Genomic DNA, 60,948 nt, shown 5'->3' with positions numbered 1-60,948 from the left:
TCGGTGATTGTGATTTCTCGAGGGGAGAATTGATAAAGACCCTGATAATGGAAGAGAAATACAGCAAGGGGATAAAGATTAGCACCCTATTTTGACTTGGACAGGTGTTGTGACAGGATGAGCTGCTGTCAAACATAAGCAAGGAATAGGGGAAAATCTGGAGAACAGAAATTGCACGAGGGCACACGGAGATTGTGCAGGAGTACCCGTAGGATCCAACGAGGTACTGTAATGAGACAACAGGTGCAAGGAGAAGAAGAGTTCCCAGATGAAGCTCAGAGCAGAGACTGTTAAAGTTTGTACAACAGGAAGCCTCTTATGCTCTTGATGAAGACAACAGGCGAAGACCTTTCCAATGCATGCAAGGATGGAAAGAGAGCTGTTGTAGAGGCACCTAATTAAAGGGGTGCAAACGCCTGTGATAAAAGGCGACCGCCTATGACGAAAGGCGAAGACACCAAAGAGAGTTGGTGTAGGTGGAGCTGTCAAGCAGAAAGGCATAGAAGCTCCAAACATAGAAATCGAGGTGGAGGATTGCGAGGAGTATACCGCAAGTTTCTCTTTCTATGTAATTAGTGGCAGCTATCTCTCCCATAGTGCACATGGTGGTAGAGAATTCTGGAGCCACTTTGAAGCATCTCAGCTGAAGGAGGATGCAACCACCTATGAAAGGTGAAGACACCTTTGATGGAAGGTGTGTGAGGGCCGTGATAGAAGCCCCAGTTCAGACCGCCGCATGACGACAAACGGAGACACCTAAGGAGAAGGTGTGTGGGCCACGATGTAAGCCCAGTTCATAACGCCCCAAAGCCAATGTGATAGCTAGATATGAGTGGACAGGTGTATAGCCAATGAAGTGGCTATGATGAGTATGGAGATAGATGCAGGATTGACTTTCATGGATATTGCCCCCATGCTAAAGATCAATGAGCTAGAAGACATTTGCCTTGGACAATAAGTGTGTGACTTGTGGAGCACTAAGACGCGGCTGCTATGAAGAAGCAGAAGGGCATGCGCAGGTTCCGGAAACGAGTTGACTCTTGTCAAGGTGGTGAGCTCGGTAATGGCATTTTAATACTCAGAGTATGAAGACATATATGGATCAACCTTTAATGGGCTGCCCCCATAAGTGAAGGTGGAGAGCTACCTGGACTCTTACGACTAAGAGCGAGAGACTCACGGAGAAGTAAGGCGTGGTTCCTAGGGTGGAACAGAGGGCAGGCGCAACTCCTGGATGAGTAGACTCTTGGAAGAGTGGTGAGCTCGTGATTATATTGAGATACTCAGATAATGACTGTCGCACTTGGAAAAAGAAATTTCCGTTTGAGGGGGTGTTGTAAGCCTTGGTGTAAGGCTTGATGAATCATTCCGAATCGAGCATGGTTGATATGCTCGAAGGGGAATGTTGTGTTCCAGAGACAAGCGTTAACACTCTTCAGATGTGATGTGGGAGACCATCTGGTTATAGTGATCCTTTTGTGTGAGAAAATGTGTGTTTTGGTGACTCTGATGAATGAAAGGTTTGGCGAGTACCTGTAAACTCGGCCACAGACGCTCTCAAAATGGTAAGCTTGGAAGAGCTGCAAGATGCAAGCCTGTGCTGAAGAAGCAAGAGGACAGTTGCCCCACATGAATGGCAAAGGGGGTGATTGTTGGGTTGTTGCCATTGCATGTGCAGCAAATGGTTGGCACCAACCATTGACTATTGGCAGCCACCATTGTTGAATGAGCTGGAGTTTGGCAGCCACCAATATTGACAACAAAGCAAGAAGAGCTGCCATGAAATGCCTATAAATAGAGGCATTATGTGAGAGCAAAATGAGAGAGTTGTGAGAGTGAGGGAAAACGTGAAGTGAAGAGAAAGAGGAGTTGTTGTCATGGGCAACAGCCCTGCTGCCATATGCAGCAGAGTGTGTGAGCTGGGAGTTGAGTGATCCTCCTACATGTATGTATTGTAACCCTTTCTCTATCTCTAATACAATGACTCTCTCTCGTGGATGTAGGCGTTTTGCCGAACCACGTAAAATATTGTGTCAGTGTGCTTAAGCCTCCTTAGAGCAAATATCAGAACATCACCCGTCGGAATTCCCAACAATTGGTATGCACAATGTTTATGCTCAAAGTTTATAAACATTGACAATAATGTAAACTTTGAGCTCAAATCTGGTTTTATACATGTGCAATAGATTGTTCACAACAATAACTTAGAGTCCGCTCTAGCAATCATCAACAACAATCATAGAAAATATGCATAGGAAAACAATCATACTCATTCATAACATAAACTGAAAATAGAAGGAAGAATAAATCTCACAGTTCTTGAAATCCGAAGGTTTGTTGTGTCCTTGCAACCAAGAAAAGAGTTTAGCCTTGCATAACTATTGAACAACTACTTCTAAAGAATGAAAAGAGCATGATTTTTGGGTTTGTAGAGGAGAGAATTTGTGTTTACTCTCTGCTGGTTGCTGCCTCCTTCTGCTCTCCCTCTTTTCTACTAGTTGCTGCCCCTTCTCTCTTTCTTTTTATATGCTAAGAAACCCTAGTCTCTATTTTACAAAATAGTCCTTCCTTAAGTTAACAGTTTACATTTAAGTACTTCAATAACTATTTTTCCTAAAAAGGAGAAATAGCCTTGCATGAAATCTTCAAACTCTAACTTAGAGGAGCTAAATTGCTGATATAAAAACTTGGATATCGGTTTAGATGCTTCAGAATGTAATTTGGACTCGTTTCTTCACGAAACCTGTTTGCTGGCAGAATTCAGTTGTCATCTTTGGAAAATCATATCTCCCTCATATGACATCTTTTTTGGCTTAAATTTGGAGCGTGGATAGGTCTTTGAATTAGGAATCCAATAAAAATGAGTTTGCATCAATTGGACTTCTGTAGCTCCAGATATTAAATTTTGAATGATCAAAGATCAACACTGGCAGAATGCAAGATTTGACTTTGCAGGATGTGATTTCCATGATCTTTCTCTTTTTATTTTTCTTGCATTACATTTCCAGAAAGGTATGGATGTTAACTTTTTAGTGCCACTGGAATCACTTCATTTCGATCTCTAGAACTCACGCTCTGCACAAAACATCGACTGAACGTCAAATCTGTCAATTACCTCCAATTTACTCCTTTTTGCATCTTTCATCCAAAAGTACCTTCAGAACATAAAATAAAGAATATCAAGGTATTTTATATATAAAACATGGACAAAACATTAGGTAGATATGGGTAAAACTATCGAATAATATAGTTACATCACAGCACTTGCAGTTGCAGATCACTAAAGAAAAGCAGTCTCAAATCAACAAAACCCACAACCAAAAAGCTAAGAGAACAAACCACGCAAACCATGACACAAAATTTCAGATTAGATCACACAGATACTATTAAGGTTATGGATTTTCTGTCAAAATATTCATTTCACTCAATACCAAGGTCCATTTCAAGTTGTAAGTTTGCCATTCTTTTCATGAAAAAACTAAGTTAACCAAATTGACATTCCTAGAAAATTCAAGATGTTACAGTAATTGAACTGGTTCCAAAAATAATATGATATTAATATACTAAATTTCTAGTATCAGAGACACCCTTTTCTAATAAAAGCAGTTCCATATCACTACGTGTGGGGCTAGCACACACCATGAGTAGGGAAAATTATCTATTTGTAGATTGCAAACCTTAGAGCAACCTTGATAAGAACAAGCAAAATTAGGCACCTGAGATTTCACCAATTTTTAATCAGATGTCACAAAGCTCCACAAACATCAAATCTGCATCATGCATGTCTCGCGAGATTCAGCAAAACCAAAAGGTTTATGATACATACAGCATGCTGGGAGTTTGAAACTCTGAGAGCCAAATGTTGGTTTTCTAGTAATGACTTGCTTTCTTGAATTACTCTTTGAGCAATAACTGGCTGAGAAGGGCCACAGAATGAGCCATAACGGCAGAAAATGCAATCACTGATGTGAACCAAATCATTAACAAAGATAAGCATGAATAAAGGAAAAATGCAAGCAATTTAACAATCCTACACCTGACCATAAGTTCAGACTGTTGAGATTAATCTCAGAGGATGAACTTAAATGAAAAGACAAAAAAATAAAAAGATAATTACAAAAAACCTCCTATACTTTGTTCCGTTTTTCATTTTCCATATAAGGTTTGAGAAATCACGGTTTCCTCCATGGTCAACAGGACAAATCAAATTAGAAGAAACCTCGTATTTAATAAATATAAATCTGCACAATTTTCTCACCAACCTCATTTCTCTCTTCCAAACATGATTTCTCTCTACAGTTTATTTCTCTCTAAAAACACTAGGTATGTTTTATACTAATATGGACGTTGTTAAAATCATGGAAACCCCCAATTTAATAAATTAGGGTTACTGTTCATCAGGACGGGTGATAATCAAATCATGAAGGCTTTGTCCATACTGAGCAAGAAGGAGAAGAAGGCCTGCTCAACCTTTTGGATCGGTGGGATGCTCTAGCTTTAAGAGGGAGGAGCAGATAGTCCATCGTCGATCGAGACTTTATAAACTTTTCGGTAAGAAGGATGTGGTGATATATCAGTAAAGGAGGGAGTTAAGGTAGTGGTATCCGCCTTTGCAGCTGGCTGTCATCGATAGTCGGTCATCGATTGAGATGGTAGATAGCATTTATGCTTTTGATGACAGGATTGCCAATGGTCAAAATCACAAGGGCATCGAACCACCTTCTCCTTGGCATGAACCGGTCTCCCTTGGCTCTTCCATAGGCTTGGAGTTGGTTGAATCTGGTTTTTGTTGAATGCTCCAATAGATGAATTTCGTGGAACAAATTTGTACTTGTAGAGGTTTCTTGGTTCTTCTAATATTTCCCTCTCTAGTAAGGTTTATGCTCCAGATTCCTCTGTGTAATTACATGCTAGATTTCATAATACAAGCAATTGTTTGTTCAAATTTGATCACAATTTCTATTTCTGGTGTATACAAATTGTGTTGAGTTGTTCTATGGTAGTTTTGGCTCAAATATTGATGTTTTGAAATTGTTAAAAAAATATTTATTTGAAGGAAAGATTATTTATTTTCAGTTTTTTTTTTTAGTCACCAAGGGCATTTTAGCCATTAAAATTATTACAATAGCAAACTTATAAATAATGATTTACGAGATGTAAAGTGTAATAAAATTATTAAAGTTTTGAAAGAAATTGTATTTTTTAAAACTTTAAATGAAAAATAAAAAACAGACTAAAGTATAGAATGTTTTTTGTAATTATCCTATAAATAGTATTTTAATGATCATAGTTAGAGTGAGAGTTTCCCGAGGTGAGACCACGACTGAGTAGGTTTTAGACCCTGAATGATGAGCTTGTTTGCTTTTGCGTTTCAAAAGCGTTTTTGACAAAATTTAAAATTTTTTTATTTTTTTATTAACTTTAAATTAATATGTTTTTAGTGTTTTCAAATTATTTTGATGTGTTGATGTTAAAAATGATTTTTAAAAAATAAAAAAAATCATTGACATGCATTTTGACACGAAAAACTATTTAAAAAATAACCGTAATCACACTGTCAAACAAACCAATAATGAGCTGCGTCTCTTAGAGAATTTATAAGAAACGAGCTATACCATCACCCTAACCAGGTAACCATACTCACAAAGGACATGTTTGGCTGATCTATTGGGACCAAATTCAAAAGATTTATCTTAGAATAGGCTTCAATGGCTTGGCAGTTGATATTCTAGTGTAGCAAAGGCAGACCCATTAATAGAGCTTGCCTAAACAATCAACCACTTAAAATCCCCGAACATCGTGATCGAGCCACATGAGCAAGAACACAAACCAACTTTGCATCCTCGGATGTGTACAGGAAGGCATTGCCAAAGCATGTCTATGATAGAGCATAATTACAAATCGAACACTATTGTGTTCAAGAGTGTGAATGCAGTTCTATGTCTTTTGCATTTACAAAAGTTCAACAACATGTACTACCAACAACCATTATTGAATAACCATCTAGGTGGTAGTCTAATAATAAGAAGTTAGGATTAAGAAGTTTGCTCTCTATATAGTCTCAAGTTCGAGTCATATGGTTACTTATATGATGACCACTGGAGGTTTATATAGTCGTTAACTTTATGACCCGTGAGATTAGTCAAGGTACGTGCAAATTGGCCTGAATACCCACGTTGAACTAAAAAAAAAAACAATCATCTTTAGATGGAAAAAACAGTGCATTCCATCGTGACAATAAAAAAAACAAGTTTGAATGCATAAAGAAAAATAAGTGCGTCACTCACTTATCTGATGGAAGTTTCTTTTTTTTCTCTTGGGATTTAGAAAGAGCAGAACCATGTTCCTTCTGCATTTTCTTTCTAATTTGTTCTTTAATCTGCTCCCTTAAATCAAGATATTCCATTTCCTCTGCAGTGGGTTTTCGTTCTTCATATTCCTCCTCCTCAACTTGCTCTTCACCTTCCTCCTCATATTCATCATAATACTCATCTTCCTGCATGATCACAACACTAAATAATTAAAAAAAAAAAAGAGGGGTGGGGGGGAGATGCACTTAATAGTTTATTTGAAAATTAGAAGTTTGATATTAAACTAGATACAATGGCTTACCTCTCTATCATATCCTCGCATTGCAGTTTATAATCTTTTATAGTGTTCGATAAAGTAACGGACAGTTGCTCTAGTTAAAACCAATGGCTACTGGAAATACACGAGTAAAATAGTTAAAATGCTCAATTTTGGAAAAATACAAAAATTAGCAGCTCGAATAGGAACCCAAAATTCCCTCATAACCCATGGCAAGGCAACCTGTTACATTTGTCAAACTTTGTATAGAATCAAAATTCGACAATCTGATTTTAAGATAAAAATGGCTTTTAAACAAAAAATCCTAATTTCGCACAAAAAAACTATCATAGCACTATAAAAACAAATGGCGATAATTTTTTTTTTTTGAGAAAAAAAACATGGAAAGAAGGTATTGAGTATTATAAACGTCGAATAGCACATATTAACGCGAGAATCAATGAAATCGGATACAAATTTAAGCAAGAACGCGACATGTCTTATAAATAAATAAATAAAAACAACTTGAATTACCTCAAACTATCAAGAGGAAAAGTTCGAAACCGCGTTATTTCTGATCGGACAAGACCGAGACCGAGATAAAGACCGAGACAAATCCAATTGCATGGAAAGGATTAAAAGATGTCTGAGAACTATATTTTTCACACAAGCGAGCGAGATAACAAGAGAAGAGGGTCGTGCGCGTAGTTGGTTTTCGGGTACAAAGAAATCCAAACGGAAGGTTCTTGTAAAAAACTAAAATATAAAAAACAAATTAATGTTTATAAACTGAAAAAAAAAATAAAGAATAAAAAGTAAAGACTTTATAGTTGAAAGAATAAGAAGCAGAAAATATCTCAGTAGGTTATTGTCATCCCCAATGTTTTATTTATAGAAAAAAATAAACATTACAGAAAAATAAAACACTAAAGAAACGTACCAGTTATGTTCTCCTTTATCAAAAGAGTTGTATAACAAGTTAGTCTAATTCTAGATAAGTTTAAACAAATGAATTTGAAGAAACATCCTAATCTAGATAATGCTATCAGCTAACAGATGGATAGCAATGCAGTAGATTACTACTAAGTAATCATGTTCCAGCTTTGGCACCAAACTTCAACACTCCTCCTTGGTTCCAAAGCTACACATTCCAATTCTTCCCCTCATATCTTCAAACTTGTTTCATGTTTCTAGTTCAATTGCTATTTTGAATTTAACAAACTCAGCAAACACATAAGATTTTGATTTCAAAAAGTAAATCCAGCAAAATCTACTATAATCATCAACAAATAGAAGAAAATACTTTGAACCATTCAATAATTCATTATGCATTGGCCCACACATATCTGTGTATAAAAGCTGGAGTTTTGACAGTGCTCTGAATGCATTGTTAGGAAAAACAACTCTAGTTTGTTTTCCTAACTGACAGGATTCACAAATACTCTTTTGTTCCTGTATATCTGGTAAACCATGAGTCATCTGCAGGTCATCCATTCTTTTTAAAGTTGCATAATTGAAGTGCCCCAACCGTTTGTGTCAAAGAAGAGATTCATTGTCTTCACAAGTGTTAGCACTCAAACATACTTCTTTCCAATCAACATTAAAACTTCTATTCATCATTTTAGCAGAAAGCAATAGCACTCTATTTTTATCTTTAATATCACATACTCCATCATTAAAGAATATTGAGTAACTGGATTCAATTAATTGTCCCACACTAACTAGATTATGATTAATCTTAGGTACATAAAGCACATTTTTCAGAGTTTTTGTACCTGGCATTGTTTCTACTTCAATTGCTCCTTTTCCTTCAACCTTCACATAGTCTCCATTGCCAATTCTGACTCTAGATAGATAACTTTTATCCAAATCTTTAAATAAGCTCATATCTGCAGTCATGTGATTAGTGCAGCCACTATCAATAAGTCATGATGAGTCGTTTGCCTTGGTTGTGTTACACATCTCCTGTATTGTAACCATGAATAAAAGATCGTCCTCCACTTCTGAATTCTGGGCTACTTGAGCTTGTTTTACAGTTTCTGCTTTGTTTTTGCAGAATCTTTGGATGTGACCAAATTGCTTGTAGTTTCGGCATTGTGCATTCTTGAGCCAACACCAGGCTTCAAGATTATTTGTTTTCTAACAGAATTTGCAAGCAAGAAAATGTTCTTTCTTCTCTTTCCCTTCAGTGAAGATGTTGTTGCTGTTTTGTTGCCAGTTATTAGATTGACAACCTCTCCCTTTTTCTCTTTTTTCTTCTTGATTGTTTCCGTAAAAATTCTTAGACCGACTTTTCTCCTTGTAAACTGCAACAAGAGCTCCTTCGCTTGTTTCTTCTTGTCTATAAGCTTGTCTTTGCTCCACAGCTTGAAATGCATTTACCAGTTCTTGCAGACTCATTTCTGAGAAATCTTTAGAATTTTCTAAAGAGCAAATTTTATGTTCAAATTTCACTTGATTCACAAGTTTTGAAATTTGAGAAGAGAAGTCTTTGATGGTATCGATTTCTCTCATCTTCAGACCTTCAAACTGCCTTCTGAGATTTAAAAGTTGCATCTTCCTTGACTTTTCATCGCCATGAAATTCTACTTTTAATTTATCCCACGTTTCTTTGGCAGATTTAAAAGCAATAATCCTTGAGAAGATTTCTTCACTCACAGCATTATGAAGACAGGTAAGAGCTTTGAATCGCTTTGCCTTTTCTTCATTGAAAAATTTCATCTGTGCAATCGTAGGATTGTTTCCTAGTGGAGTGGGTTGCCTATCACTCTGCACTATCTCCCACAAGTCAAAAGCTTTGAGATATGTTTCCATTTTTACGGCCCACACACCATAATTCTGCCCTGTGAACACTGATATTTTTGCTGGAAAATTTGCAGAATCCATTGCTTAAAAAAACTCACTTAATCTCTCGTGTATCACTCACAAACCCTTCAAAGCAGAAAGCTTTGATTTAACCTTACTATTCTCTCGTGTTTTCCCTCACAAACCCTTTAAAGATTAGAGGAGCTCTGTTACCAATTATTGTAAAAAACTAAAATATAAAGAACAAACTAATGTTTATGAACTGAGAAAAAGAACAAAGAACAAAGAACAAAGACTTTACAATTGAAAGAACAAGGAGCAGAAAATATCTCAGTAGGTTACTGCCATCCCCAATGTTTTATTTATAGAAGGAAACAAACATTAAAGAACAATAAAGCACTAAAGAAACGTACCAACTATGTTCTCCCTTATCAAAAGAGTTGTATAACAAGCTAGTCTAATCCTAGATAAGCTTAAACAAATGAATTTAAAGAAATGTCATAATCTAGATAATGCTATCAGCTAACAGATAGATAATAATGCACTAGATTACTACTAAGTAATCCTGTTCCAGCTTTGGTACCAAACTTCAACAAAACAAAGAGAAAACTACCACTAAAATGTGTTGTGCATTGTGATGCGCTTCCCATCCCAATTTTACGGTTTTTCTTTCCTCTCGGTCTTGGGGTAAAAAATTTAACTCACCTCTGGTGGGTTTCTTTTCTTGTTTCTTTTTAAGCAACGTGCTTCGGTGCGAAATAAATTTTGATCAGGACCCACCAATAAATAAATAAAATATCTCATCCAGTCTTATTAAGTTTTGAGATTTTTTTATTGAACATTTACGTGATTGTACATGAGGCTTGTACTATCAGTCAACGTTATTCGTGAGTAAAGTTATACATTTTTTAATCAGAGTTCCATTCTATTATTATTACTATTGTTGTTGTTGTTGTCGTCATCGTCTAACTATTTTCACTCTAATTTATAAAAATATTCTTTTAAATAATTATTTTATCTGATCGTGAATTTGCATGATTTGTCACTAGTTGACATTTAGTGTACCAATTTATTACTTTATTTCATGTGAGATTTAAATTAATTTGAAAGAAATTTTCCTTTCAAATCACAACAATTTTCCCTCTTAATTTATTATTTTTTATTGATAATTTTCCCATTTAACATTAGTTCACAAATTTGGGGTCGGGGTTTACTTTCTCAAAATAATTGTATCACTTGTTTTTTGGCATAAATTTCATAACAAACAGACACACTTCAACACATATATCTATGCATAAAAAATTCAACACTAAAGCCAAACAATTACATCTAAGATAAACTAAAATCAATCCCAATTCTCCCAGTTCTATCGCAGTGTATTGATTCCATTATTATTCTACATTATAAACTTAAATCTCGATAGTTTCATACCCCAAGATTCACTATGGTATGGACCTAATAGTTCAAATATTTCATCACAATTCATATAAAAACCAATAACATGTTAAACATTATCTAGGATAAACATTAAAATATGTTAGGGGTTCGAAAACGACCTTTATAAAATGCTAGAGTTAGGTAGAAACTCCTGGAAAAAAGAATTAAAACAATGATAATATGTGGGTTGCACACGCCAGGTATGTGACCGAGATTGTGGCACGTGAACCCATGCTCCAATGAAGGAAGGAGACATGTGGACTACTTGATCTAGTGTGCCCCTTGTTCTCTATGCTTTTACACGATGATGAAGATCATTGCCATTCTAGAAGGGAGATTAGGCTAAGAAAGTCTTTTGTTTATTTTTTTTTCTTGCACCTTCTCGTGTTCTTTTTTTCTTCCTTTCTTTCATTGATTGCAACTACTATTGATGGTGCTGTAATAGTTAGGCTAGAATTGTTGGACGAAAAAAAGGTGGGTTTGTTAGTGGTGTAACTATGGCTATAAGGCCCTGATTTTTAGTGATTGAAAAGTTATCCAATAATATGTCGTCTGCCACAATAAATAACTTGTCATTCATTTAAAAAAGATTTGGAGCAAGTCGTTGAAAAACAAAACCTTACTAGGCATGCCTTATTAGATTTAAACTTCTTATGTCATCATAAGTTTCAAGTTTTTTATGTTTTTTTTTTATTATGATTGTTATCTTTTAAGTTAATTAATCCTACTTATTATTGTTAAGTGTTAGAAGAACTTTAAAAAAATATTATGAATTGATGCCACTTTTATAACAATATATTTAAAATAACCAAGAAATTTCTACATATTTAATTAAAAATACATTATATTAAACAATAAATCAATCTAGTTAATTAAAAATTAAAACCTCTCTTTTGCATAATTTTTAACTTTCTATTTTGAAAATATGCTGCTGAAATTGGATCCAAATTAAAAATATTCATTTTCATAATTTGTTCTTCTTTCTCAATCCTGTCCAATTCTTGTTTCTCTTGACTTTGTTGAATCATCGTAATTTGTTGCTCTAACATAATTTTTCTATCTTGTTTCTTCTGATCCTTAATTTCAACTAGAGTATCCCTGACTTATTATAAGAGATTTGTTACAGTTATCTCTCAAACTTTATCTTTTCCTTGTTTACGTTTAAGTCGTTCCTTTACAACCTTCTGACCAATTGATCTATCTTGATAAATCAACAGTTCACTGTTTTCTCCTAAACTAATAGAATCAGGGGTAGATGGAGCTAATGAAGCCGGACTTGCATTGACATGACTTTTTTATTTCTTGTTTGACCTTTGATGTTGACTTGCACACTCAAATTGCCATTTGGGTTCTTTTCTTAAGATAACCCAGCAATGTTTTAGTTGAAATCGTTTGTCAACGCAAGAAGCATACATTTGTCGAGCATCATTAATCTAGTAAAAAATTAGAGAAATTAAATAATGTTAAAATATGTGTTAAACAATTTAACATGAAAATGAATATTAAAATTACCCTTGATTCTTCGGTCATTCCACTTTGCTGATGATTTTTAATTTGAGAAACAAATTCAACAAATTTACCGACTTCTCTATTTATTTCTTGCTATCTACTTGAGATGTTTATTTGGAAACGATTATTCAAGTTTCCTCTGTTTTCTACCAAGTAAGCATGTACTTGAGCCCAGAACTGTTTTGTTTGTTGTTCAACTCCTATAATTGGATCCTTGCTTGTATTTAGTCATGCAGAGACAAGTAAACAATCTTTCTCTGGTGAGAAATTTTTACTTTTTTGTGATTTTTTTATTGTATGGACATTTAAATTCGAGTATGTTAAGTCATCAATTAATTGATTAGAATCACTTGGTTGAGGAAGAATATCTTCTGACTCATTCATAAGAAAATTGGTAAAAGAGCTTGGAAAATTTGAATCCATCTACATTAAAAAAAAAAACTCAAGTTAAAACCTTATAAGAGAGTGTAAAAGAAGCTCACATTCAATGTCTAGTAATTTTATAGTTTCCATACATGTAATTAATAATAAGCATGGCCTCCTACTTGTTCTAACATTACAATTTGACCTTTTTTTTAGAACTAAAAGAGGATTGATATACTAGTTTAATTGCATTTTCAACAAGACAAAATATAATTGACCTCAAATTAAAACAGACAATAAAAAATAAATTTTAAATATGTCACTCTATATTTTTATCAATATCAGCTACCATTATTATTTCCTCTCAATTTTGTTAAAGATAACAACATAAATAAAAATTGTCATCTTTAAACAATATCAAAAACATAAAATAACAAAGAAATAAAAATCATCACATATATCAAATTAACAACAAAAGGTCTAAAAAATCAAAAGATATAAAAGAGAAAATATAAAAAGCTTTTAAACAAGCATACCTTTTAATTTCAGCTAATTAACACAATCGATGTTATTAATTAATCAGAGAATAATTGATTCTTGTTTTTCTAAATTTGAGAGAAGGGTGAGGCACAATACAAGATTTTAAAATTTACAAGTTTCTTTCCTTCTGCTTTTAAAGAAATTAAATAAATTGTTGGTCAATAGCTATAAAAATAGTTGTTGATCAACAATTATTTTTTTTTGTCATTTCTACATAGAAGAATGAATAACTATTTTAGCTATTCATTTACATGAGTAATTAAAGTGAATAAAAACCGAAATAAAAGTTAAAAATATAACTTTTTAAATTTACCTTTGTATCTCTCTCGTTGTTGGAGATGCTCTAAAGCCCTGATTTTAAAAGATTGAAAAGTTATTCAATAATATATTATTTGCCACAACAAAACTTGTAATTCATTTAAAAACAATTTGGAGCAAATCCTTAAAAAACAAAACCTTACTAGGAGTGCCTCAGTTTTTTTATTATTGGCTAGGCGCGGGGCTAGCATTTTTTTATTGATTTTTTCTACTTAGATAATAATTAATATCTTTAAATATTTATTAATTTCATAATGCTTTGAAGTTATTATAATTTGTTTATATTTTTCTCTTAATTAAGTTGTATTTATGAGATACATTTAAAAAAATAATAATTTATTATTAACAACTAGAATTAATCTCTAAAATAAAATTAAAAAACATATAAAAAAATCAGTGTATAATATTTATATTTGAATATATCTTTTGCTTTTATTAAAAAAAGATTATCTTTTCACTTTAATATTTAAGTAACATTTCATATATATTTTTTATTTATTTTATTAAATATAAATAATATTTTTTATTTTCCAATTACAGAAGAATTTATAATTTTTTAAATATATTTATAATGCAAACGCTTCTCTCTCTTAGTTTATAAATTAATTTGAAATAAAAATAAAAGGATAGATTTTGAGAAAGATCACGATTAAAGTCAAAGGACGCGGACTCATCGTTAGATTCATTTATTATTATTACAGCAGTCTAGCAACACAACATCTTCCAGATAAATCGTATTAAGAAATCAAAATCTCCCAACAAACACTGCTGAAAACAGAGAGAGAGAGAGAGAGAGAGAGAGCGCTACCATAGCATCTTTGGTCTCGAGTCACCATCAATATCATCAACAACCACCTCTTCTTCAGATCCAAATACAACAAAAAGCCAACTACCCAACTTCTCTTTTCTTGTTTCTGTGAAGTTAGATGATTTATTCATATTGGCTGATACAGTAGAAGGGCATGGATTGCTTGGTCTGTTAATCTAGTTTCTTGTTGCTGCCACCTCGATAGTGAAACCCATGTCTAGAATTTCTCTTCAACTCATGCTTCGTTATTTGTCAGGTAAGTTATTTGACTTTGGTCTTTAATTATTTATTGGTTTGCTTGCACGTTTTTATGATCCTTTTTGCATTTTCCCTTTTTATTATATCTTTGCTTTTATTTATTTATTTTTTGTTGGGATACTGTGTTTTTTTGGCTTTTGCAATATGGGGTTTTGTGCTGATTGCTGTATTGAACAGTCGGGAAATTGCCATGTGGGTGAAGTTCTTCTAGTTTTGCTACTATTTCTGTAAGCGGTCGTTCTAACTGGATAACGATCCTCATGATTGTGAACCTGGGAAGGTCTTCCCTTTATAGTAAATAGGCTGGCTATTGGTAATTGAAATTAGAAGGTAAAGAAACCAATGTACAAATTGTAAAATGAGTGTTTTGGACTATATCTACACTTGATTTCAGTCAATTCAGTTAAATCCATCTTTAAAAGTTCTAATCGTGTCTGGATTTGCTCTTTACTTTGCATGAACTCAATAGTTTTCTTTAACAAATATAGATTAGATTTTTTGTGACTTATTTTTGGCCGGGTTTATTGGATATCCGTAGGTTGCATTTTGTTAATTGCTGCATTATCATGGAGTTAAAAAGAGGATAGAAAATGACAATGAGGAACAAATACAGGAAACCAACCACTTTCCATTGCAATGCAGGGAGCAGATGTTCACCATCTGTTGTTGTATGGAGCTTGGTGGGATTTCTGCTGTCCCTTCACTTGTACTCCCTTGTTAGCCATAATGGTGGAAAAGTTGGAGATGTCCAATTTCATACCAGTCATCACACTCTTTTCCGTGAACTTGAAGAGGTGGAAGAGGAGAATATCCAAATACCTCCACCGAAAGGAAAAAGGTCCCCACGTGCTGCAAAGCGAAGGCCTAAGAGGCCGACCACACTGATTGATGAATTTCTTGATGAGAATTCCCAACTTAGGCATGTGTTCTTTCCTGATATGAAAACTGCTATAGATCCAATGAATGATTCTGGGAATGACAGTTTCAACTATTATCCTGGAAGAATTTGGTTGGATACTGAGGGAAATCCAATTCAAGCTCATGGAGGGGGAATTCTATATGATGAAAGCTCAAGGACTTATTATTGGTACGGAGAATATAAAGATGGACCAACCTACCATGCTCACAAAAAAGGAGCAGCTCGGGTAAGTTAGCTATTCACACTATCATGCTTTTAAATTTTAGATTGGTTTCTCTAGCAGTACTGATTTCTTTTTGGAACTTTTGCATATGGTTTACATGCCCAGCCAGAATTATTCTTGGTTGTGCTGGGATGCCCCTGGTATTTTTTATTTTTTTCCATTTATGAAGCTTGAAATTGGGGAGAAATTGCTTTACCACATGATTTCATTATCAAATGTTATACATGGAATCAGTTGTCATACTGAATTAGTCTCAACTTTGATGGCCACTTCTAGGAGACCTAGGTTTAATTGGAGCCAATGGTTTATTTAGGAGTAGTGATATGTTATTAGTTTGATGTACAAGATCAGTATGATTTTTCTGTAAAGATTTTGGCTTTTTGAATCTGGTTCTTATGCTTTTATTTTTCTTTTCTTTTGTGGGTTTTAGAGTTCATGTGCTTGGCAAGGTTTAAACCAATAAAATGATTTTGGTCTCCTATCATCCAAGTTGGAGTGATTGTATAGCTTCAAGAAATTATATGTGGCCTAATAGCCCCTATAAGTCTGAGTGCAATACTGAAGTTAATATTACTATATGGGAATGCATTGTAGTCAGACTGTTATAGAGTGATGGTGGCAGTGCTTGATCATCCAATATGCAGTGATATTAATGAGCGTGTTCAAGAATGCATGTCCATTTTGAAGCTTGTGTCTGTTAATAATATCCATGTTGATTCAAATGTGAATTATTTGGTCACCATATTTTAAACTATCTTCTTTAAGCTATTCTAACCCTTGAAAGCAAACAGTAATTAATTTCATAATTCCTTGTATCCATAATGTTCTGAAACCCACTGATAGAAGATTGTGCAATTTTCTAACCCATAATATGTAGGATGCCTCAGATTATCTGTTCCCACCTTATCTTAACTAAGGTGGAAAATATGTACATTTTGCTTCTTAGACATATTTACTTATGCATTATGTTGATTTCTTGGCTCAGAGTAACAGTCCTTTAATAATCCTAAACTAAAGCCTGTGAAAATCATTTCAAAGACTATTTTCCAAATCAAGACAATTCCACAATTAAGATGTGATAACTGGTGGACATGTACTGTTGAGGTAACCAAACTTCAAATGGGCAATTATAAATATTTTACTGAGATGTTTTTAATGGATGGAGGTGACATGGAAGGATTTAAAATTTCTTGTTATTGAGGCGGGTTGGAATATGATTGTGCAGAACGGTGCAAAAGTATCCATATAACTGACCCCAAGTAGTTTAGGATTGAGGCTTTGTTTTTGTCATGGTTTAATTGTCTTCCCCTCCCTCTATCCATAAGAAAGCATTTTCATTTTGTTCAGCTCTCAACATTCTCTACTTATCATTAATATTCTTGAATTGTAAAAAGGTTGTTTTGATTTGTTTTTCATCATATAGTACAAGGGTTATCATACAGTACTGTTGTACATTTAAACATTGTTATGAGATGTACAAAAGCCGGGAAAGCTAGTCCTATCTATGCTTCTAGTTTAAAAATGTCTTGTAAAATACTTGCAGTGTCTTAATTTCTAATTCTCATGGAAGTGCTTATGCATGAAGTGTTTGTTTTTTATTAAAAGATTCCCTTAAATTATCATATGTACAGGAAATTTGATTTAGAAACTTCAAATATTTCTTGTAACAAATAAAACCTGTCATGTTATCCATCTCCTTGTACTTTTATTTGTGTTTGTTAGAGAGTTAATATAAAACCATTCTTAGAGCCTCATCCAATAGCTTGAGTTTTTGGGTAGATGGTTTTAGTATTAAAGCTTTAATGAACACATGGTCATGAGATCAAATCTTATGACTTCATTCTCAAATTAAATTAAAAATTAAGCATAAGATAGTGGTAGGTTTGTCCAAGTTTCAAGCCCAATGGAATTTTACTTAATGGTGTGTTAGAGAGAATATAAAACCATTTTTTAAGCCACATCTAATAACTTGAGCTTTTGGGTTAAGATAGGTCTTTGATATTGTTCATGTTTTAATAATATGTTTTATGTTTCCATTTGCCTATGATGTAATTTATGCTTCAGTTATCGAGCACATGTAACTCACTGAGGTCTTTCTATGCACTTTTGTTCAGGTGGATATCATAGGAGTTGGTTGCTATTCCTCCAAGGACCTCTGGGCATGGAAAAATGAGGGCATCGTACTGGAAGCAGAAGAGGCAAATGAAACCTGTGACCTCCATAAATCCAATGTGCTTGAGAGGCCAAAAGTGATTTACAATGAGAAGACAGGAAAGTATGTAATGTGGATGCACATTGATGATGCCAACTACACCAAAGCTGCTGTTGGCATTGCCATTAGCGATTATCCAACTGGTCCATTCAACTACCTCCACAGCAAACAGCCCCATGGATTTGACAGCAGGGATATGACAATCTTCAAGGATGATGATGGTGTAGCATATATCATATATTCCTCTGAGGACAATAGCGAGCTTCACATTGGACCACTTACAGAAGATTATCTTGATGTTACACATGTTGTGCGAAGAATTTTAATTGGACAGCACAGGGAAGCCCCGGCTCTATTTAAGTATCAGGGGACTTATTACATGATCACTTCTGGTTGTACTGGCTGGGCGCCAAATGAGGCCCTAGCCCATGCAGCAGAGTCAATCATGGGACCATGGGAAACTATGGGAAACCCATGCGTTGGAGGGAACAAAATGTTTCGACAGACTACATTTTTTGCACAAGGTACATATGTATTTCCTTTGACAGGTCTTCCAGGTTCATTTATTTTTATAGCAGATCGTTGGAACCCAGCAGACTTGAGGGACTCGAGGTATGTGTGGTTACCTTTGATAGTTGGAGGGCCTGCGGATCGACCACTGGATTATGATTTCGGATTCCCAGTCTGGTCAAGGGTATCAATTTACTGGCATAGAAAGTGGAGACTTCCTTCGGGGAGGAGAGGGCTGAAATGACAAGTTTATTTGATATCAAGCCTTCAGTGTATCATCCGTGATTGCTCTTTTGCGTCTTCTTTCACTTGTCTGCCTGTAATTAAAAAGCTTGTGCGTTGATTTAATACATATCTTTGTTTAGGCACTGTTAATATTAGCTTTTAGGAGGAATGGGTGGATGCTTGCCTATATAAACCATTCATGAGATGCAAATTTTGCTAATAACATTGCAGTTGTACCAATTCTCTCAGCTTCATTGGATTTTTTTTTAAATCTCACAGAAAGTTAAAAGTTTTGGTTGAATAATATAATTTTTAAAAAAAATTAGTGAAATTGTATATTTTTATTTTATTGCTTTTCAGAAGTGTCGTGATATTATCACTAAATATAATAAGATAATTGTTGTGCTTTAGAATAATGATATTTAAATATGTTGTGCTGTTAAAATATAGCAACTTAACATGTAATGTTATTGTTAATTTTATGACTCAATTGGTTTGCTGGTTGATTTAGTAACATGAACTGGTTAATTATTTTTACTTAAAAACTTTAATTTTATAGATTTAGTGCTTTCATCTTTAGCACATCAAGAGATAATGAAGTGTTGGCCGCTCCTTCGTCCTTCCAACACCTAGTAGGATGAGCCTGAGTTCTTGGTGGTTAGCTATTTGAACTGTATTTTATAGCTGATTAAATAATTTTTTTGGTAAAATAATTAAATATGTAAGTTTTTTAATGTGTTTTTAACAAATAATAATAATAATAAAAAATAAATAAATTGAAAAGCCTATACATGTATTAATTAAATAAATTAAGAAATATTTTGCGCCAATAAATAAAAAAAAATTGCTAACGCATCTATATTAGACTTGACTCGCTGTGGGTTGAATAATATTTTTTTAATGCAAAATAATAAATGTTTAAGTTTTATTAATTTATTTTTTGACATTAAGTAAAAAATATAATAATGAATAAAAAATTGATGCTTACATATAATAAAATAAAATGAAGATCATATGCGTTAATAAAAATATGTAAGATTATAAGCTAAATTTTAACGTAGTAAAAAAATGAAATAATGTTGCAATTGCTACTGTGAAATACTATTTTCTTTTGGTCTTTGTATAATAATTGTTTAAAAAACATGTAAAGAAAAAAAGAAAAAAGTAAAAAAATTATAACAAAATAAAGATAAGAGCAAAAAGAATGGCTAAAATAGAATAATAAATATTTCAAGTGTAAAGAATAAAAAAATAATTTTTTTTTAAATGTAAATAAAGGAAAAGGAAAAACTAAAAACTATTACATAAGAATGAAGAAATAAAATGGTGATAAATAGGCCAAGTGTAAAATGAAAAATATGTGAAGTATATATAAAAGAAGGAAAAAAATCTAAGAAAAAATATTTTTCTAAAATTTTTTTATTGATTTTCCATCGCTACAGAAAAAATTTACAACTATGTCATTTCTATATTGAAAGAGGATTTCCTTTTAGTAATGTACTAGTCTTTGTGTTCGCGCTTGCTGCAGGGACAAGTTAATTTTTTGTGCAAAAAATGATATTCAAATGTTGAAATGAGATAAAAAAACATGGCATAAAAAAATCAATCATGACAAATCTGTAATCTTTGTAATAAAGGTTGAGCTAACTCGAGATATCCCGCTAAATTCACGATACAGATCATAAAATTCTTATAACTCTATTAAAAATAAAGAGGATTATAAAACCCTTTTATATATATAAAAAAATAGAGTTAACTTTGCAAGCCCGTGACTTGGATCATTAAACCCAAAACACCTAATTTGAAAAAAAACATGAAGTCTAATTTCTAATTAATCAAATGTTGAACAATAAAATTTAAAAAAAAATTAATTTTTTGTTTGATTGAAGGGTGAAATTGAAAAGAAAATTTAATTTAGAAAAAGAATAAAAAATGATTAAAAAATAAAGATCAAAATTGATATAAAAAGTAAAAAAATATTTTGATAAAAAGGTGAAATTGAAAAGAATAATAACTTTTATAAAAGAAAAAAATAGAAATAAAAAAAATAAGGATCAAATTGAAAAATATAATACTATCAATTTGAATTGAAGGATCAAATTGAAAGCCAATAAATTTTTTATAAAAAGGCTAAGGAAAAAAAAATTAAATTTTAATAAAACCATCAATTATGACAAATTGGTTTAGAGCTATACTTTAAAGTGAATGCTACAACATCTGATTATCATGGCTATAACAACTATGAATATCACGGTAATAATAACATCCCAAATTTAAAAAGCAAGAAAATAATGAGATGGGAAGGGAAAAGATTAAGAAAATAAGCCTTTTAAAGCACAAAATTTAACCTCTTTAGAGGTGGAATGAAAGGTCACTAGTCACGTATTTGTTGTGCATCTAAATATTTTATTGACATTTACTAAGCATCATTGAAAGAAAAAAGGAAAAGGGACAAAAATAGAATTTTGATGAGCATCATAATCTGCTAGATATCATGCATTTTGATGCTTTTGACATCTTTGAAACTGTTGATGGGGGGAAATTAATTATTTGATTGACATTGAAAATATCCATCTAGGTTAATATTGTTATCTACTAACAAAAATTTATCTGGAATATTTTTTTTATATGCTAGTTTTAATCTTTAGTGTGTCATCTATTACTAGATTTAATAATTTTACCAATAAAATTTTTTATCGGTATTTACACTCATTTTTAACAAATAATCTAGAGTTAAAGCGCACCAATAACATATATTGATGCATATTATAAGGTTCTTTTAACTCCCTAAACACATTTTGATCCGTCATGACTTTTGAGTGTTAATCGAAGAAAATAGATGCTTGATTTTTGCATGATTACAAATAAAACCTTGTCATTGATTGCATGAAAACTTGTCTGGTTTATGATTTGTGCTTGCTGGGTTACGATTTGAATGTTCATCGTGTTTTTTATGTTCTTTGTGTTTGATCTGTTTTTGTCAGAAGATTTTATATTTTTGTGTTTTTTTTTTTACTTTTGATATGTTTTTGGTTTAATTGTTTATTTTGCTTTAGTTTCGGGTCAAACCATGGTTTTCGGTTCGTTACAGGGTTGAACCAGTGTTTTTGAGTCAACCCGATTAGTTTTGTTTTGGGTCAGGTAATAAAACTTTGTTTGGTTGGCTATTTTTTTTTTTTTGTTGAAAAATTTTTAGCCTAAGGCGTTGTTTGGAAAACATACCCTTATACCTATTTTGAATGTTTTGTTTTGAATAAAACTTACTCTTTTTTTTTTGCTAAACAAGCCTAAAATAATTTCCTAAAAAATCTAAAAACGTTCAAGGACCAATTTAAAATAAATTCCTCTCATGTTTTTTCAACAATTTTATTTAATATCAGGGCTTTAGACTTATACTATAAGATATATCCTAATATTAAAAAATATATTTTTCATTGAAATCTAAAAATTTTCCAAATTTTCTAAAAACATTTCTCATTTCAAAAAAAAAATACAAAAAATATATTTTATTTGGTGTGCATATGATCAAGTATTTCAAAAAATAAAAATCATATTTTGGCTTAAAAAATACATAAAAGATACATGGTATGATTTAGCATTGTAGTCAATAATTTTCTCCACACCCACTTCTTAAAATACTGCTTTACTTGAAATAAAAAAAAAATATTTCTCATCCTTTTTCCGATCAGATTTTATAATGCTATTATTTTTGGAACATAATTGCCATAAGTTTTACATAATTATTTTTTATATTTAATTATTAAAATAAGTAGGTATTTTATAAGTAAAACAAGGGGTTGCAATAACATGGTTCTAGTGTTGGGTGATTTTTGAAGGGAATTTTAGGGCATTTAAGCTATTAAGTAGGAATTAGAAACAATCTCATGTATTGAATTGGATACTAATGAGCAAATAATTTATGATGATTGTTATTTTTAGGTTATTAGGAATGTTTGGTTATCTCTAAAGCTAATATTGGATTTACATATTAGGTAAATAATTGTTATTTTGAGTTAAAAAATATATATTTATGTATTAAATGAGTTTTTCTTATTAAGATTCTTTTTTTTTTTTGTAAATTAGATGGATCGAGTATAATAAATAATTCGTAAATAATGTTAAGTGTTTTGAGAAAGTAAGATTGTGATTTTTAGAATTCAATACCTGTCTTTATTTGTTTAATTGTAATCACATGATATCTGTTTATTTAATTAAAATAATTAATAATTTAATCGTATTAAAATCTTTGTTATTAATTTAAGTTATCATTAAATATTTTTACTAAAAAAATCATATAAAAAATTAAAAAACCAATGAAAATATTTGATTGACCCAATTTAAAAAAAAAAAATGTTAAGATTGAGGTATGAATTGACAGAACTTGGACACAAGTAGATGAATGTTTTGAAAAGTCATTTTGCTTGAAAAGAATAATAATTAAATCCATGTAGCCAATTGAGGAAAAAAACAGAAGCAATGTTAGTGTAATCTTTCCGTTCTTCCTTAGGTCACATTCGATATAACATGCTTCTTTTATAATAAGCAGTGGAAAAATGAGGCAAGAAAAGCCAGCAGTGTTTTCAAGCTCCTGAGAAGAATACTTGAAGCTATCAGAATCGGGAATAAGTCAATGACCATATTATCCAATGGTGAAACGACAGAGCTTTGATGAAGTTCACTAAAGTATAATAATTAGGTTAAAAATTTATTGAAGCTGAGGGTATTTGAATCATTTTCTTAGTTCTATATCAAAAACTATGGATGAAATCTTAAACAAAGGAACAAAATTACTTGATTTGTATAAAAAGATCAAAAATAAGATTAAAAGCACAAAAACTATCCATCAAAAGACTTTAAATTTAAGTCGGGTTTAACCAAATTAAACTGTCCTTTAGAGGCAGGGAAAGCACGGGACTACGAAGTGGCTGGGGATATTTCGGAAGGAGTGACAGTAAAGAAAGGAGATCGCAGTATCTCCATCAAAATTGGAAACAGAAATATCTTTGTTTACTGGAATGTCAAATTGCATATAGTTATGCCCCAAAAGATTAAGGAGAAACATAATTTGAGGAAAATCATGGGGCGTCGTCCATCATGAGATAATGACAATCCAGCATGAAATTAATTATACCAGCATATAAGAGTGATTTCACCTTTACGGGTGCTGACTTGTGCGTGCTTGTGTGCGCGCGAGAGTGAGAGAGAGTGCTCGGGACAAAATCTGCACTCATCAGATGTAAACAAACTATTTCTGCTACTAGTTTAATAATACATCTTATTGTACAGACAACCTCAACAATGAAATACCACCCTTCAAAATTTTACTTCTAATTTTTAAGCACCTTGAAAGAATATGTTCTGCTTACCTACCTCCATCTATGCCGCATATTCCAATGTCTGAGTTCGGTACACGAATTAGGAAATTTTCACCAGCCAGAGAAGTCCTTGAACTCCGCTGCCGAAACTCCCACTTTCCTTTTCTTCGTCACAGCAATTGTTGATGAACCACTGTCGATTGCAGTGGATTCAGTTTTAGCATTTCTTGCTTTCAAGTACTTTCCAACACCACCACCACCACCCACAGTTCCACTTTCTGTAGTTCCTGTGCCTGGATTGCTATACCATGACCCAATCTTTTCCTAAAAAATAACAAACAGACAAAATCCACATCACTCTCTCAAGACCAAAATTAATGAAAAGAAACTTAAAATGCCGCTTCTCTACTCCAAAAGGGGCCCAGAAAGTTACATTCTCTTCGTCCCCGATATCCTTCTCATCTTTAGCCTTCTCTTGCTCTTCTTCATCAAGTTCTGTGTAAGGATTGACAAATACCGTTACACTAGTTATCTTTATCTCCTCCTGCATTATTTGTAGATGAACAAAGACAAATATGAGGCATTGGATCACAAGCAGTTTATTTGATATAAATTCATGACGCAGCAATATATAGAGCAACTGTAGTGTCTTTCAGGTTTTTGTTATTGCAACACGAAGGTCCTAGCAAGCATTTTAATTGAGAGGAGAAAAGGTCAAGGATTCAGTAAATGATAACGTTATTCCCTTCACATGCTACTTATGAGACTTCAACTTTCCATATCTCACAAAATTTTGATATCCGACTCCCCCAATACTTACAAGAAGTCAACTTTTATGAAAATAACTAATACAAGCCTATGGATATCGTATTATCAAAGAATTTGCTGTCCACAGACTAAATAATGTATTTTTCACTTCACATTTTCCAAGTCAACTGCCATTCAATTGTAAAAATACCATTATTGTACCAAATTAGTCAAGGAACCCAAATATATATATGAGCAAGAAAACTGAATAACTCACCAGAGGTCGGTCATTGTCATCAACAGGAACTTTTTCCATTGCCGCCAATGTAGTCAAGCCACCAACAACTCCACCAAAAACTGTATGTTTAAAGTTCAAATGATTGGCAGACTTGTAGAGGATGAAAAACTGAGAACCATTGGTGTGGGGACCACTATTAGCCATGCTGACAACACCCCTTCCAGAGTGGAGCAACTTGGAGTTTGGCTCATCATTGAAAGGCTTCCCCCATATAGATTCGCCTCCTCTCCCAGTGCCAGTAGGATCACCACCTTGAATCATAAAATTCCTACAGACGATGGATAAATTCTTGGTCAACATCTATGGTCTGTCTACATTTACAGAGTGATGAAAAATATCAAATTCACATAACATACCGAATGCTTCTATGAAAAGCTACTCCATTATAATAACCTCGCTCACAATGAGTGATGAAGTTCTCACAAGTCCTTGGAGTTATATCACAGTGAAGCTCAATGTTTAGATCTCCATGTGTTGTCTGCAGCTGAACATAACCTTTCTTCTTTGGATTTTTTTCAACTTTGACATATTCAAACTCATTTTTTGTGACAGGATCAAAAGAGGTTGAAGTGAAGGATCGTGAAGCAGCACCAGTTGTAAAACGGCTCTTTACCTGAAGCAAAAAATCAAGTCAAAACAGGGTGTTCCCATTTTGCATCTTTCATATCTTCCCTAAAAAAAGGGAACAAAAAAAGATTAAACTCCCATTGCTCAATGAGATAGAAAAAACCAGATTCAGATCATGTCAAAAATGAAAACAAGCAGTGATTGTATTTGTCACAGCTATATGACACTGGGATAAGACTTCAAGGTCAAAAGGAGAGAACAAAGTATATTCAGCTATTCATACTTAGAGGCATGCTTTAGTAAATCCCAGATTGATCATTGGTTTGCGGCTCTAGTATGAGCAATTTCAGCATTCCTAGAGTACTGCTTCCTGATCACATAAAAGTGGGACACATTGGTAGTTGTGATGGCAGGTCCAACTTTTATTTGAGGAGAGTATAGTAGCATAAAAATTTCTCTAATGTCTGATCTTGTGTCTTGCAGAAAGCTTGGCCTAGGGAAAAACTTACCATTGTTGAATTCACAGGCGCCCTCTCACCAGCCATGTGCATAGCTATCCGAGCAGCAGTTTTGTCATCTGGTGCAGCTTTAGCTGCTGCTGCACTTCTTCCATGCACTGAAGCAGATGCAGCATCTACAATACTATAAGCTCTTGGAAGTTTGTTTGAAGTTGATTGGGGATCCTCTTTAATGCGTGACCTGGCAGCCAAAATGGCAACAAGGGCAGCAGCCCTTTCATTTTGGGCCTTGCTGCCTCCACCTCCATGAAGAGCAATTTGCCTTCCTTTCTCAGTTCCAAGCTCTGCCAACATTTGCTTGATATCTCCAGATATGTTTATATTATAAGATGGATCTGAACTCATCTTCTTTAGCTCTGGAAAACAAAGTCTAAAGTCACCTTGTAGTTTGAAAAGGCATATTAAAACAATGCATTTGAACCAGAAAGGTTGGCAAAGGAAATAGCCTACCTTCATCATCAATTTCCAGAGCATTCTTAACATGATCAAAATCAAGAGTATTCCTACTATCAATGGCATTTGGATTCTGCAAAGCATACCCGCAGAGTTAAGAGCAGCTTCTTAGGTGATAGGCAACATCACCTACATGGTGTAACATGGCTAAGGGAATGTAATGTAAATTTATCAGTCACCTGAATTGTTATGAGGTCATCCTTAGTGAACAGTTCATCTGTCAGTAGTTCTTTCCAGTTTTTTGTCTTGATGTTTAATTCTTTAATTGCCTATAAGACAAGCAAATGAATAAATAAGAGCAGAAAGAAACAAGAGAATGACTATGGACAATAAATGAACAAGCAAAAAATGAACAAAGCTACCTCATAGCAGAACACATTTCCTGTAGTCTTCACAGAAACTATGTGTGTGAATTCTGTAAAAACTTTGTTCAGCACAGGGCAATGATACTCTCCTATAAAGAAAATACAAAATATAGTAATATGGTTAGCACATGGATGTAAACTAAGTTGCGTAGACATCCAGATACGGAAGAATCATCAAACAAATGGCAAATTTTGCATCAAACAACCATTTGGAAGCAGTATGAAGTGAGAGATTGGAAGGCTTTAGTAATACAGTGGGTATGAGGAAAGTTTTCCTACAAGTAGACCACGGAAGAAAAATACAACAAAAGTAATGAAATTAAAAGGAAAAAAGTATTTATCAAACATTTGAGCTTAATTTCAAGGAAACAAGTAAACAAAGCAATAGAATTGGTTGAACTAAAACTAAACTAATCACCGTGAGAAAGATGTAGCCACATTTAGGTTAATCCAAAAGGACATGCCAATGTTAGGCTCTCCTAGCGACTTAGACAGCAAAGATCAACATACATAACTTAATGATGTGATTATTCAACTCCAAACTCAAAAGATGCCACCGCCTACTTAAGTCTTCCTCAAAAGCACATAGAAAATCTTATATTTGAGTACTAAATTCACAAGTTTTCTCCACAAAATACCATCCTTCTCAGCATTAATTCTCTCTTCTCTTCCTCCTAACTTAAATCAGAATGATCTCAAGATTGAATAACAATGAAATCGAATTAAAATTTAGATAAGCTTCTACCACCTGTATACATTCACAAAATCATCTTACTTCTTTCAGTGATCGGATTAAGTTTTCGAATACTATAAAGCAAGAAAAGCCGCACCTTCGGAATTCTTATGGAAATTGAGTGGTATAAGATCACCCTGCTTTAACGGAGCTCCGGTAACAGGATGCTTCCCATACTTCCTTATGTACGGAGTTATGTGCCTTGACACAAAAAAGAAAGAAGAAGTAACATATCATCATCATCAAAATTCAGCACTGACATCAACAAAAGATTAAAAGAAAAGAAAAGGATACTAACATTAAATCAAATACACTGCCATCTGCTGTGCAAACTGGAAACTCAAACGGCGTAAATGTAAGACTGCAAAATAACAAACCACAAGGAAAAAAAATCAATAAATAATAATTGCAAGATCTTATGGGTATATTTTAGAGAGCGTACGCGCAGCAATAGAAAGGAAGACGTTTGAAAGGAGTTTGGAGTTGTTTGGATTTGGCACCGCCCCATTCCGTGGCCCATTCTGTTTTTGTTATGTACATTCGATCCTTGCTGTGCTGTTTCTTCCCCATCTTTCTCTTACAAATCGACTTTGATTTAGGGCTTTTATTAGTGGGTTTTTAGGGTTTATTCCTGCTACTGCCTTTTTGCTTGAGACCGTCAGAGTAGCCAACTGCGGCGGTGAATCGCCGAGGAGGAATTATTGCTACTTCGAACAAAGTCCGGTCGGGTGCTTTTTCTATCCAATATCTAGAGTTGATGAATTGGGCCTTGCTCAGCATTTCCTATTAGTGGACGAGTAAAAGGGGCCAAGATGAACTTTCCCATAAATTAGGTAATGTACTGTATAAATTTTACATATTGATTTAAATTATTTTTAATATTTAATTTTATACAAATGTCGTAAATATATTTTGTTATAAATATTAAAGATTTATTATAAAATTGAGTCAGAATTTTTTTTAAAAAAAAATTAAAGTTAAAGTTTATTTTAATTGAGTAAAAAATTTTATATTAATATTTAAACGAAATGTAAAGATAAAGATGAATAAATAAACATAATTAATGTAGAATACAAGTTCTGAGTATGAAAATGGATTGAATGAACCAAGAAATGTGATTAAGAAATGAGATAAGTGAGCAATAAGTTTAATGAATCGAAAAGCAAATTTACTCATTATTTAAGTGTATGCAAAGAATTAATAAATCCAAAAATATATATTAAACTCGAGTCATGAACATCGATTCAGAGTAATAAATTTAAACTCATATGTAGGTTAAAACATAAAGATTGGATAATAAATTGGATAAACAATGTTGGTCACTCTAATTATAAAGTATGATCATTGGAGGAAATAAATAATTATGACAGTATATGTTTCAAATAGTAAGATAAATGTTATAGAAAAATGAGATAAATTTCTACTTTTAAGTAAGACTCTTAAAATAAAAAATAGTATGATTATATTATATTATAATCCAAATGAGTTAGTGTTGATACATATATCAACAAGACTAACATGGTGGGATAAGATTTGGAGGTTCCACCTAAGGATATTGCAGTAGAAAAGGAGAAGGAAATCTTATGTAAACAAAGGATATCGTGAATATACTCATAAAAGGATTATCAATATTCAAGATTGTACCTCTAATCGTAGTTATACTATGGTAACAATTATATGTATCCATAGTTTATATTGATGTTTTTGTTTATTCAATTAAGAAAAAGTTATTGAAATAAATGAATGTGGATATGCTTACTGTGTGTGCTATTTATTGTGGATTTTTGCAGGTACATCCTTTTGACACCCCAATAATGATACTAAATGTTTATTTGCCTAGTTTTTGTATTAGATAAACCTTTGTATAAGTTAGTTGATGATGTGATGTGGATACAATTTGATTATACCAAAGTGTTGTAAATTTTTTTTGTAAGATTGATATTATGTAATGACAGGGTTGCATCATAATTAACAATGGAAAATGATTTTGAATAAGGATAAAAAAATTATCTCATTCTTCATGTTCAAGACAATTAGTAAAATAATAGTCACGTAAAAGGTTCAGGGCATTACATTACATATGATGCATCTTTGTGAATTGTTTTGTCAAATAAAACCCTAAACTTTGTATTTTGATTATGATGGTGTGGTTTAATTTTTTTTTTTGTATATATATAAGATGACTCGATGGATGTTGATTGCTTGATTATTTTTGTGTCCTAATTATCAACATCAAATAAATTTGAAGGATTGTCAAATTAATATAAAAATCTTATGTTTAATTTGTTCAACCATAAGCAGTTCATTTTCAACCAATTCTTTTTTTTTTTTTGAATCTTGTGTTTGATTGGTCCACCCATGAGTGTTTTGTTCTAACTAGTGGATTTCAAAACTTATGTTTTCTGATCGGTTCACTTATAAGTTGTTTTTTTTAGTAATCTTTTTTTTAAATCTCATGTTCAAATAGTTCACTCATGAGAAGCTTAGTTTGACCAACTAGTTTCAAAACCTTCTTTTCTGATCGGTTCACCCATAAATAATTTATGTTTATTGATTCCTTAAAAAATCATGTTTTTTTATTGGTTTATCGATGAGCATTTCATTTGACCGATTTCCTTTTTAAACCTTATATTAATTCACCCTTAGAGGTTCATTATTGATTGACCACTTGAAAACATACTATTTCTTATTTGGAAATCTAAGAGGAGGAGCTGAAAATCCAAGATATTGCAGTCTTAGCTGGAAATCCAAGAAGAGGAGCTGAAAGAGTTAAGAATCCATTACTTTGAGATGGAGGAAGATTTATTTAGGATTAAACAAGAGCGTAAAAAATGTCAAGACTATATTGACAATTTAGAGGTTCAAATTAACTCTAAAATAGCCGAGCTTGACATTAAGAGAGAGGAGTTGTAAAGGGCAATGACTAAGGTAGCATATTTGGAGACTACAGGATGAGTGCGAGAAAGAAGCAATGAAGCTTTAGCAACCAGTAACAGAGTATTGATTGCCAATAATACCTTGTTCCATGATAAAAAAAAAAGACAAATGATAAAACAAATTAAGCAAATGCTAAAAGGTTGCAATAACAGGCTACCTAGATTGGAAATAATGCTGTAAAGTACCGAGAATATATGAGTGCCATCACTTCTTTTATTAGAAACATAACTAATAGAGGTGACGCTTTTTATGAGTAATGATATATAGAGCTTTTTGAATTTTGAAAGTTTTTTTAAACAATGTATGAACACTTTATTATTTATGAAAAGATCATAGCCCATATTTCTTTCTATTATATTTGGTGATTCAAACATGATAAGAACTTGGTAGATGCTCATTTATAATAACCAATTTGAATTCATAAATCTTTCCTAGGGAATTATAGAAGTCATGAGTCAGTTTAAAAAGGCTAACTCATATCTAATATATTTTCTCATACATAAGCTTTAACATGTGAACATTTTTAACATATATGCATATGTAAGAGTTGATATATAGGTCCTTTTTTAAACGAATTTATAACACTTGATAAAAAAAAAAGCTAATAGTGAATGGAGTGCATGCACGTTTAGAAGTTGAACACTAGAGGGAAATAAAGAACCTTAAGGGTGACATGGCAAGGCTAATTAGCCTACTTGAGCAAGCATTATGAACAAGATCAATAGAAGCTCTAGTTGCTCAAATTAAAGTAACCCTTTATCCAACAGCTACATCTTGCTCTCAACATTAGAATCTAAACCCTATCTAAACATCTTTAGAAAACTAGTTCACAAGTTTCCTATACATCCCACTTGTATGCCCCATAAGACTACCCCCTTGTGGTAAGCATAGTTAATGAAGAAGCTCCAAAAAAGAACCCTGGTGACACCCCAAACAGTTGAGAGAAGTGTCAGATGGATTCCTTCTATCTATTGGCTATTGGAAGATATGGAGTTTTCACATCACAACAGGGGATGTGGTTTTAAATTCATATGGTAAGGGCCCATACTTGAAATGTTTCCTTAGAAATCCTACCTGACTAAAGTTTCTCTCTTTCTCTCTTACTTGGCTGTACACTGTCAACTGTTGTCTTCTTGTTTAGATCGGTGAGGACTTGTGCCCTGTGGTTACCGGCTTCGCAAGAGCCTTTCAGTCTACTCATGGCTAGGCTCTATGGGCCCGAACAACCAACCGAAGACTCTAAGAAAGGAAAGAGCGAGATGGTGGTTTTTGTTGTTCCCGCGAAGTGAAGATCATTCGCTTGGCGAATGAAGTGAGTCAACCTCTTTTTGGCTTCGACCAAACACTTTTTCTCGGGCTAGAGTAGTGGAATAGGGGATAAAAAACAAAACCTCAAGCTCTTCCCCTGAAAGGACGTTCGTGGTCACGCCACTTATGAGTTAGTGCTTCCCAAGTAAGAAAAAAAAGGAAATAGACTCGGCTGTTTTGAAGAAAGAAATAGGTTTCTGTAAAAGAAAGTGAAAGTGAGTGCACCACTAGAAGTGTGACACTTTGTTTAGGCTTCCCTTGCTAGGGTTACAGATAGAAGGATAAGGGCATCGTTAGCAAATTTGTTGAATGAAGGTTCTCAGCCACTAGTTAGAAGGAAATCAAATTCCTTGACTTCGCTTATTTCTTTATAAAGAAAGCAAGTGAGGCGGGCCATTCAAAGTAACGTAACAAGATTCTATGTTACACCATCTTCCACTCTTCCCGGGATCTGGGGTTTTTTAGAAAAGGTCCCATCCTTCAATATCATGATTGGGTCGACCAGGTCAGATCATGAGTGAATAGAAAATTGAAAACATACATAGCAGTTCCAGCTGAAATACTTGGAATAATTATACCACTTCTACTAGGAGTAGCCTTCTCGACAAAATAGGGTTCACTTTTACACAGTTAAGGTGAAGACAAATGTTCCTATCTATTTAGTATGGGGGAAGGTCTGTCAAGCCGTGAAGCCATGGGGATAGATGTAGACGCGGTGAGAAATGAGTCACAGAATTCGCTATCTGTTTAGTTTGGGAAGAAGAAATTTCAACATATTCCCTTGCCTATAGGGCGTGAATTGACTCAAAGCACTCGGACTTGGGCTTCCTAAGTCTATTGTGAGCGTGCTCTATAGCCTTTAGTGGTAAAAACCTCTCATGAGATCTAGTTTTTTTGCCCAGAGCAATGATACAGTAAGAGGAAAGCTTATGAGCTCTAATTTCCGACTTGACCCTGACCCACTTGGAATGCTAGCTTATGCTTCTTCTGCCCTACTCTATGGCATCTATTGCTGTATGAAAGAGTCCATCATTTCATCGCACGTTGTTAGGAAGAAAAGATATGGAGTGTTTAAAGCGGAGAAAAAGGGATGCGACTAAATGCAATTCTCTTTTTCATTCAAGAATAGAAAATATTTTGTGAAGGTGAGCAGCAATTCTTTCTTTTGTTGTCGTGAGCTTGCATTGAAAGGGACTTAACCCGGAGAGTTCCGAATAGCAAAATCAAATGTGCTTGGTACTGAATGTCAGTTCTAAGGGACTTTCAAGTACTTGAATTCGTTAAATACACACAATGTATGTTGACTCTCCTAAAGACTTGCTACAAAAAATGGCTTAAGTGATCCACGATAAAAAGTTACTTATCCATTTATTCTAAGATAACCTTAATGATGCTACACTATCTTGGTATATGGGGCTAAAAAATATCGAGATTCGAGGGTGGAAATATTTGGTATAAGTCTTTGTAAAATAATACAAATTCAACATTGATATAACACTAGACGGATCTAGCCTTTTAATGATGGGGGAAGGGAAATAAAGAAAGGTCTAGAAGTATGCCTAAAGGTGGAGAGAGAAGGCCACTTAAGTTGAGCCCTTACTATTAGAAAACAAAATGACTAATTTATTTTCCAATACGGTCAAAGCGCCTTTCTACGACCATCTAGTAGGTGCCTTGACCAACATTTCATAAATATTATGATTGTGGTCGAACAAATTGAGCAGGCCATTAGAGTTGGAAAAATAGTGGACCCAACTAAAAAGAAAGGATTCACTAGGAAGAGAAACGACACAAATGTAAACACCCTTGAAAAGGTGAGTTATTACAATTCCTACTAGAAACCCTCCTTTGTATCCAATATGAACTTTTCCTCCTATTTACCAAAAAGTCAACCCAACACCCTGAAAAACTAGTACGATACCCCAACTAAAAGAACATTACGCCCTTGAAATGACTTCTAAAGAAACAATAAACAACTTTCTCTACTTTCTATATCCCTAAAAGATTTACATGCGTCTCTTTAGTATTGGTCAAATAGCACTTATCCCCGTCTTAACTTTGTAATAATTATTCCCTCAATGGTACATACCATACCTTAAATGTGAATATCATGTCCATACTCTTAGACATAGAATTGAGACTTTCAAAAAGAAAATCTTTTAGCTCATCAAAGTAAGATGGATCACTTTTGATGATACACCTAATGTGTATTCCAATCCTCTTCCTAACCATAATTTGGAAAGTGGAAATGTCAATGTTGTAAAGATAAGAATGAATGAAGCAAAAGCAATAAGGATAGCCATGAGTTATACCCGGTGCTAAAACCAGCTCTCAAAACACCATCATAAAAACAAACCAAAAAAATAATGGCAACTTCTGCTTATATCATTAACACGACCAAAAAGTTGATATCTTCTTTCAAGTGTAGGAGTGTCAAAGTAATAAATAACTCGGTAAAACTGGGGTCGAACCACAGGGAGGTTAACTATATAAACTACAAATAAAGAAATAGATAATAACAAAAAGGAATTGAAGAGAGCTTTCAGATATCATATTGGTGTAAAGATTTTAAAAAATATAAAACAATTGTCAAGGTTAGAGGATCCACTAATGGTATTTCAAACAAGTATAGTATAAACTCTTTTTATTACTCAACTAGAAACCACACACAAAGAAGGTTCCAATCTAATTATAAATTGTTAACATAATTACATTAGTTATCTTATTTGAATAATAGTAATACTTGTAAATGTTGTCAGGTATTCATGATTATAACTTATGTTAACAACAAATCAAGTTCCTTTCATAGCACAGGTGTCGGTTATACCATATGGTTGGGCTATGAAAGTGGCAAGCATTTGTTGTACCAAGGGTTACACAACATAAATCTAGATTAACCATTTAACAAGCAAAGTATTAAAAGTGAACAAGATAACAAATACAAAACATGTTAGTATCAAACATTAACGTCCATATTGAGTTTATACTATACTTATTCTTACACCATTAGTGTAACCTTTTCACCTTGACATAATAAACTTAACTAAACATAATAAAAGAGAGAAACATAAATACACAAAATAAGAACATAAATAAGATATAAGTTAACTAAGTAAAGGTAAGGAATTGAAAAGCATAAACAAGATATTAATATAAACAAAACTTAAACATTAAAAAAATATAAAAAGGGAGAGCAAGAACGTGATCTTGATCTGAAAATCAAGATGCCTAAATGCATGACAAATGCCTCCTTTTATAGACCAAAATTTGGAACTATTGATTTGATGACTAATTGTTGAGTGGGTGGCCACATCTTGACTTGGTGACAATCCTTATCTTATTGTCTGAACAAAACGTCATTGATAACGTCATAATTTGAATAGATTGTCCACATGAAAGTTTTAGGAAATTGTCTCAGATTTCCAATAAAAAATGAATTGGTGCCTTTGGATTTTTAGAACTCGAGATATGGGCTGAACACTGAACAGTTTTTGGGCTGCAGGACAGATTCTGACTTCTCCGTTGTTACTAAGATTTGGACTTCCAAATAGCAGAATTGAGTCTTGGACTCCTCATGAATGTTTTAGGCCTTTGTCTTAGCTTTCTAGCCATATAAACCAAATTGAAATCCAAGATCTACAACTCCAGATATGACCCAATGACTGAACAATGTTCTAGTTTGGACTGAACCAACATCTCTTTTCAAAGCTTAACCCTTTCTTTATCTTCGTAATTTCAGTAGTTGAACTCATCAATCAATCCTTTGATTTATATGATAGACCTATATTTTAAATGAGCATTTACCATAAATTAAAGCTATCTTATATTATCAGACTTGTTATTATAAAATATGCTTAAGTTAGGGAATTTAATGATACATTAAGTGCAATATGATGATATAAAGCCTTAATAAAAATGCACTTTTAAGTACTAATCAATCACCAGCACAACGGGCATGAAATTGATTATTATGAAGAATTTCACGATGAAGTGAAAAGTATGATGGCATGAGGGTTTCTAAGAATTGACACCATCAAAAAGAAGATAGAGGTAGGAATGGTAGTCGGACTAGTTTACAAATATCAACTAATAGAGAATGGGCAACTAGAATTGGTTTTGACCAAACCGACAGTAAATAAAAGTGGAAATTATAATCTTTGTCATATAATTACAACCAAGAGACTAGAAGCAATTTGCCATCACCAACTATACAAAAAAAGAATGGCTAAGACATATATCAGGAAAGTTTGGTCAAGAGAATTTAGAGAAGGTGATCTGGTGTTAAGAAAAATTCTATCATTGCCTTATGAAGATCATAACAAGTGGACACCAAACTATGAAGGCCTTTATACGGTAAAAAAGACGTTTTTAGGAAGGGCACTAATCTTGACTAGCATAGATGGAGAGGATGTAATTAAGCTTGTAAATTCAAATTTTATGAAGAAATACTTTGTGTAATTCATTCTCGTCACTAAAACAAAGTTTTGCCAATAACTCTCTTTATGTATAACCTTCCTCTTAAATAAACATCCCTTACAACCTAGCATGATCTCACCAGCTCAAAATGTTTTTTTTTTTAAAAAAAACTCGTCTTTCTTAAATGGTTTTTTTGGATTTTTGAACTTTTTAAGGAAAAGTGATATAATGTTTGCTTAAAATAATGTTTTGGCATTTATTCATCAAGCAATTCCCACCTCGAGGTGACAACAAATTACCTATACCATATATCTTGAGCTCGTTTTAGTTATACACATAATTACATGTAGTAAGATTCACTCATCATCAATTGGAAGTCTTATTTCAAACCATTACATTGGATAAAGATAAATTTATTGATTCTAATTGTTTGTGCTTGAAAAGAATAAAGATAATCTTTGTTATTCCCTTCACGTTCCAAAAATATATCCCTTATAGACCCATTTGAGCTTGAATAAGTTTTTCTTCATAAAAACCTTCATTAGGATCACATCCCATATTAGGAGGCAAATAAAAATTTTAAAAGTCAAAGGTCAATCCTGACTAAGATCATATCCCATACTAGGGACAAGTAAAAATTTAAAGATCAAAGGACGAAGAGTCATTGTGAAAAGGCTATAGAGCTTGAGAAATCCAAATGTTAGAGGACATACTTAAATGAAAAGGTAGAAATGACCAAATCAAGGTCAAAACAAAATAAAAGAGCCCCACCAAAGTAATCAAAAAGGGAAAATCAAAGAAACAAGATGAAAGAAAAGAAAAACACCATGACAATGATTCTAAGTCCTTAGAAACTTGAAACACTCTTTGAGCATAAAAATCCCTTTCTTTCATAGCCAAAAGTCATAGCCTGCATTATGTACCTTTTATGATCAGTCAAACAAGTAATTTGGATTGGTAAATAACATCCTCAACTTGGTAAATATTTCATCAAAATTATGGCATAGTGGACAAAACTATTTGTCATTATTCATAAAAATTAAATGAACACATAAGAAAAACAAGCTTTTACTATAAATTTTTGGTCACCTCATCATATACCTTTGTCAATTTTAAACACCTTTTAAAGTGAGATGAAAACAAACCTTTCCTCTCCAAAAACTCGGGGAATTTTGTATTTTAAAGATGTTTTTTAAGCACACATCAAAATTACTTAAATTTGTAAAAATAAAAAAAGTCAAAAGTCTAACAACTATTATAGATAGAGTTTATCCCTAAAAAATCAATAAGATAATGGAGGGCTCTTGAAAAGCATCACTTGCTTAAGCCACCAATATAAAGCATATTTGGAATAATACAAAAAAGGACAATCTAAAAAGAAGTAAAGTTCTTCTCACGATAATTAAGAAGGCATGGTGACAACTTTATCTTAAACTCTTTTAGACAACTATTTTTGGTAGTGTGGAATGATTTCCTTAAAGCTGTAAGGTTAGAAAACCTCAATAAGTCATTATAGGCATAGTGAAAATCATGGAAAAACCTACATGTTGGCTCAAGTAGGTTAAAAGGTAAGTTGGCAAAAAAAAGGGACTTATATTTTAAGATAAGTAAAATACATATATAAACATCATAAACATATTTGCAGGAATTATCAAGGAATATTCCTTGAAAGAAACCAAAAAAGTTCAACAAATATGAACTACTAGAAATCCAATCCATAAAGAACATGGACAAAGAAAATCAAAAGTTGGATCATCTAAGAATAAAGGAGGACATAACTCCTCATATGAGGTTACAAGATACCATCATTTGTGAGAAATCCTAATATGTTTTATGCCATAAGCAGGTTACTCGATCATAAACTATGGGTTTGTCGCTTGAAAAGAGACCATCCGTGAAAAATCATAGTTATTTTTCAGACCACGAGCAGGTTACCCGATCACAAACCATGGGATGGTTGCTTGAATGGAGACCATCCATGAAAAATCCTAGTTGTTTTTCATACCACAGGAAGGCTACCTGATCACAAAGCATGAGCTGGTCGCCTAAACAGAGACCATCCATGAAAAATCCTTGATATTTTTCATACCATGATAAGTTACCAGTTTACGAACCATGGGTTGGTCACCTGAACAAAGACCATTCATGAAAATTCTAATTATTTTTCACACCACGAGCAAGTTACTCGATCATAAACCAAGGGCTAACGCTTAAATACCCAATACCTTTTTCTTTTCCTTACAAACTTAATTTTTAAACCCTTTTAAAGGATTTTATATCGTAAGTATTGTAAAGAGAAGGGTAATTATCATAATCTAATTTTGGGCCCTCTAAATTTGTTTTAAAAAAAAAGTTTATTTTTCTTTTTTATTAAAAATCTAAAAATATTTTCAAGACACAAGAAGATAAGTCTTCAAGCTATAAAAGACCAACACACCAGAAGAATAATCAGATTAGGATGTTTTAACAAGATGGGATGAAGGAAAAAAAAAGAAAATCGAGGTTGAAATTCAAACTTGACCAAAATTGAAAGAATTAATTAAGTCTAAGTACTTAATTAAACTTTTCACAAGTGTAATTGACTTACATAAGGACTTAATTGGAAAAAAATTAAGTTTTGGAAACGTAATTTAGGTTTAATTGAGAAGATTGGAATTTAAAGGATCAAATTTAATTTTTAGAAGCTTAATAAGATGCAATTAGTGGTTCAATTGTAAGAAATTTGAAGGTTGAAGGCTAATTGAGGGCTAAATTAAAAAAGTTTAAGACCAATAACCTATTTGCAAAAAGCATGTAACATTGGGGGTTGTACTGAACCTTTCCAAGGACTAGATTGAAGAAAATCAAAGTTTAAGGTTTAATTGGGGACTAATTTAAACAAACTAAAAACCAAGAGCTACCATGTAAAAGGTGTTCGACTTGAAGGATCTCGATTGATTTTTGGCAAGGGCTTCATTACATAAAATTAGTCAGTTTTGTTTTAATTAAGATTATGTGAGCTTAAATTGAAATAATAGGGACCGAGTTGAAGTTTTTCAGATCCCAAATAGAAAACTCTAATTTTTAGGGTTTAAGAAGAAAAAATATCGCTCACTTTTAATGAAGAGATTGAGTGACATATTGTTTGTCCCTATTTTATTGTCTTTCCCAGTTGAGAAGGCTATCAGGATGTCATTTTCAAGCGAAGGAATGTAGCATCTCAGACCACCTCAAGGGCTCTAATCACCATCAATGGACTAAGAAACATTTCCTCTATAATGATAAGCCACCCTATCAAATGTTTACACCCTATTTGTTTCAACGAATCTAAATATCTTGTCCTTGATCAAACGATGTGCATTGACTTATTAAAGCTGATTAAAGGTCAATCTTTCAATCAATGAATATGGAGTTCTTAATCTTCAAATCGAGTGTGGTTTGTTTCTAATGGTATATATGCATCCTTAATTGAGATGATCTAAGCCCTAAGAACTTGTTTGAATGATATTTGTGTGTGATTATGTGCCTTCAAATTTATGCAATGTGGTTTGAAATCAAACTTTCATTTATAGGCTTAATTCTTGTGTTCTTCCTATTATTCATCATTTTATGGCTTTTGATCTTCTTCTCTGTCTTTTGTTTTTGTATAAAATCAAATAATCATGGCTTTTGTTTGATTATTATGATAATCTAGCCCAAAAACTTGTTTGAATGATGTTTATGTATGATTTTGTGCTTTTAATTTTATGCAATCTGGTTTGAAATCGAACTTTCATTTTTAGGCTTATTTCTTATGGTCTTTGTGTTCTTCATCACATTTTAAAAAAAAAAACCATTTGATCTTCAATGTTTCTTTATTGTTTTTGAACTTTATTTGTGGGCTTGGGTCTTTGGGATAGGAAGCCCGACCTACGTGGTTGGGCTGAGCCCATCATTTAAATAAGACAGTGTTTGGCAAATTCAATTTTTACCAAAGGAAAAGTGCATTTTTTGCTTTTGTCTTTAAGGTATTTTATAAGCCTTTGTTGGTTAAGGACATATTTAGTGAACACACCCTACTAGTGTTTATCTCTCTATTTTTTGTGTTTTGCCAAACAGATCCCAAATTATTTTCAAAATACTAGGTGGTAACTTCATTCATTTTTTTACTAGTAAGAAATAAGAACTCCCTGTTCTTTGCACTCGTCACTATAAAGATCCCGCTCTGGGAGGATGATCGTTGCACGCCACACACATATGATAAAGGATAAAATGAAACTATGTTGAAAACAAATGGATAAGACTTGTGACTTTATACAAAAACATTGTTTAGCCATGATGCTAGCATACGTTTAAATGAAAAGTAAAAGGAAATCCTAACATAACAGTCTTAATGATTCCACTAAAGAAAGGAATAAAGATGCAAGACCAACGTACTTTAAAACTAATAAAGGTTTAAAATTTTGGTTTAAAGTGTGGCAATAAGAAATTAGAAAAGAAAATAAAGGTGAGGGTTGATTTTCCCTCTTACCTTACTGAAAACACATGTTAAGAAAAGAAGGGAAAAGAAAAGTTGATGTACAATTTAGAATTGTGCTGATGATTTCTACCAAATGATCATATAACATGTTTATTATGTTGAAAAGATGATGAACCAATGCTTGAAAGGGTTTTATAACAGGGGGTTAATTGGAAACTTAAGATTGAATATCGTTTGGTATGTCTATAAAAAAATGATGGGTGAACCATTTTTGGCAAAATATCATACGAAGTATTGACACGACCAAAGAGTTAATGTCTTCTCCTAGTTGTAGGAGTGTCAAAGTAATAAATAACCCGACAAGACCGGGGTCGAACCACAGGGAGGTTAACTGTATAAACTACAAATAAAGAAATAGATAATAACAAAAAAGGAGTTGAAGAGAGCTTTGAGATGTGCTATTGATATAAGGATTAAACATGGATAAAATAATTGTCAAGGTTAGAGGATCCACTAATGATATTTCAAACAAGTATAGTATAAACTCTTTCTATTACTCAATTGGAAACCATACACAAAGAAGGTTCCAATCGGATTATAAATTGTTAACATGATTACATTAGTTATCTTATTCGAATAATGCTAATATTTGTAAATGTTGTCAGGTATTCATGATTATAACTTATGTTAACAACAAATCAAGTTCCTTTCATAGCACAGGTGTCGGTTATACCATACGGTTAGACTATAAAAGTGTCAAGTATTTGTTATACCAAGGGTTATACAACATAAATCTAGATTAACCATTTAACAAGCAAAGTATTAAAAGTGAACAAGATAACAAATACAAAACATGTTAGTATCAAACATTAAAGTCCATGTTGAGTTTATACTATACTTATTCTTATACCATTAATGTGACATTTTCACCTTAATATAATAAACTTAGCTAAACATAATGAAAGAGAGAAACATCTATAAAAAAGATAAGAACATAAATAAGATATAAGTTAACTAAGTAAAGGAAAAGAATTGAAAAGCATAAACAAGAGATTAATATAAACAAAACTTAAGCATTACAAAAATATAAAGAGAGAGAGTAAGAATATGATCTTGATATGAAAACTAAGATGCCTAAATGCATGGCAAATGCCTCCTTTTATAGGCCAAAATTTGAAACTACTGATTTGATGACTAATTGTTGAGTGGGTGGCCACATCTTGGCTTGGTGACAATCCTTATCTTCTTGTCTGAACAAAACATCATTTCTAACGTCAGAATTTGAACAGATAGCTTTCATAAAAGTTCTAGGAAATTGTCTCAGCTTTCCAACAAGAAAAGAATCGGTGCATTTGGACTTTTAAAACTCGAGATATGGGCTAGACATTGAACAGTATCTGGGCTGCAAGACAGATTCCAACTCCTCCGTTGTTGCTATAATTTGAGCTTGAAAACGACCTTTTTGAATTTTAGACTCTCATGAAAGTTTTAGACCTATGTTTAGACCAGACCTAAATCCAAGTTCTACAGCTCCAGTTATGATCCAATAACCGAATGATGTCCTAGTTTGGACTGAACCAACATCTTTTTTCTAAGCTTAGCCTTTTCTTTATCTTCTCAATTTCAGTAGTTAAACTCATCAATGAATCATTTGATTTATGTGATAGGCCAGCATTTAAGATGAATATTTTCCATAAATTAAAGGTATCTTATATTATTAAACATGTTATTATAAAACATGCTCTAGTTAAGGAGTTATTGATACTTCAAGTGCAAAATGATGATATAAAACCTTGATAAAAATGCACTTTTAAGTACTAATCAAGTACTATGTCAAATAGTATTCCAATCGATAATAGTTAGGATAAATAAAGGTTGTGCATAGAAAGGGATGTTACATATGTAGCATAGGATGATACATGTAAACCCCAGGAAAAATAAAGGTTGCTTAAATTGTAAACTAACTACATGAGAAATAAAAGTGAAGAAATTCATGCATATGGTTAAATAAAAACAGGAATTTGGAAATCTTTGAATATAAATTTCTGGGCGAAATAATTCAAGACATTATAAATAAACTCGGTAATGTCGAGGGTTGAATTTAATTGAAAAAAATAATACACTTAAAGGAAATGGGGCCTAAGTACAAATAAGAAAAATTATAGAGTATAAATACTCCTCTCCTTACCAAAAATCTACAGTAGCCATAAAGAAAGAAAAGAAGGAGTTTTTGTGTCTATTCTTGCAAATCAAGAGAGAAACACTAAATTTCAAGAACCCATCCAAGATTAAGGGTTTATAGGTAGAATAAACACTTAGGGGCAAGGAATTAACAAGAAAAATTTGAACAAAAAAGGGAGGGGAGTGTCGGTTATCCATAAAAAAAAGGAGGAGTTGAAAATCTTCGACTGGTTGAAGATCTAAACCTTGATTCTTACAGGGTAAGATGTTCTAATCATGGTCCTATAAGTCATTTCAAATTAGAGTATGAATTGATGCCTTGATGTTGAATTAGAGATTAGGGTTCTTAGACTTGACTTGGGGAAAATATAATAGATGTTAAAATTAAGTTAATTCATGTGTTGTATATGATTTGAGACATGAAACCATGATAATTTACCGAGAAAATATAGTTTGTGAATGTTATGTGTGAATGGAAGGGGTGACGACTCTGGACAAGCTCATCTCCCAACTTTTGATGAGATTTCGGGTGGGAGGATGAAGGAATTAGGAACAAGTTCCTTCATAGAAATTGTAGTTTTGGATGTTGACTAACTAAGAAAATTGATATTTCTTAATTTGGAGTTATAGAGCTCCAGTTATGGGTCACCAACCGAGATCGGGTCATGACAGACCCTGTAGGGCAGTAGGATTGATTAGTTGATGAGTAATTTTTACTATCTTGATGGCAGAACTAGGTTCTTCTTCCTTCAAAAAACTTGTAACCTCGTGTCTTAGCTTTCCAACGAGACCAATCTCACTTGAAACGGAGTTCTAGAACTCTGGAAATAGTTAAAAATATAAGGAGAGGTCGGACAGTAATAGTTGGACAGGAATAGTCCAATATCTAGACAGTAACGGTTTGAGACAGTGATTAGTACTTAAAAGTGCATTTTTATCAAGGTTTTATATCATCATTTTGCACTTAAAGTATCAATAACTCCTTAACTAAAGCATGTTTTATAATAACATATCTAATTATATAAGATACCTTTAATTTATGGTAAATGTTCATCTTAAATGCAGGCCTATCACATAAATGAAAGAATTGATTGATGAGTTGAAGTACTGAAATTGAAAGGACAAAGAGATGGCCAAACTTAGAAAAGAGATGCTGGTGCAGTCCAAACTGGAACACTGTTCGGTAATTGGGTCATATCTGGAGCTGTAGATCTTGGATTTAGGTCCATTTTATATGGATGGAAAGATAAGACATAGACCTACAACTTTCATGTGGAGCCCAAGATTTAAAAAGGCCGTTTTCAAGTCCAAATTGTAGCAACAACGAAGAAGTCCGAATCTGTCCTGCAGCCCAGACACTGTTCAGTGTTCAGCCCATATCTTGAGTTCTAGAAGTCCAAATGATCTCAAATTTTTACCCTGGAAAGATGAGACAATTTCCTAGAACTTTCATGATTCAAGTTTGTTCAAATTATGACGTCATCAATGACGTTTTTGGCAGACAAGAAGATAAGAATTGTCACCAAGTCAAGATGTGGCCACCCACTCATCAATTAGTCAACAAATCAATAGTTCCGAATTTTGGCCTATAAAAGGAGGCATTTGCCATGTATTTAGGCATCTTGGTGTTCAGATCAAGATCATGCTCTTGCTTTCTCTCTTTATATTTTGTAATGCTTAAGTTTTGCTTATATTAATCTCTTGCTTATGCTTTTCATTTCCTTTCCTTGTTTATTTATGTTTTTTTTTTCATTATGTTTAACTAAGTTTATTATGTCAAGGTGAAAAGGGTACACTAATGGTGTAAGAATAAGTATAATATAAACTTAACATGGACCTTAATGTTGGATACTAACATGCTTTATATTTGCTATCTTGTTCACTTTTAATACTTTGCTTGTTAAATGGTTAATCTAGATTTATGTTGTATAACATTTGGTACAACAAATACTTGGTACTTTCATAGCCCATACTGTATGGTATAACCGACACCTGAGCTATGAAAGGAACTTGATTTGTTGTTAACATAAGTTATAATCATGAATGCCTGACAACATTTACAAGTATTAGCATTATTCGAATAAGATAACTAATGTAATCATGTTAACAATTTATAATCCGATTGGAACCTCCTTTGTGTGTGGTTTCCAGTTGAATAATAAGAGTTTATACTATACTTGTTTGATGTACCATTAGTGGATCCTCTAACCTTGACATTTGTTGTTATCATTGTTTAATCCTTACGTTAATCTTTCATCTCAAAGTTCTCATCAATTTCTTCTTCTTCATCATCTTTATTATTATCATTATTAATAGTATTATTGGTATTATTATTATTATTACTACTACTATTACTACTACTATTATTAGTATTACTACTACTACTATCATTGTTGTTGTTGTTGTTGTTGTTGTTGTTACTATTATTGTAGTATTATTGTTGCTTATAATTTATACAAGTAACCTCCCTGTGGTTCGACCCCGGTCTTACCGGGTTATTTATTACTTCGACACTCCTGCACTTGGGAAAAGACATCAATCTTTTGGTCGTGTCAGACAGTAACAGTTGGACAATAACAATCCAATGTCTAGACAGTAACAATTCAATGTTTAGACAATAACTATTCAAGACAGTAACGGTTAGACAGTAACAGTCCAATATTTAGATAGTAACAATTCAATATCTAGACAGTAATGGTTGGACAGTAACAGTTCAATATCTAGACAAGAATAGTTCGAGATTTAAATATTAACAGTTCAAATATAGAGAAATGAATGATAACTATGGTTGGACAAAGATCGACAATATTAATGAGTGTAATGAGAAAGACGTAAAATATAAAGAAATGATTGAAAGAAAAACTTATTGGTCATTGATATGTTTATTATAAAACATATCCTTTGAATAAGAAAAATTTATGAGATAAACCTGTGATTCGCAGAAGGGACTATAGGCGTAGTGCAATAGCAGTAGGGGAGCATGAGCAGGGCTTCTATTGCAGATAGGTGAACCACACTTATACTTTCCAGTTAAATTCCATAATTTAAAATGTTATTGATGTGAAATGTGAATTACCAAATGTTGGATATTATGTGAAAGGAGGAAAGTTGCGTAATGATGTCGATATTTTGGATAATATTATGAATGTATGTGTATTCGAGGTGAAAGGTTGTTGTGTGAATTGTTAAGTGATGAAATTATTGCTGACAATGGAAATATGAGAAGTGTGGTATGGGGCGTGGACTAGCATAGATTTAATGTATGTTAGGATCTCGGGAAAGGGGATCATCATATTTTGACTAGCATACATTTAGTGTATGTTAGGATCCCGGGTAAGGGGATCACCATGTATTGGTTAACATACATATAGTCTATGTTAGGATCCCGGGGAAGGGGATCACTTTGCATCGACTCCTACGGGGTGATGATGATACTAGTGAAATTGGTATCGGTAATGTGTTAAGCAAAAATAATCATGGTTGATCTTATGAAATCTTGAATGAAGGTTGATAATTAAAGAGGAAATGATTTTTAGTAGTTGAATGGGAAAGAGTTTCCAATGAAAACTAGAAGGGAGAAGTGAACAAAATATGAATGCATGTTTGCCTTTTTAAATTGTTTGATATTTGTGTTGTTATATTTATTATGACATTCATGTTTCAATAATATGTATTTTGCTTTAGGGCCCTCGCATGCACGACAGGAGTAGATCCTGGCTTATGTTCACTTTTTGTAATTCTAGGTTATAAGAAGTATACCCTTGTATTTTGTAATATTACAACTTTTATATAACTTAATTTGTATAATCAATGTTTAAACTTGAATAGATAATCTTAACTCTTAATTTCATATGAATATGTCTATGTATACATGTTTATCTCATTTATTCCTCTATAATGATATTTGTTGTTCAATGTACGTTATAAATATTATAGTTGTGATGACGATGATGTTTATGGGATTGAGACCCAGAATGATTGGGTCGTGATTGAGTTATGAGATGTGAAATATTAGAAGTATAAACAGGTTAAATGTCGATAACTTGGGACCTCTCAATGTAGAGGAGACTCTGCCGATAGTTTAGTGAAAATTTTGGTAAAATTTAATATGAACACCTTGCGCATTTACTCTGTGTATCAGTTGACATGAGATTGTTGCTTAATCCTGGATATGGGGATGTTATAATACACCTCCTGTGATGTGATTGATGAGGATGGCAAAGTAAGCTTAGAAGTCACGTGATAAGGGTGGTTTATGATAATTGGTAAAATGAAACTAAGAATATCACAATAGAATGAACGTGAAGGGGGCTTAAATGGATTTGGAATTATATATGTTTGAAGAACCAATGGTGGTTATCATAGCTTGAATCCTAGGAATGAGAACTAAGGTGAAGGCCTTAAAGAGGGATACAAGGTGGGTTGTTTTGATAAGTAAGTTTACGGATGAATAGAGGTTATGATGGATAACATAATGATGTGCTATTAAAGACTATAACAACATTATGATGTTGTAAGAATGGTAGCTAGATTCTGCTAATCCAATTGTATGCAGAAGATAATAATTTTAATGGTGAGTGTAACACCCCACCCCACTAGCAAGATATTGTTCGTTTTGGCCCACGGGCCTCACAGATTTGTTCTTGACAGTCACACATGGCCCCAAAACGCATTCTACTAGTTAAGGTGAGCATGCTCATATAAGGCCCTCCCCCAAGTCCTCACCCGCCAATGTAGGATATTACAGTGAGAGTCTACATAAAGGGTTATTATCATAGATAACATATAATGGTAAAATTTAAGTTAGTTCTTGATGGTGTAAAGATGGAGCCAAAAAGGCTGACAATATAAAAATTCATACTCCTAGTTTAGAATAAGTAGATGTTATGGATACTCAAACCGGGGTACACACAAGCAACATGGTTGAAAGGAAATATTATGAATGAGATAAGTATAGAACAAGTTAAATTGGTGTCAAGATTAAAATTAAACCTAAATTTTAAGGACAAAATTTCTTAAAGAAAGAGTCGCACGTGGCACGCGACGTAATGGGATGTCAGGATCGAGGAGTCGCCACCTAGTTATTTGGTTCAAGGTCACTAGGAGACTCAAATGTACTAGTCTTATTAGAAATTCTAATGGTATGAAACTGGATGAGGTTATGGAAGATATTAGCACCCCTAGCACACCTTACCTGAGGTATACTGTATTGTGTGTTCTAAATATGATTTAAAGATTTTGACGGGTTCCTAACTGATGGTCTGTCTATGACTCAGAATAAAGATTTACGCTCATGAATAAATCTGGCATGTTGAATTATTATGAGCTTATATGCCCATATAAGTTTTATAGGAATAATCCATATAGGGGCCTTGACAGGGTGCACCCATCTTGGAAGGCGAAAGTATTTTCCACAAATCGTATATTATGGTGAAAAATAATCCTAATTAAAATTGTGAATATCCAAAATAATTTTGATAATTTTCTAGTCTACTCTTGATATTTAAATACCAACCTACATGTAGGTCTAAATTTATACTAGAATGTTGACTGTTAATTTTCAATAACTAAATTTTTTAGGGTTATTGAAATATTGACCAAAATTCTTTTGAATTTTACAAACTTGTTGTAAAATTCATGCAATAATTTTTTTTTAAAATGCCAAAGTATTTTGGATTCTTAAAAGAAAATGCTCAAATAATTTTAAGGATTTTTTGCTGCATGCAATTAAAACATTTGGTTATTTGTTTTTAATTTTTTTATCTCTTTTTTTTTACCATCTATTTAACATAAAATAAACAACTAATAAACAGAAAATGTAACACAAACACACATCTTTTTTTTTTTTCTATAGTTTTTACTCACACACCCTACAATTATATTTTTACAAATCATCAAAAATCAAAATAATTCAAACACACACACATTAAACATTTATATTTTACAAAATGGTCCTCTCAAAACTCAAAAATGAAACTGGAGAAGTTGTTAGAAGCCCATGAACACACTTGAAAGATTCTAAGAATCGGAGAGAATAATGGTGACATGTGCATCCACACGTCCCTGCCACCAGTGGCTCGTGGGTTCATGCGTTGTTACTAATGAAGAGAAAAATTATATGGATCTTGGACTGCTTCTAATCCATTTTCTTCTTGTGCTGACAGTAAGAGTCACCATCACCTGCTAAAGAGGAAATCAACACAAACAATTTGATTTGTTTTATTTTCTATAAGATTTGTTTCTCTTTACAAATTTTCTATCATTTTGATAAATGAATATGGGCTAACTAGTGAAGATCCAAGGACTGGCAGTAGAGATGGAGATCTGGTGGTTGTTTGTGTCAGTTCTATGAGATGGGTCATGATGCTATAAGGCTATCTCAAGTAAATAGGAGAACAAGACACTGGTTGCTTTAATGGTGCTGATATGGAAGGAGCTTACTGTTTGGAAATTGCTGCTATTGCAATGGCTCTCAACCATGACTAATGAAGAAGCTTCTGCTACTAGTGGTGTTTGTGCCTACTAATTGGTCTTTGAAGCTATCAGCGATGGCTTGTTGGTTTTTGAAGTTGCTGATGATGGCTGGTTAGTTTTATAAAGTTGGTTCATGGTGGCTTTGAGGTAGGACCATCGTTGGTTTTGGTGGTAGTTGAATGTCAGCTGAAGGAGAAAGGGTGGAAACATTGGTGATGGATGACTAGATGGTCAATATCGCTACGTGGGTGGTGGTCACGGTAGAAAGAGGAAGTATTCTTTGGTGTTTGCAACTAGGTTTTGGTTAGAGAGAGGAAGACGACAATGTTGTTATTTTTTGCCAAAAAAAAAAGAAGAACCAATGAGGGGGGGTTGGTGTGTTGTTCATGATTTGTAATAGTAGAGAGAGTGGGGTTTTTTTTTTACTTCTCTATATGGTTGGCAACTATGATGGGTATAATAGGGACTAGGGATTTTTTGTGTGGGGGATTTAGAGAGAGTGAGAGCTGAAAAGAGTTTTTTTATGTATTTTTTTGTTAGTTTTTTTATCCTTTCTCATAACATTCCCCTTCTTTTGTGTGTGTATAACCATCTATTTATAGGTAATTTGTCTTCTTCCCCTCAATTGATTGGTCCCCAAGCACTCTAAATTTTCTTTGGTCCCCTATTTTCTTGCTTTTCACTTTGGTCCCTCATTTTCTTAATTTTTTGTATTTGATTTTTTTAAAAAAAGAGGCAACATCAATGTTGACTCAAAAAGCGCGTTAGCAAATGAATGTGTTGAAAATAGATTTTTTAAAATGTTTTTTAAATTCTTTGGAAAAGAAGCTAAAATTGATGCAAATACGTTAAAAACATATTTTTTAGGTTTTTTTAATTTTTTTATTTGTTGGTTTTTTTTTAAAAAAAAAGGGTTAAAAATTAGGTAGCAGCAGAGGGGAGAATATAAACCCTCGTATAAACATAGTATCGAAGCAATAAGACCTCGATGAGTAATGAAAACTTGAGATGAAAAGAAATAAGTAAATGTGAAAATAATAATAAATATGGTGTGTAATGGTGGGGATGACCTCTATAAATAAACTTAATGATATTATTAAAGTTAAAATGGGGATTATGAATTTTTAGTTAATATATATAACATTAGCAAAACCGTTAATAAGTTTCGACAGATAGAAGAATTATGAAATTTTAATATATCTATGAAATTTTCTTTTGTGTGTGTGTGCGCACACACACTTTAAGATAAAAATTGAACATAAATTGACCCAAATGAAAAAAGGGTTCATTTAGGAGCAATAATAAGAGGAAAAGGAAAATAAAATAAAATAAATATTTTGATTAGCCAAAGAGGGACCAAAAAGTAAAATTTAAAAGAACAATTGAACAATTAGAAGAGATAAAAGAGGAAATAGGGACCAAAAGGAAATAAAGAGAATTTGAGGCAAGAGTATAATAAATCTAAATAAGAGCATTTAAATTGCTAAAGGCTTCTCATGGAAGCCACTTTCTCCATTCATGGATAACTAAGAAGAAGTTAAAGAGAAAATGGAAATAGGACAAATATTGCTGTGAAGCTCATCGCATTGTCTTCCATCGCTATGATGTTATACTCAACCTCATATACAATCTGATCATTGAATATTCCCATATCAAATTTCATTTTGAAGTAACAGTAAAAAAAGTGAAATTGTATAAAACTGAGATTTCTTGCTTTAGAACAATCAACTTCAGTAAAAAGATTATTGCCAAAGTTTACCATTAGATTGTTGCCAAACTTGGAAGAGAGGTTAAAACGATTAGGATATGACTTATGAATGGTGGAGATCTAAAACTTGCTAGAATCATCGCTAAGCCACCAACAATGGTGGTGCGTAAGGCACACTCATCGAGTGAATAGTGCAACATATTATCTTAGCAACAAAATTGTAATTTCATAAGTCTTAACCAGGGTATAATAGTAATTTCACCTACATCGTGGGAATTTTAGTAATTTCTCAAGTCTAAATATTAATTTTATTTTATTTTACTAGTATTTATAATTAAAAATAATTATACTTGTATGTGTATTTGTGGATATTTAATTGAATGAAGTGTTCATGACACGTGGTAGCGTACCAAACTCGGGGGTTATAAGACTCCAGGTAATTTATAGAGAAACAAGGATTGTATTAATGTTCCATGATGGAAATTTAAGGATGAGATTGTGATTTGATTTTTGAGGATTATCCTAGATTATATTTTACTCCAAATTCATTAAAATAAAATAACTAAATTTATTTTTAAATTTGTTTTTGAATGAGATTATTGAATTTTTTTTATATTAGTAGGCTCTCTTTTTGCTATGTCCCTCATGATTTGTTTTCTTTAAATTTAATCAAAATTAATTATGATTTAATAGATAATATTTTATTAGAGATGTTATTTAATTAGATAATCAATATAATTAGCTCAAACTTCAGTTAACTTTTTAGCATTTTTTAACATATATAATTTTAATTTATTTTATTAAATACACAGCTGATTGTTTCGGTTTACAATTGCATTTTTTCTTGATGATATAAAAAACATTGCCAATGCTTCTATTCTTTTTTTTAAAAAAAGTTTACAAGAAACATTTTGTTTGAGACATTTGGTAGCATGAGCATATGATTGGTAGAGGACTAAACATGTCCATAGTGTGTATAAATAACAAAACCCAAGTTCAAATTTCAAGAAAGTTTTTGAGAGAGGTTGAATATGGATGAGTTATAACTGAGGTTATAAATGCCATTAAGAGGGCGTTTGGAAGTGCTTTTCAAAAGCGCTTCCGAAAAAATTTGAAATTTTATTTTTGCTTTGAATTAATATGTTTTTGATGTTTTTAAATTATTTTGATGTGCTGATCTCAAAAATGATTTTTAAAAAATAAAAAAAATATTGTTGGCATACTTTTCTGTATAAAAAGCACTTTGAAAAGCAACCGCAACCACAACCACAACCACATTCCCAAACACGCTCTAAGAAAAAAAACAATTAATAGCATAATATTCTTCATTTATTATGAAGAAGTGGTAAAGGAGTTTTTATGCTCCTTAATAGATACTTTTCGGTACTTGTTTGCAAAACCCTTTACTTTTCAAATATTGTTTTTGTCTTCTTGTTCATTAAAGAAGGAAGTTGAATTTGGTCTTTAGATAGCAGGTTTCACCAAACAAAGAAGGAATATGTTTTGCTTCTCATCTTTTCTAGAATTAGACTATTAATTTAATTCTAAGAACCATTTTTATGAAGAAATTCATGCATGGGGTTAAATAAAAGCAGGAACCTGTTTATCAGTGAACATGAGATTGTTATTTTAACCCAGATATAGGGGGATGTTACATAATGGGTACCATATTGAGATTGCCAATGACAATGGTATAGAATATCTTTACATCGTATCAAATATCTCTTCAAGTTTTATCTTCAGGTTTGTACTACACAAGTATTAGTACAATCGAAGTCAATGCAATAATGAACCAGAAGTTCAATGAACCAAATAATTTTATTATTTGGCATGTTCGGTTGGGCCATCCTGGATCAATAATGATGCGAAGAATTATCAAGAATTCATATGATCATCCATTGAAGAACTAGAAAATTCTTCAATTCAAGGAATTCTCGTGTGCCGGTTGTTCTCAAGGTAAATTGGTCGTTAGAACATCATTAGCTAAAGTTGGGACTAAATCCCTAAGATTTCTAAAACGTATTCAAGGTGATATTTATGCGCTCATTCACCCATCATGTGGACCATTTAGATACTTTATGGTTTTAGTAGATGTATCTATAGGATGGTCACACGTGTGTTTATTATCAACTCGCAAACTAGCATTTGCGGGATTACTTGCTCAAATTATTAGATTACAAGCACAATTTCCAGATTATATAATCAAGACTATTCTTCTTGACAATACTGGTGAATTCACATCCCAAGCATTTAATAATTATTGCATATCACTTGGGATAAACATTAAACATCCTATTGCCCATGTTCATACTCAGAATGATCTTGTTGAATCACTTATTAAACACCTTTAGTTAATTGTAAGACCACTAATTATGAGAACAAAACTTCATATCCTTGCTTGGGGGCATTCTATTTTACATATAGTAGAACTTATACATATTAGGCTAATAACGTATCACAAATTCTCTTAATTACAATTGGTTTTAGGTCATAAGCCAAACATTTCCCATCTAAGAATATTTGGTTGTGTGGTATATGTTCCAATTTATCCGTCACAATGTACAAAGATAGGTCCTCAAAGGAGGCTGAGAATATATATTAGGTTTGAGTCCCCTTTAGTAATTAAATATTTTGAGCCCTTAACAAGTGATTCATTTACGACACGATTTACCGATTGTCATTTTGATAAGACTATATTTATAGCATTACGAGAGAAATTAAACAGCTGGATAAAGATATTGCATGGAATGCATTGTTATTATTGAATTTTGATCCTCATACAAAACAATATGAACAAGAAGTTTAAAAGATACTTCGTTTGCAAGACATTGCAAATCAACTACCGAATCCATTCACTGACTAAAAAAGAGTAACCAAATCTCATATACCAGCTGTAAATACTTCAGCTCGAATTGAAGTTCCAACTCGACAATCCACTAAAATTATAGCAAATGAGTCTGTGGCATGCCATAAGCGTGGTAAACCAATTAGTTCAAAGGATAAAAATCCTTAGAAAAAAAGAGCAAATAATCAGATTGATATTATTAAGAAAGAAAATATTCATGAGAAGATAGACATAACTGACCATAAAACCCTAGAAGAGGTTCAGGTACCTGAAAACAATAAAAATAAGGAGATCTCGATAAGTTATGTCTCTACAAAGAAAAGATGAAACTAAAATGAAATAATTATCGACAATATCTTTTTATATAATATATCGCTTGATATCATTAATGAAAATGAGGATTTTAAACCTAAATTTGTTGAAAAATATCGACACAAAAATGACTGGCCAAAATGGAAAGAAGCAATCCAGAAAAAATTAAATTCATTTGCTAAACATGAAGTTTTTGGACCTGTAATCCAGACACTTGAAAGTGTAAAGCTAGTTGGATACAAATGGGTATTTGTGAAAAAACAAAATGAGAAAAATGAAATCGTAAAATATAAAGCATGACTTATGGCACAAGGGTTTTCACAAAGACCTGACATTGATTATGATGAAACATACCTGTAGTATATGTAATTACATTTCAATATCTCATTAGCTTGGCAACTCATGAAAGGCTAGATACGTGTCTGATGGATGTAGTCACCGCCTATTTATACAGGTTAATTAATAATGATGTTTATATGAAAATCCCTGAAAGATTTAAAATGCTTGAAACATATAATTCAAATTCCCAAAAGGTTTACTTAATCAAGTTACAAAGGTCTTTATATAGGTTAAAGTAATCAGGATGTATGTGGTATAATCATCTTAGTGAATATTTGTTGAGAGAAGGGTAAGATAATGATCCTATACGCCCATGTGTTTTTATAAAGAAGTCAGAATCTGATTTTGTTATTATTGTTGTGTATGTTGATGATTTAAATATTATTGGAACTCATAGAGAGATACCAAAGATAGTAAATTATTTAAAGAAAGAGTTTGAGATGAAAGATTTAGGAAAAAATAAAATTGTATCTCAACCTGCAAATTGAGCATTTAGTAGATGAAATTCTCATTCATCAGTAAATTTACATAGAGAATGTCATTAAGAGATTTTATATGGATAAAGCACACCCATTGAGTACACTAATGGTTGTTCGGTCATTTGATGTGAAAAAAAAACCCTTTTAGACCTCGTGAGGATAACAAAGAATTACTTAGTCCTAAAGTACAATATCTCAATGCAATTGGTGCGCTAATGTATCTTACTAATAATATGCGACCTGATATAACATTCTTTGTGAACTTGCTAGCAAGATATAGTTCTTCTCCTACCCAAAGACATTGGAATGGAATTAAACACATGTTTCATTATTTGTGAGGAAATCGGTTGTGGGCTTATTTTATACAAATGATGCTAATGTAGGATTTTTATTTGATATATATAAAGGTCGATCTCAAACAAGTTATCTCTTTACGTGTGGTAATTTTGTTATATCATGGAGAATTACAAAGCAAACATTAGTTGTCACTTCATCTAATCATGTTGAAATACTTGTAATCTATGAAGCTAGTCATGAGTGTATGTGGTTGAGATCAATGACTCAATGTATTTGTAGAACATGTGATTTATCCTTCAGCAGAGGAACTCCAACCATACTATATGAAGACAAGATTACATACATAACTCAATTAAAAGGAGGATACATCAGAAGAGATAAGACTAAGCAGATCTCATCGAAATTCTTCTTCATACATGACCTTGAAAAGTATGGTAACATTGATGTTCAACAAATTTGCTCGAAAGATAATCTAGCAGATTTGTTCACTAAAGCATTACCAACTACAACGTTTGAAGGATTGCGGCACAATATTGGAATGAGACAACTTAAAGACTTGAGATGATATATTCATGAAAAAGGAGTTATCACGCACTGCACTCTTTTTTCCTTAGCCTAGGTTTTGTCCCATTGGGTTTTCCTAACAAGGTTTTTAATGAGTTGGTTTTCAATGCATAAGGTTGTACAATAGACATCCAAGAGGGAATGTGTTATAAAATCATACATTGTATATAAATGTCTAGGTGCCTTTCTATACCCTTTTATTAGTATGTTCATTCATTATCAACAAGTTCATTTGAATCACTATAAATTCATTTGAATCTACATCTTCTTATGACCTTTGAGCTTACAAGTATTTATATACATGTGCTTATAAATAGGAGTATCGTTGAGAGGATTGTATATACACATATAACTATAAATTCATAAGAACTAAAAATATTTTCTCTTTATCTTCTAATCTCTATTGTTTTATATATTTCATTTATTTTTTATTAATTATATTGTTTTATTATTATATGCTTATGAATACGTAATTTTATAATACATATTGAATTGTTATATTTTCATATAAAATTATATATTTTCAAACATTAAGTCATAAACGGAGCATTGAAACCATCCGTTATAGGAGTATTTCATACTCGAAAAGGTATGAACAACAAATACATCATCAAATCAGATAATAGATAAGACGAAAAGAGGGAAAACAACAAATGAAATGATGAGACTGGGTTGGTGGAAGGTGTGTCTTCTGGGCTCGGGTGCCGTTTTACGATAGAAATGACTTAGAAGATGCCAAAAAGGATGATGGGAAGCAATCATTTTTCTCGTTTTAGGGTTGAGTCTCCTCCACGTCATATCACCAGCATGCAACAAAACAAATCTTAAAACGTCGATTTGAGGGGGGGAACGTTATTTTGTGATGATGACATGTCTGATTAGTTATATGCCGCGTAAGCCTTAGAGAGAGAGATTCCCTTCTGCTTCTTCTTCTTCTTCCTTTCACACCTCCATTGCCGTTTGTTGAAGGAAGGCCAATCCAATATTATAGATTGATCAATCGGACAAGATCAGCAGTTTGATGAATCTATATTCGGTGATGTTGCTTGCCTCTAGGCTCCAGCCAATAACAATCGGATATCTCATTAAATTGGTTTCACGATCATTCAACTGTTCTCAGAAGAGGAAAAACAAAATGTTGTGTTCTTACCTAAAAAGGCACAAAATATTAGATAGTCCCAAGTCTCATTTAACAATTTATTTATTTATTTATTAGAAACACATTCAACTATTTAAGTGTACATGAATAAATAGCTAGCATCGTTCTCATTTATATCACAAATATTGATTTTGTGGTTGTTTTTGATACGCATGGCCCCGCATCGGTTAATCAAGACACCCCATATGGAAGTAGTTGGCCTGAGCTGGGTCTCAGCTAACTAAGGGTTATATTATGTATAAGACATATATATTTTTGAGGAAGGAGGGAGGAGTAATGTACGTACCATTATGTAATTGCTAGCCAGATCGATTGTCTCAGTATTTAGGTAGGGTTGGTCATGGGCTTCTCGCAGGTTATAGTGAGTTGTCATTTGACAGTTAACACAGCACAAGCAGTTCGAACAAAAAGGTTCTCGCCTAGTGGAGTCTTTCACGTTAATCACGCAACTTCATGCTCACCACTTTTTTTCCAAAACACGCCGCCGCCCCCCGCCATGCGTACATAAACTGATAAACACGTATACTAAGGATATATAAAAGTGAGCGTAATGAACATGTTTATCAATTAATGTCCATAAATATTAGTATATACAGTTAGTTGAAGACACAAATTAAGTTCATTTCAAAAGCAAAAGAGACATGTATGACACCTGTTCATGTAGAAATTAGATACGTATGAACTATACTAGCTTTAGAAAAAAAAAACCATAAAAATGATTGCCTGGCTAGTGTGTACAACGAATAAGTTTTAAGGTGTAAAGATACATTATTTTTAAGATATTAATTAAGATGTTATTTGCCTTTATTATATTTATTTTAAAGATAAAATAATATACTTATAGGATACAACAAAACCTTAAATTTACATATAATAATTTTATTAAGAAGTTGTGTTTTGTTTATGATAAGCATAAATAAATAGTTTGTAGAAACCATTGTATCCGTGGAGTTTAAAGACATATTTTTTTAGACCAATATTTCTATAAAATTTAAAGACACACCTCTTCAGATTAATATATTTAAAGAATTTAAAAGGCAACTCCTCATTCTAATTAATTGAACAACTTGGCAGAAAATCATGCATAATTAATTAATTCTAAAAAAAAACTATTTATGTTACATAATATCAAATGCCAAGTTCTCAAGTGCCAAGTGCTATTATATAAATATATCTTAATTTTGGGGTTTTTTTCTCAAAATCTTCCCTCTAACATCCAAATCTATTGATTTGGTATTATAAGATACAACAAAACCTCTTACATTTCTAATATAGTATAAAATTCTCTTAAACTAACTAATATACAAGCTATATTTTATAATACAAAGAAGTGGTAATAAAAGCAACAAAATGATAAAAAATGTGGGGGCTACTGTTTTATTTTTTTTTAACATTAGAATTCTTTATCTTTAAAAAACCTATGAAATTATGAAGAAGTTAGTTGTTACTTTATTTATACGTGCACATATGTAATCTTTATATTTAACTTCAAATGTTATTTAAAAGGAGTGCTTAATGCTAATATTTTTTTAACCTCCTAATGAAATGTGGATCTTTTTACCAAACTAGTACAACTTGATAAAAGATTTTAGGATATAACACATGATAGAAAAGTGTTGGGAAAATAACACTTACTCGACCACTAATAAGAATCATGATTTTATTAATAAATCGCTATTGTCATTAACGTTTGTATTAAACAATCGCTAATGATAATAGCGGTTCTTCAATATACAAACACTAATGTAATTAACAATAATAAAATACATGGCACCCAAAAGAACTTATTTCCAACCGTGTTATCACAATATAATTTTAGCCTAAACCCGGTCAATCCTAAATTTTACACAAAACAAAGCCTAAACCACCACACCCGAAGCCCAAACAAAATCATAAATTACCAAACCGCAAATTCATAATTAAGAGTGCAATATTTTAACATCATTTGTATTTGTTAATTATAATCTCAAATTGATAAGTGCTATTTTTAAACATTGTTTTTATTTATTAATTATAAAGATAATTGACAATAACAAAACATAACAATGTGTATTTTTTAACTTGTAAATGAATGATTTGAAATTTTAAACAACATGTTCATGATATTCACATGTTAATCTAAAATAAGGATGAAAATGCATAACATGTAAGACAACATTAAATTCAATATGATAATTAGCTTAATTTTTTTTTTACAAAAGTAATAATAATAAAAATAATTTTTAAATAAAAATTAACACGTCATAATTAAATACAACATAATAATACATCCAAGCTAATCTCAACGAGTTCAAAAAATATGAGGAGCATAATTGATGTCAATAAGTCTATGACCATTGTGCATATAACAAGAGCAACTACATATTATATTCTAAATAAAAATTCCACACAACCTATTGAAACATAACATCGACAATGTAATTATTTTTCATTATTTACCACAAACATAAAATTTTTAAATCAACACAAACAATTATTTCTAATCATTTACCAATATTAACATTTGCAATTATTTCCCAATATTAATCAATATAAAAAAAATTTAACATCAACATAAGTAATTATTTCTCATATGAAAAGTATATTGTCAAACTTATAAAATATGTATACTCTAGTATACTTGCACAACGAAACATTGAATTCAAATCAAAAATAGATAAATAAATATGTTAATTAAACTATTATTATGCATTAACGTATCATTGTAGGAGGTTGATTTTGTTTAGGGTTTCTCAATTCTTAGAGTTTTTTCTTATGCAGGGATGGTGGTTATTATATATCGATCGTAACCGCAATTCTAAATTATAGTTATATTATGTAATTGTTATTTTAAAATAAAATTTATATATATTAAAAATATAATTGAAAATAGTTATTCTCTTCCAGCTATATTATTCCTCAAAAACTTTTTAAAACAATGTAATTCTTCTAAAAATTGGTATCTCATAGAGTGAGATATAGAAAGGCAATCAAAGAAAAGGCAAAGTTTTCATTCTCATTAGTAAAAAACAGAACAGAATCACAGTGAGAGATGATCGGTACCAGCCATAGTGGCTGCAGCAGCAGCAATTGGCACAATGGGCTCACTCCCCAAGACCGTAGCTAAAAAGCTACGCAAAACATTTTTGTATGCAAAAGAAACGAACACTACGCTAGCTATGGGTGCCATCGCTCTCCATTTGTTGATGGTCTTTCATTTAATACACTTTCGAACCACCACTTTTTCAGACACCCCAAGTCGCTCCACTCTGCAACTAATTATTATGCGGAGCCCTATACCCTCAGAGAGAAAGACAGAGAAAGTGAGAGGTCACATAAAGCAAAGCAGCTGGCTATATAAGCGAGGACCCACGCAGAGAAGACCTTACTTACCCAGCTACTGATACTGTGGTGCTGGCGTCGTTTGCGTTCATTAGCTGAGGTGCCTGACACTCAGATCTCCTGAGACAGAAAGAGCAATCGACACACTGAGACAGTGAGAGTTGTAGATAATGACTCGAACATAAAACAAAATCAAAGATATGGCATGAAGTCCCCATTCAATAACAGTACAAAATTCATCGCAGATCCCAAAGATATTGAGATGATAGAAAGGATCCAAACATAACTGTTGAAGAAAAAGGCTGCCGTGACTTGCTAGCTTATGGAGCACCTGTTTACCATGACCATAAGGCTACCATGGGCAATATGTAGCTCGATGGATACCAAGCTAGCACCTCCGATATATTCATACGAATATACGATCATGCAGTGTAAAATTAAATGCCATCCATTCTGGTTCATATATATATATATATATAT

At 32.5% G+C, this 60,948-nt stretch overlaps 3 protein-coding genes and 2 long non-coding RNA genes across 6 annotated transcripts; 2 read left to right on the top strand and 3 right to left on the bottom strand.

Moving 5' to 3' along the window:
- Window positions 1-4,124: 4,124 nt before the first annotated feature.
- LOC133693367 (uncharacterized) lies at window positions 4,125-5,025 on the top strand. Its single transcript, XR_009842116.1, has 2 exons — window positions 4,125-4,323; window positions 4,402-5,025. It is a non-coding gene; the product is annotated as an uncharacterized LOC133693367 (long non-coding RNA).
- A 3,681-nt stretch (window positions 5,026-8,706) lies between these two features.
- LOC133694399 (uncharacterized) lies at window positions 8,707-9,453 on the bottom strand. Its single transcript, XM_062115899.1, has one exon. The coding sequence runs from the start codon at window positions 9,451-9,453 to the stop codon at window positions 8,707-8,709; it is 747 nt and encodes a 248-aa protein (XP_061971883.1).
- A 4,786-nt stretch (window positions 9,454-14,239) lies between these two features.
- Window positions 14,240-18,934, top strand: LOC133694937 (uncharacterized). Of its 2 annotated transcripts, none has more exons than XM_062116624.1 (3): window positions 14,240-14,603; window positions 15,248-15,750; window positions 17,862-18,934. In XM_062116624.1, the coding sequence occupies exons 1-3, from the start codon at window positions 14,561-14,563 to the stop codon at window positions 18,711-18,713; spliced, it is 1,398 nt and encodes a 465-aa protein (XP_061972608.1). In that variant the 5' UTR covers window positions 14,240-14,560; the 3' UTR covers window positions 18,714-18,934. The 2 variants fall into 2 exon arrangements, with proteins under 2 accessions (XP_061972608.1, XP_061972607.1); XM_062116623.1 differs by having other exon boundaries at window positions 15,144-15,750.
- A 4,995-nt stretch (window positions 18,935-23,929) lies between these two features.
- On the bottom strand, window positions 23,930-28,484 carry LOC133695314 (peptidyl-prolyl cis-trans isomerase CYP65). Its single transcript, XM_062117239.1, has 11 exons — window positions 28,133-28,484; window positions 27,989-28,051; window positions 27,788-27,891; window positions 26,955-27,046; window positions 26,772-26,861; window positions 26,590-26,665; window positions 26,131-26,495; window positions 25,411-25,667; window positions 25,034-25,322; window positions 24,443-24,553; window positions 23,930-24,333 (listed from the first exon to the last, which is right to left on the bottom strand). The coding sequence occupies exons 1-11, from the start codon at window positions 28,258-28,260 to the stop codon at window positions 24,121-24,123; spliced, it is 1,788 nt and encodes a 595-aa protein (XP_061973223.1). The 5' UTR covers window positions 28,261-28,484; the 3' UTR covers window positions 23,930-24,120.
- Window positions 28,485-60,116: 31,632 nt separating this feature from the next.
- On the bottom strand, window positions 60,117-60,869 carry LOC133693690 (uncharacterized). The gene is made up of 2 exons (XR_009842157.1): window positions 60,520-60,869; window positions 60,117-60,420 (listed from the first exon to the last, which is right to left on the bottom strand). It is a non-coding gene; the product is annotated as an uncharacterized LOC133693690 (long non-coding RNA).
- Between the last annotated feature and the right edge of the window lie 79 nt (window positions 60,870-60,948).

This window comes from Populus nigra, chromosome 5, assembly GCF_951802175.1.
Source record: "Populus nigra chromosome 5, ddPopNigr1.1, whole genome shotgun sequence".
In the NCBI taxonomy this organism is placed as follows: domain Eukaryota; kingdom Viridiplantae; phylum Streptophyta; class Magnoliopsida; order Malpighiales; family Salicaceae; genus Populus; species Populus nigra.
The sequence above is the reverse complement of the archived record's forward strand: the minus strand, read 5'-3'. Positions and strand labels throughout refer to the sequence as shown.

Bases quoted from the DNA above. Each gene is read 5' to 3' on its own strand.
- LOC133694399 (XM_062115899.1), bottom strand. From the start codon at position 9,453: ATGGATTCTGCAAATTTTCCAGCAAAAATATCAGTGTTCACAGGGCAG.
- LOC133695314 (XM_062117239.1), bottom strand. From the start codon at position 28,260: ATGGGGAAGAAACAGCACAGCAAGGATCGAATGTACATAACAAAAACA. The intron at 26,666-26,771 runs GTGACTGATAAA...TATGCTTTGCAG, and splicing joins ATGACCTCATAACAATTCAG to AATCCAAATGCCATTGATAG. The intron at 25,668-26,130 runs GTAAGTTTTTCC...TTTTTGCTTCAG, and splicing joins CGCCTGTGAATTCAACAATG to GTAAAGAGCCGTTTTACAAC.
- LOC133694937 (XM_062116623.1), top strand. From the start codon at position 15,196: ATGACAATGAGGAACAAATACAGGAAACCAACCACTTTCCATTGCAAT. The intron at 15,751-17,861 runs GTAAGTTAGCTA...ACTTTTGTTCAG, and splicing joins ACAAAAAAGGAGCAGCTCGG to GTGGATATCATAGGAGTTGG.